Genomic DNA, 70,542 nt, shown 5'->3' with positions numbered 1-70,542 from the left:
ATGTTTTAATTGTAAATTAGAAAACCCTAAGAATTTAGAAGAGAACATTTAGAGTCAGAAAACATCTGAATGAATATTAAAAGTTCATATTCTTTGAATCACTGAATGACTAAAATGTGATCCCTCTGCTTGGATCCACACAGTTTAAAAAATTTAAAAGTCTGAGCTTTGAAAGACACGGTGTTGGAAAGAGAACAATAATGGCGACAATTTGAGGGTAAAATGATGGCTGTAACACTGTGGACACAGCAGCAGTTGAAAGAGAAGTGCTTAAGATGAATCTTGGCACAGTGGCAGGCAGAGCTCGTTAAGCAGGCAGGTGTGAGCCTGGTTGCTATAGTGACTGCACCCAATGGCTCCATACACACGTACACAGACATGCGCCTCACTTTTGCTGCTTAAAATGAACAGAAAAGTCAGGCCGAAACAAATCGCTCCCAAATGAAAAGTAAAAGTCGTATTGACAAAATTCTTTCACCGTGAGCGACAGCAATGTCTAGTCTACCTAATTCTCAGTTTTCATGCCTGTGGAGCTTATTATATGGACGTGGTGACAGTGGAAAGACACCATGCTCTTCTGATTTTCAAACGAACCTTCTGAGCCATTTTAACATTAGAGTCTATGGAAGAGTTGGAGGGAGGAGGCTGTGCATTGGTGACATTTATGAAAGAACCGTAACACCTAGGACAATAGTAAACACATTGGATGAAAGAGGACAGCCATGGCTACGTTTTGAGGGTAAAATCATACCTGTAGAGCAAACGCTGCGGACACAGCAGCAGTTTTAAAAAAGATTTTAAGATAAATTTTTTTGCTCCTCTCACTCTAGCAGTTGAGCTGTCTCACTCTAGCCCCAACATTCCGTCCCATACACACCCATTATAAACTTTGAAACGGGTGAAAAAACATCATGAAACTTAAACTGGAACTGAAGAAAAAGTATAATAGATATTGAAAAGATAAATACAAGTTCAATAGTTGAATGTCTTGTCTTCGTTTTAAAGTTTGAATGGTGGCTCTATGTCAATGTATGTGGAAGTAGATACAGTTTAAAGAGGAGGAAGTTGAATGAGAATTTGAAGGGTCTCCCCATTGAAATACATTATAAATTTTTGTTGAAAAAAGTTGAATAAAATTAAAAATATAAATGTTAAAAATGAGAAAAATAGAAGCAATGTTGTCCAAAAGAATAGGAATCTAACGGTGTTTGAATGGTTTTTCTAAGTTGAACGGTTTTGAAGGAGTAGGCTTTCAAAAAACGTACGGAAAAATAAAATATAATAACTAGAAAGTGCATTTTCTGAAGAAACTGCAGTGTGAATGCTTGAATCTGAATGTATGCATTGAAATGAAATAATTACTGAATTTAAGTTAAAAATTTTGAATGAGATTAAAAAAAACAAAAAAAAAAACCCGAATTTAACCTGAAAACAAAAGTGCTGAACTGCTAAAAGCTGAAGGTTACACAGAAGAAGGAGTTGGAAAAAAACTGAAAATGTTTTAAATGTAAATTAGAAAACCCTAAGAAATGAGAAAAGAACATTTAGAGTCAGAAAACATCTGAATGAATATTAAAAGGTCATATTCTTTGAATCACTGAATGACTCAAATGTGATCCCTCCACTTTGATCCACACAGTTTAAAAAGTTTAAATGCCTGAGCTTTGAAAGATACGGTGTTGGAAAGAGAACAATAATGGCGACAATTTGAGGGTAAAATGATGGCTGTAACACTGTGGACACAGCAGCAGTTGAAAGAGAAGTGCTTAAGATGAATCTTGGTACAGTGGCAGGCAGAGCTCGTTAAGCAGGCAGGTGTGAGCCTGGTTGCTATAGTGACCGCACCCAATGGCTCCATACACACGTACACAGACATGCGCCTCACTTTTGCTGCTTAAAATGAACAGAAAAGTCAGGCCGAAACAAATCGCTCCCAAATGAAAAGTAAAAGTCGTATTGACAAAATTCTTTCACCGTGAGCGACAGCAATGTCTAGTCTACCTAATTCTCAGTTTTCATGCCTGTGGAGCTTATTATATGGACGTGGTGACAGTGGAAAGACACCATGCTCTTCTGATTTTCAAACGAACCTTCTGAGCCATTTTAACATTAGAGTCTATGGAAGAGTTGGAGGGAGGAGGCTGTGCATTGGTGACATTTATGAAAGAACCATAACACCTAGTACAATAGTAAACACATTGGATGAAAGAGGACAGCCATGGCTACGTTTTGAGGGTAAAATCATACCTGTAGAGCAAACGCTGCGGACACAGCAGCAGTTTTAAAAAAGATTTTAAGATTAATTTTTTTGCTCCTCTCACTCTAGCAGTTAAGCTGCCTCACTCTAGCCCCAACATTCCGTCCCATACACACCCATTATAAACTCTGAAACGGGTGAAAAAACATCATGAAACTTAAACTGGAACTGAAGAAAAAGTATAAAAGATATTGAAAAGATAAATACAAGTTGAATAGTTGAATGTCTTGTCTTCGTTTTAAAGTTTGAATGGTGGCTCTATGTCAATGTATGTGGAAGTAGTAAGAGTTTAAAAATGAGTAAGTTGAATGAGGATTTGAAGGGTCTCCCCATTGAAATACATTATAAATTTTTGTTGAATAAAGTTGAATAAAATTAAAAATATAAATGTTAAAAATATGAAAAATAGAAGCAGTGTTGTCCAAAAGAATAGGAATCTAACGGTGTTTGAATGGTTTTTCTAAGTTGAACGGTTTTGAAGGAGTAGGCTTACAAAAAACGTACGGAAAAATAAAATATAATAATAATAATAATAAAGATTAGAATAACAATACTGTGAATGCTTTTCAAGCATTCACACTAATAATAAAGATTAGAATAACAATACTGTGAATGCTTTTCAAGCATTCACACTAATAATAATAAAGATTAGAAGAACAATACTGTGAATGCTTTTCAAGCATTCACACTAATAATAAAGATTAGAAGAACAATACTGTGAATGCTTTTCAAGCATTCACACTAATAACTAGAAAGTGCATTTTCTGAAGAAACTGCAGTGTGAATGCTTGAATCTGAATGTATGGACTGAAATGAATTAATTGCTGAATTTTGAGTTAAAAATTTTGAATGAGATAAAAAAAAAAAAAAAGAAACAACCTGAATTTAACCTGAAAACAACAGTGCTGAACTGTGTAACCTTCAGCTTTTAGCAGAAGAAGAAGTTGGAAAAAAGCTGAAAATGTTTTAATTGTAAATTAGAAAAACCTAAGAAATGAGAAAAGAACATTTAGAGTCAGAAAACATCTGAAAAAATATTAAAAGGTCATATTCTTTGAATCACTGAATGACTAAAATGTGATCCCTCCACTTGGACCCACACAGTTTAAAAAGTTTACATCTCTGAGCTTTGAAAGACAAGATGTTGGAAAAAGAACAACGATGGCGACGTTTTGAGGGTAAAATGATGGCTTTAACACTGTGGACACAGCAGCAGTTGAAAGAGAAGTGTTTAAGATGAATCTTGGCAGAGTGAGAGAGAGAGCTCGTTAAGCAGGCAGGTGTGAGCCTGGTTGCTATAGTGACCGCACCCAATGGCTCCATACACACGTACACAGACATGCGCCTCACTTTTGCTGCTTAAAATGAACAGAAAAGTCAGGCCGAAACAAATCGCTCCCAAATGAAAAGTAAAAGTCGTATTGACAAAATTCTTTCACCGTGAGCGACAGCAATGTCTAGTCTACCTAATTCTCAGTTTTCATGCCTGTGGAGCTTATTATATGGACGTGGTGACAGTGGAAAGACACCATGCTCTTCTGATTTTCAAACGAACCTTCTGAGCCATTTTAACATTAGAGTCTATGGAAGAGTTGGAGGGAGGAGGCTGTGCATTGGTGACATTTATGAAAGAACCACAACACCTAGTACAATAGTAAACACATTGGATGAAAGAGGACAGCGATGGCTACGTTTTGAGGGTAAAATGATACCTGTAGAGCAAACGCTGCGGACACAGCAGCAGTTTTAAAAAAGATTTTAAGATTAATTTTTTTGCTCCTCTCACTCTAGCAGTTGAGCTGCCTCACTCTAGCCCCAACATTCCGTCCCATACACACCCATTATAAACTCTGAAACGGGTGAAAAAACATCATGAAACTTAAACTGGAACTGAAGAAAAAGTATAATAGATATTGAAAAGATAAATACAAGTTGAATAGTTGAATGTCTTGTCTTCGTTTTAAAGTTTGAATGGTGGCTCTATGTCAATGTATGTGGAAGTAGTAAGAGTTTAAAAATGAGTAAGTTGAATGAGGATTTGAAGGGTCTCCCCATTGAAATACATTATAAATTTTTGTTGAATAAAGTTGAATAAAATTAAAAATATAAATGTTAAAAATATGAAAAATAGAAGCAGTGTTGTCCAAAAGAATAGGAATCTAACGGTGTTTGAATGGTTTTTCTAAGTTGAACGGTTTTGAAGTTATAGGATTACAAAAAACGTACGGAATAGATAAAATATAATAATAATAACTAGAAAGTGCATTTTCTGAAGAAACTGCAGTGTGAATGCTTGAATCTGAATGTATGCACTGAAATGAATTAATTACTGAATTTAAGTTAAAAATCTTGAATGAGATAAAAAAAAAAAAAGAAAAACCGAATTTAACCTGAAAACAAAAGTGCTGAACTGCTAAAAGCTGAAGGTTACACAGAAGAAGAAGTTGGAAAAAAGCTGAAAATGTTTTAATTGTAAATTAGAAAAACCTAAGAAATGAGAAAAGAACATTTAGAGTCAGAAAACATCTGAAAGAATATTAAAAGGTCATATTCTTTGAATCAGTGAAGAACTAAAATGTGATCCCTCCACTTGGACCCACACAGTTTAAAAAGTTTAAATGCCTGAGCTTTGAAAGATACGGTGTTGGAAAGAGAACAATAATGGCGACAATTTGAGGGTAAAATGATGGCTGTAACACTGTGGACACAGCAGCAGTTGAAAGAGAAGTGCTTAAGATGAATCTTGGTACAGTGGCAGGCAGAGCTCGTTAAGCAGGCAGGTGTGAGCCTGGTTGCTATAGTGACTGCACCCAAGGGCTCCATACACACGTACACAGACATGCGCCTCACTTTTGCTGCTTAAAATGAACAGAAAAGTCAGGCCGAAACAAATCGTTCCCAAATGAAAAGTAAAAGTCGTATTGACAAAATTCTTTCACCGTGAGCGACAGCAATGTCTAGTCTACCTAATTCTCAGTTTTCATGCCTGTGGAGCTTATTATATGGACGTGGTGACAGTGGAAAGACACCATGCTCTTCTGATTTTCAAACGAACCTTCTGAGCCATTTTAACATTAGAGTCTATGGAAGAGTTGGAGGGAGGAGGCTGTGCATTGGTGACATTTACGAAAGAACCGTAACACCTAGTACAATAGTAAACACATTGGATGAAAGAGGACAGCGATGGCTACGTTTTGAGGGTAAAATCATACCTGTAGAGCAAACGCTGCGGACACAGCAGCAGTTTTAAAAAAGATTTTAAGATTAATTTTTTTGCTTCTCTCACTCTAGCAGTTGAGCTGCCTCACTCTAGCCCCAACATTCCGTCCCATACACACCCATTATAAACTCTGAAACGGGTGAAAAAACATCATGAAACTTAAACTGGAACTGAAGAAAAAGTATAATAGATATTGAAAAGATAAATACAAGTTGAATAGTTGAATGTCTTGTCTTCGTTTTAAAGTTTGAATGGTGGCTCTATGTCAATGTATGTGGAAGTAGTAAGAGTTTAAAAATGAGTAAGTTGAATGAGGATTTGAAGGGTCTCCCCATTGAAATACATTATAAATTTTTGTTGAATAAAGTTGAATAAAATTAAAAATATAAATGTTAAAAATATGAAAAATAGAAGCAGTGTTGTCCAAAAGAATAGGAATCTAACGGTGTTTGAATGGTTTTTCTAAGTTGAACGGTTTTGAAGGAGTAGGATTACAAAAAACGTACGGAATAGATAAAATATAATAATAATAACTAGAAAGTGCATTTTCTGAAGAAACTGCAGTGTGAATGCTTGAATCTGAATGTATGCACTGAAATGAATTAATTGCTGAATTTTGAGTTAAAAATATTGAATGAGATTTAAAAAAAAACAAAAAAACCCCGAATTTAACCTGAAAACAAAGGTGCTGAACTGCTAAAAGCTGAAGGTTACACAGAAGAAGAAGTTGGAAAAAAGCTGAAAATGTTTTAATTTTAAATTAGAAAAACCTAAGAAATGAGAAAAGAACATTTAGAGTCAGAAAACATCTGAAAGAATATTAAAAGGTCATATTCTTTGAATCACTGAATGACTAAAATGTGATCCCTCCACTTGGACCCACACAGTTTAAAAAGTTTACATCTCTGAGCTTTGAAAGACAAGATGTTGGAAAAAGAACAACGATGGCGACGTTTTGAGGGTAAAATGATGGCTATAACACTGTGGACACAGCAGCAGTTGAAAGAGAAGTGCTTAAGATGAATCTTGGTACAGTGGCAGGCAGAGCTCGTTAAGCAGGCAGGTGTGAGCCTGGTTGCTATAGTGACCGCACCCAATGGCTCCATACACACGTACACAGACATGCGCCTCACTTTTGCTGCTTAAAATGAACAGAAAAGTCAGGCCGAAACAAATCGTTCCCAAATGAAAAGTAAAAGTCGTATTGACAAAATTCTTTCACCGTGAGTGACAGCAATGTCTAGTCTACTGAATTCTCAGTTTTCATGCCTGTGGAGTTTATTATATGGACGTGGTGACAGTGGAAAGACACCATGCTCTTCTGATTTTCAAACGAACCTTCTGAGCCATTTTAACATTAGAGTCTATGGAAGAGTTGGAAGGAGGAGGCTGTGCATTGGTGACATTTATGAAAGAACCGTAACACCTAGGAAAATAGTAAACACATTGGATGAAAGAGGACAGCCATGGCTACGTTTTGAGGGTAAAATCATACCTGTAGAGCAAACGCTGAGGACACAGCAGCAGTTTTAAAAAAGATTTTAAGATTAATTTTTTTGCTCCTCTCACTCTAGCAGTTGAGCTGCCTCACTCTAGCCCCAACATTCCGTCCCATACACACCCATTATAAACTCTGAAACGGGTGAAAAAACATCATGAAACTTAAACTGGAACTGAAGAAAAAGTATAATAGATATTGAAAAGATAAATACAAGTTGAATAGTTGAATGTCTTGTCTTCGTTTTAAAGTTTGAATGGTGGCTCTATGTGAACGTATGTTGAAGTAGTAAGAGTTTAAAAATGAGTAAGTTGAATGAGAATTTGAAGGGTCTCCCCATTGAAATACATGGGAAATTTTTGTTGAATAAAGTTGAATAAAATTAAAAATATAAATGTTAAAAATGAGAAAAATAGAAGCAATGTTGTCCAAAATAATAGGAATCTAACGATGTTTGAATGGTTTTTCTAAGTTGAACGGTTTTGAAGGAGTAGGCTTTCAAAAAACGTACGGAATAGATAATAATAATAAAATGGAACTAGAAAGTGCATTTTCTGAAGAAACTGCAGTGTGAATGCTTGAATCTGAATGTATGCACTGAAATGAATTAATTACTGAATTTAAGTTAAAAATCTTGAATGAGATAAAAAAAAAAACCCGAATTTAACCTGAAAACAAAAGTGCTGAACTGCTAAAAGCTGAAGGTTACACAGAAGAAGAAGTTGGAAAAAAGCTGAAAATGTTTTAATTGTAAATTAGAAAAACCTAAGAAATGAGAAAAGAACATTTAGAGTCAGAAAACATCTGAAAGAATATTAAAAGGTCATATTCTTTGAATCACTGAATGACTAAAATGTGATCCCTCCACTTGGATCCACACAGTTTAAAAAGTTTACATCTCTGAGCTTTGAAAGACAAGATGTTGGAAAGAGAACAACGATAGCGACGTTTTGAGGGTAAAATGATGGCTGTAACATTGTGGACACAGCAGCAGTTGAAAGAGAAGTGCTTAAGATGAATCTTGGTACAGTGGCAGGCAGAGCTCGTTAAGCAGGCAGGTGTGAGCCTGGTTGCTATAGTGACCGCACCCAATGGCTCCATACACACGTACACAGACATGCGCCTCACTTTTGCTGCTTAAAATGAACAGAAAAGTCAGGCCGAAACAAATCGTTCCCAAATGAAAAGTAAAAGTCGTATTGACAAAATTCTTTCACCGTGAGCGACAGCAGCTTCTAGTCTACTGAATTCTCAGTTTTCATGCCTGTGGAGTTTATTATATGGACGTGGTGACAGTGGAAAGACACCATGCTCTTCTGATTTTCAAACCAACCTTCTGAGCCATTTTAACATTAGAGTCTATGGAAGAGTTGGAGGGAGGAGGCTGTGCATTGGTGACATTTATGAAAGAACCATAACACCTAGGACAATAGTAAACACATTGGATGAAAGAGGACAGCCATGGCTACGTTTTGAGGGTAAAATCATACCTGTAGAGCAAACGCTGCGGACACAGCAGCAGTTTTAAAAAAGATTTTAAGATTAATTTTTTTGCTCCTCTCACTCTAGCAGTTGAGCTGCCTCACTCTAGCCCCAACATTCCGTCCCATACACACCCATTATAAACTCTGAAACGGGTGAAAAAACATCATGAAACTTAAACTGGAACTGAAGAAAAAGTATAATAGATATTGAAAAGATAAATACAAGTTGAATAGTTGAATGTCTTGTCTTCGTTTTAAAGTTTGAATGGTGGCTCTATGTCAACGTATGTGGAAGTAGTAAGAGTTTAAAAATGAGTAAGTTGAATGAGAATTTGAAGGGTCTCCCCATTGAAATACATGGGAAATTTTTGTTGAATAAAGTTGAATAAAATTAAAAATATAAATGTTAAAAATGAGAAAAATAGAAGCAATGTTGTCCAAAATAATAGGAATCTAACGATGTTTGAATGGTTTTTCTAAGTTGAACGGTTTTGAAGGAGTAGGCTTTCAAAAAACGTACGGAAAAATAAAATATAACTAGAAAGTGCATTTTCTGAAGAAACTGCAGTGTGAATGCTTGAATCTGAATGTATGCACTGAAATGAATTAATTACTGAATTTTGAGTTAAAAATATTGAATGAGATAAAAAAAAAAAAAAAAACCCGAATTTAACCTGAAAACAAAAGTGCTGAACTGCTAAAAGCTGAAGGTTACACAGAAGAAGAAGTTGGAAAAAAGCTGAAAATGTTTTAATTGTAAATTAGAAAACCCTAAGAAATGAGAAAAGAACATTTAGAGTCAGAAAACATCTGAATGAATATTAAAAGGTCATATTCTTTGAATCACTGAATGACTCAAATGTGATCCCTCCACTTTGATCCACACAGTTTAAAAAGTTTAAATGCCTGAGCTTTGAAAGACACGGTGTTGGAAAGAGAACAATAATGGCGACAATTTGAGGGTAAAATGATGGCTGTAACACTGTGGACACAGCAGCAGTTGAAAGAGAAGTGCTAAAGATGAATCTTGGTACAGTGGCAGGCAGAGCTCGTTAAGCAGGCAGGTGTGAGCCTGGTTGCTATAGTGACTGCACCCAATGGCTCCATACACACGTACACAGACATGCGCCTCACTTTTGCTGCTTAAAATGAACAGAAAAGTCAGGCCGAAACAAATTGCTCCCAAATGAAAAGTATAGGTCGTATTGACGAAATTCTTTCACCGTGAGCGGCAGCAATGTCTAGTCTACCTAATTCTCAGTTTTCATGCCTGTGGAGTTTATTATATGGACGTGGTGACAGTGTAAAAACACCATGCTCTTCTGATTTTCAAACGAACCTTCTGAGCCGTTTTAACATTAGAGTCTATGGAAGAGTTGGAGGGAGGAGGCTGTGCATTGGTGACATTTACGAAAGAACCATAACACCTAGGACAATAGTAAACACATTGGATGAAAGAGGACAGCGATGGCTACGTTTTGAGGGTAAAATCATACCTGTAGAGCAAACGCTGCGGACACAGCAGCAGTTTTAAAAAAGATTTTAAGATTAATTTTTTTGCTCCTCTCACTCTAGCAGTTGAGCTGCCTCACTCTAGCCCCAACATTCCGTCCCATACACACCCATTATAAACTCTGAAACGGGTGAAAAAACATCATGAAACTTAAACTGGAACTGAAGAAAAAGTATAATAGATATTGAAAAGATAAATACAAGTTGAATAGTTGAATGTCTTGTCTTCGTTTTAAAGTTTGAATGGTGGCTCTATGTCAACGTATGTGGAAGTAGTAAGAGTTTAAAAATGAGTAAGTTGAATGAGAATTTGAAGGGTCTCCCCATTGAAATACATGGGAAATTTTTGTTGAATAAAGTTGAATAAAATTAAAAATATAAATGTTAAAAATGAGAAAAATACAAGCAATCATGTCCAAAAGAATAGGAATCTAATGGTGTTTGAATGGTTTTTCTAAGTTGAACGGTTTTGAAGGAGTAGGCTTTCAAAAAACGTACGGAATAGATAAAATATAATAATAAAGATTAGAAGAACAATACTGTGAATGCTTTTCAAGCATTCACACTAATAATAAAGATTAGAAGAACAATACTGTGAATGCTTTTCAAGCATTCACACTAATAATAAAGATTTGAATAACAATACTGTGAATGCTTTTCAAGCATTCACACTAATAACTAGAAAGTGCATTTTCTGAAGAAACTGCAGTGTGAATGCTTGAATCTGAATGTATGCATTGAAATGAATTAATTGCTGAATTTTAAGTTAACAATGTTGAACGAGATGAAAGATACAGAAATTTGCACATGAAAACAAAAAAGCTGAACTGCTAAAAGCTGACAATCACACAGAGAAGAAGTTGGAAAAAAGCTGAAAATGTTTAAAATGTAAATTAGAAAAAGATGAGTAATGAGAAAAGAAAATTTAGAGTCAGAAAACATCTGAATGAATATTAAAAGGTCATATTCTTTGAATCACTGAATGACTCAAATGTGATCCCTCCACTTTGATCCACACAGTTTAAAAAGTTTAAATGCCTGAGCTTTGAAAGACACGGTGTTGGAAAGAGAACAACGATGGCGACAATTTGAGGGTAAAATGATGGCTGTAACACTGTGGACACAGCAGCAGTTGAAAGAGAAGTGTTTAAGATGAATCTTGGCAGAGTGGCAGGCAGAGCTCGTTAAGCAGGCAGGTGTGAGCCTGGTTGCTATAGTGACCGCACCCAATGGCTCCATACACACGTACACAGACATGCACCTCACTTTTGCTGCTTAAAATGAACAGAAAAGTCAGGCCGAAACAAATCGCTCCCAAATGAAAAGTATAGGTCGTATTGACGAAATTCTTTCACCGTGAGCGGCAGCAATGTCCAGTCTACCGAATTCTCAGTTTTCATGCCTGTGGAGTTTATTATATGGACGTGGTGACAGTGTAAAGACACCATGCTCTTCTGATTTTCAAACGAACCTTCTGAGCCGTTTTAACATTAGAGTCTATGGAAGAGTTGGAGGGAGGAGGCTGTGCATTGGTGACATTTACGAAAGAACCATAACACATATTACAATAGTAAACACATTGGATGAAAGAGGACAACGATGGCTACGTTTTGAGGGTAAAATGATGGCTGTAGAGCAAACGCTGTGGACACAGCAGCAGTTTTAAAAAAGATTTTAAGATTAATTTTTTTGCTCCTCTCACTCTAGCAGTTGAGCTGTCTCACTCTAGCCCCAACATTCCGTCCCATACACACCCATTATAAACTCTGAAACGGGTGAAAAAACATCATGAAACTTAAACTGGAACTGAAGAAAAAGTATAATAGATATTGAAAAGATAAATACAAGTTGAATAGTTGAATGTCTTGTCTTCGTTTTAAAGTTTGAATGGTGGCTCTATGTCAACGTATGTGGAAGTAGTAGGAGTTTAAAAATGAGTAAGTTGAATGAGAATTTGAAGGGTCTCCCAATTGAAATACATGGGAAATTTTTGTTGAATAAAGTTGAATAAAATTAAAAATATAAATGTTAAAAATGAGAAAAGTAGAAGCAGTCATGTCCAAAAGAAGAGGAATCTAATGGTGTTTGAATGGTTTTTCTAAGTTGAACGGTTTTGAAGGAGTAGGAGTACAAAAAACGTACGGAATAGATAAAACGGAATAATAAAGATTAGAAGAACAATACTGTGAATGCTTTTCAAGCATTCACACTAATAATAAAGATTAGAATAACAATACTGTGAATGCTTTTCAAGCATTCACACTAATAAAGATTAGAAGAACAATACTGTGAATGCTTTTCAAGCATTCACACTAATAATAATAAAGATTAGAATAACAATACTGTGAATGCTTTTCAAGCATTCACACTAAATATAAGAAGGGTAAGAAAATAAATATACACTTTAAGATTAGGAGATAAAAGTATCAATAACAATTTAAAATTTATAGTTTGAATTATTTAAAGTGACCTTTAAGTGATTTAAAGTGACCAGTGTAGCAGCTTGTAAACATTGAGCAGAATTCTTGAGAATAAGGAGTGTCCTAGACTAAGGATTGTGCATGCTGTTATATTTTTTTTTCTGTAGTAATGTGAAAATGCATCAATGTTCATGCATTAAGTTAAGATAAATAATTAACTGTTTGTTACAGGTAGTGTTATGAAGGTCTAGTGTAGGTACTGTTAGCAGCTTCAAGCTAACCACAGTGCACGGCTTTTCCCAAGTCTTGGCCCTAAATAGCACAGACATAAACACACACTCCGTTTTTGACTCATGCATTTTTAAGTACCAGTGAGACTCATGAGGTACCCTCAGGTGTTTCCACAGGCTAACGTAGAATTAATTAGTTTTTTTCCCCTCTTTGAATAAACCGGTATTTATGACAGTGAGTGCACTAGTTCCAAGTCTTTATTTTGACATTTATATGCAGTAAATACAATAACGATAATTAGAAGTAATGAAAAAACATTACACAAAGATACAGCATTATCACTGTATCATTGACCCATAACTAGGAAGTGAGTATATTACATGTTTAATAAGTGACATAAGGTACAAATGTGCAACACTGGGTGATGGTTTAGTTCATCAGGCAAAGCAGGTGACCCATATGACTTAAAACTAATTGGAATGAAATGGAATAAAACTATTGTGGTCTGGCGGGAGGCTAAATGCTGGGTTAGAATCTGGCCTGAGGCTATTTACTGATTGTCTTTCTCCCTGCTCTTCATTCTTTTCTCCCCTGTTCTATTATAATAAAGCCCCCACCCATCAATCAAAAGTAAGAAAGGAAACTTAAGAAACCTGCCCTGATTAAATTATTTAGAATAGTATAGTCCTTTTGTGTCATTGTACATGCTGTACCGGAATAAAATATAAATGGTAGATGGCAGGAATAAACAGCAAACAGGAGAAATATATACAACCAAGAGGAATATACACAACAATAAGACAAAGGCACACATTAGAGAACAATAGTTGCTTGGAAGCAGTGCAGAGATAAGACTTGGTCTGAGTAGAGTCCATGTGTGAGTGGCCTGAGTGATGAGGGTTTCTCAGACCATGGCTCAGGTTGGTGAGGAAGGTGAGCAGAGGTGGGGTGTGGGGGGCATAGTGTTTATTGACAGTCTGAGTGGCCCAGGGGAAGAAGCTGTTTATGAGTGTGAAGGTGTGGGACCTGGTTTTTCTGAGATAGGAAGATCTGGCGATCGCCTCCAGGGGTGGCAGAGAGCGGCCAAGGATTTCTTTGGTTGGTGTTAGTTTCCCTCTGCACAGCCTTCCTGTTCTCAGTTGTGGCCCCTGCGTACCCAACACCCAGGCTGTAGGAGACCATGTTCACCACTGAGGAGCCGTGGAAGGCCATTTATTGCCTTTTGTTGTTAATGGACAGTGTAAAAAGACATCTAAGAGGAGGAAGAACAGTGCAGCAATTTATGGAACTCCAGCTAGTGTCTCTAAGCAGTGAGATGAGATCTGAGGACTGTCAAAAATTGGTTTAAATAATATGCCCCGCAACAGAGTTTAGGGGTCACCACCATCTCACCCTATCCCTAGCATCCTCCTTTGTCACACCTGTGTCCTTTGTGGCATGTCCTCCTTCACTACATCCATGAGCTCTCTCCGAGGTCTTTCTTTTCCTCCTGCCTGACAGCTTCATATTCAGCATAATTGTGCCCAGTATATCCACTATACCTCCTCTGCACATGTCCACGTCATCTCAGCCTCGCCTCTTGAACTGTGTCTCCAAACCTCAGCCTGAGCTGTCCCTCTGATGTACTCATTTCTAATCCTGTCGGCCCTGCCTTTTTCTTAGTGTCACCAAAGCACAGGCGCTACCACTGTTGACCGGCAATGGCGCTGTTGCGCTTGGGGGCTGTGCCAAATCCTAAATCCACAAACAGAAAGAAGCACATCTGGGGGTTTGTTCAGCTGTTACTATAAAGAGCATTAAAATGACTCAGTCACTGCTATTTGATTGAAAGTTAAAGGCATACAAGCCTCGCTAATTTTCTCCCACGCTCTTCAACACAGTAACCACCAGACAGCAGGAGTGCGCCATCATAGAGTGAGAATACATAGATCTGACGTTCCTAATGTACGTTTTCCATCTTTCTTTTCTTGTCTTTTCTTTCTTTCTTTTAAAAGAAAAAAAACTTGCACCCTGACATTGTGCATCATTTAGTGTGTTCTCGTGGCAAACAGTGTACATCCGCGCGGAAGCCATGTTTGTAGTTGCAGCCTAATTGCCCAGTGTCCTTTCTGGTAGTCGCAGTTCTGGCAGACTCTGACTCACTCTGCACAGTAATCGTCCGCCAACATTGGCAGACAGCGGCTGCTCGTTTACGGAAGCGCTCTTGGTCGCTCGCGCTCTCTCATACCGTCCGGGACGTCTTCTGTAATTTGAAGCCTGTGTCTTTAAACACAAGAAGGGGGAATGTGTTTCTGAGGCATGTAGCCTGCCTGGCTAAACCCACCAGCTCCTCCTCTCTCCTACCTCCCGCTGAGGAAGGAAGGAAGGAAGGCGAGAAAAGCGCTTGAGATGCCGATGGTTTCATCAGAGAGGCGACTGGAAATAAAAGTTGAGCGCGTTTCTTTTTCCCCAATTTTTTCTTTCTATAATTTCCTGTAAATCCCCATCTTCCATCGGCGCTCCGGACAGACAGACAGACAGACTCTGCAGAACCCCAGCTCTTAAAAATTTTCGGCGCAGACGATCGCAAACAGGTAAAGGTGATAATTAATGAGACACGCATGCGTTATGTTCTCGATTGAAACCTATTAGGAGCTTCTGTTACACAACTTTCAGCTTTTCTTAAAACAGAATACATATAGAGACGCTTGCGTTACCGAGACAGGAAGTGTTAATTGCTGTTACGCCTTAAGAGCAGCTGCAGAAAAATTCCAGAAACCTGACTTCGTTGCCGTGGATGTGTGCGTACACGTGCGCGCTACATCATTTGTTTATAATATGAAAGTATGACAAGACATTAACAAAAAAAAAATTAAAATTAAAAACTGTCTTTCCACCTTTTGCATCGCTTTACACACGCATGCCCACAGGCTGCTTGTCATCTTTTCCACCCTCATCTCATACATAAGGGCTCACAAACACATGCAGACTTAGTATCTCAACTCAGATGTGATGCACAACACAGCACTGTTAAAACTGACCTTCATTCTCTTTTCCTGTCCTTGAAGGAAGAGTGTAATTAGGCCAAGTACTCGGCTGCTGTTCTTGTTCCAGCCGAGGTGTCACAGCCATCTGTGGCACAGGAAATGTGAATATTTACAGCAGGCTTACATGCAAGATTCTAATGTTTACATACAAGATATCAGATGAATGAAAAGCACTGTTGGCTTGTTAGGGATGTTTGCATATTACACAATGTGTGTGTGTCATTTAACTGACTCTTGTTATAAATGTAGCATTATGAGGTAAACCATTCAGTTACTTAATCCCTTACATGTAATAGGAGTTATTGGGGGTGGGGGGTGGGGGTCATGATAGAATGTCTCCACTCCGTATTTCAAAACAGTGTGTGTAATGTCAGCTCAAAGGACTGATTATTACTCAACGCTTGTGTCAGTGTATACAAGAATGATTACAGCGATGATGCAAAGATGCAGTTGCAGAATTTTGTGATTTAAATCAGTTTCTTTGGCTTGTATTTAAATACTGCTCAGGAAGGAAAACTGTGAGTAATGAACCAACGTCTCTGTGAGAGATCCTTTTGCTATCTTGCAAATGCAGACATTAGTCCACACGGTCAGAAGCTGTTTCACATTCCTTTAGCTACATTCATCTCAATTACTTGACAGTGTGCAACAAACATATGCATGAAGATAACTCGCTATATAAGATGCTGCTTTTGCAACATGGTGACCAATGTTCCCTATGGAGAGTCTTCGAAGCAGAAAGCTTTAGGAAGTGAATCTTTCCATTCGACTGATTTCTATAATTGGTAATGGACAGAACTGGAAATTGCAACTCACAACATAGTTTTACAGTGCAGACAGCGCACTGTGTGTTGTCAGCACGTGTCTTAAGTGTTAGACTGTAGGAGAAATCATAGTGACATCCTGCAGCCCTGGCTATGACCTGATCAGAAAGATGCAGCTCCTTGGATACAGAGGAGCGATACTCAGTGGCATTAGGACCTGGAGGAGCCATTTACAGCTGTGGCAGCAGCTGCCGGTGTCGTTTCAGTACGGGTCATCATTAGTATCCCTGTCACAGGGGCATATGGCTCTGGAGGCTCTCAACACCAATGTACTGCTTGGCTGTAACTCCAGCATTCAACACTAAAGAGGGCAAAATGTGACTGGCATGTCAGCTGGAATCTGTGTGTGAACAAGGAATAGGATAAAACATTGGCATTTCAATGTATTTAATTCCTTCTCCATTTGATCCAAAATATAGATATAATTTTTAATTAAGCCATGCTCTAAATGATTCCCTTGGTAGTTGGACTTACCTGTGTCAGTATTCCATGACTCGTCGCAGTGGCTTTTGTCAAATGAATGAGGGTCAGCTGAACAGACGTTAATGAACTTGTGGTGTAGTCGGGGGGCTTTGATGGTCAGCAAGGCAAAACAATTCAGAAAGCCAATTAAAGTCTTTAAGCCCGGAGGTGCTTGTATGGGGGAATGTGTCTGTAATGTAAACACACCAGAACCATTTTTATTAGACTGCATGCAAGCTGGGCACAGTAAATGAAGAGGCTACACTAAAGACAATCTAATATCCTCAAAATGCTTCTTAAGGGCAAAGAATTCAAAATGCTGGATCTAGTAGAGATCTTGCAAGTGAAGTAGTTTTTTTTAAGGCATTTATTTGTAGTTGCACAACTATGACATCACACCAAAGTGACTGGTCACTTACAATGTTGAACCTGGATCAACAATAATTATGATGATGTGGGAACAACGCCAACAAGTGGATATCAGATCGAGCACACAGTAATGTCAGTGGGGCTGTGTGGTTACCTCAGATTAAATTTAGAAGAGAAGCAATTAGGAAACTTTCAAAATTCTCCCAAATCAGTCTTGTCCATAGAGCCCGAGGTTTTCCACATTCACTGGTCATTATATTAGATACACCTATTCATATAAAAGCAAACATCTAATCAGCAAATCACATGACAGGAACTCAGGGCATTTGGTTATGTCAAGACGACCTGCTGAAGTCCAAACCAAGAATCAGAATGGGGAAGGAAGATGATTTAAGTAACTTTGAATGTGTCGCGGTTGCTGCTGGGCTGGTCTCGGTATTTCAAAAACTGCTGGTCTGCTGGGGTTTTCACACTCAACTATCACTCAGGTTTACAGAGACTGGTCTAAAAAAAGGGAAAATATTCAGTGATTAGAGGTTCTCTGGGTAAAAGTACCTTGTAGATATTAGATGTCAGAGGAGAGAACGACTTGATTACTTTGAGGTGATGGCAAGGTACCAATAACTCAAGTGTCCACTCCTCATAACCAAGGTATGCAGAAAAACATCTCTGAATATACATCAAACCTTGAAGCTGATGGGCTACAGCAGCAGAAAACCACTCCTGGTGCCACTCCTGCTGAGAACAGGAAACTGAGGCTACAAGTCACAAAATTGGACAACAGAAGATTGGAAAGACATTGCCTGGTCTGTTGAGTCTTGATTTGTGCTTCAACATTCAGATGGTAGGGCCAGAATTTGGTGTAAACTACATGAAAGCATGGATCCATCCTGCCTGTTGTCAATGGTCCAGGCTACCGGTAGTGGCGTAGTGTGGGGGGACATTTTTTTGGCACACTTTGTGCCCTTTAGTATCAACAGAGTATTCTTTAAACGCCACAGCCTGCCTGAGTATTGTTGCTGACCCTGCTCATCCCTTTATCACCAAAGTGTACCCATCTTCTAATGGCTGCTTCCAGCAGGATAGCGCACCATGTCACGAAGCGCAAACTATTTTTTGAACATGATTAGTTCACCTATGCCCACTTGTGGGGATAGGTTAATTGGATAATCCAAATTGTCACTAGGTGTGAATGTGCGAATGAATGTGAGTGCGAATGGTTGTCTGTCCCTCTGTGTTAGCCCTGCGACAGACTGGCGACCTGTCCAGGGTGTACCCTGCCTCTCGCCCTATGACAGCTGGGATAGGCTCCAGCGCCCCCCGCGACCCTGAAAAGGATAAGCGGAAGCGAATGGATGGATGGATGGATGGATGATTAGTTCATTGCACTCAAATAGTCTCCATAGTCACCAGATCCAACAGAGCACCTTTAGGGTGTGGTGGAACATCATGGACGTGCAGCTGACGAATGTGCAGGAACAATGTGATGCTGTCTTGTCAAAATGGATCAAAATCCATCCATTCATTTCTACTTACCCTTTACAGGGTCGCAATGGAGCCTATCCTAGCTGTCTTAGGGCGAGAGGCAGGGTACACCCTGGACAGGTCGCAGGACAGAGACAACCATTCATGCTCACCTCCACGGTTGTGTGTTTCCAGTTAACCTATCTCCACTAACTGCATGTCTTTGGACTCTGGGAACACGCAAACTCCACACAGAAACTCCACCTGATGGTGGAATTGAACTCAGATCCTGGAATTTTTGCAGGACCTTGTTAAATCTGTGCAACAAATAATTAATGCAGTTCTAAAGGCAAAAGGAGTCCAATCAAGTACCAGCAAGGTGACCTTAGTACATTTGCTGTTAAGTCTATTTCTTTCAGCTGTAATTTTAAAAAATAGCTCAACTTCAATATTTTAAAACCTGAAAAATGATAATGATAGTGAAGTGTATGAATGATAGTGTATTGTTAGTTAATTGGTGGATCCCAAAACTGGTGTCAGTACTGTAATTCAGAGCCAGTGGTTTAAATCCCTCCACCCATCCATCCAGTTTTGGGTCATGGTTGACCTTGAGTCTATACCAGCTGTCATAAGGCAGTTACACCTTGGACAGGTTGCCAGTCTATCACAGAGCCACTACAAAAGATCAAAGTCCGTGTGTGGAAATAGAAGAAAAAATAGTGTGTGACTGTCATCCAAAACTGTATAGTCAGTGAATCCCACCAAAGAAGCCAAGGAGGCTGGTTGGAGCCTGCTGTTTGGGTTACACCACATCCTTCCTGGCTCTCTCAGCTCTCACCCCCTCAAGAGGCTGCATGTAAACACTATGACACATTTGTTATTATCAAATCATTCCACTCTCTCCTCTCTGAACGTGAGTGGAATAAAAATTGGCAGCCTGTCGTAATTGTTCCCAGAAAGGCAAATATTTGGCTCTTCCTCCGTCATGCAAGAAGGAAATGAGAATGTTAGAAAGATGAACTGAACTCGATCTAGATTTTCAGTCTTCTCTCTCATTTTTCATTTTTCCACATCTCTGAGCACTTGAACATACTTTACCATTGATTACAATCTCTGTATGGTTGTTGTGACGGTAGCATATGATGTCTTGCGTTGATAGTGGCTGTGAGGTGGCTGGCTGAGAGAAGACGACACAGAGCCTCAAGGGTCACCTTTTAGTTCAGATGGGTTAAGAGAGGAAAGAAATGGAACGTTTTTAGCTCGGGAGTAGTCTACATCCAAAAACGAAGCAGTTCGGTGTCCATACACTAAAGGTTGGAAGCCGGAACAACAGAATTTGGAAGATGGGGAGGGAAAGGATTAGAGAAGTGGAACGATAAGAGAGCAGGGGGGATTAAAGCCTGGAAAAATACACAGTGCCAGAGGGAAGTGTGAGAGGATCAATTTGGAGACATTCTGCAAAAAGACTCGGTGCTGTCGCTGAATGAAGGGCTGACTCGCTTGGCTCTTCCTCCCGCTGCCCTCAGCTCGTTTTGCACCCACCCACTCCCACGTGTGCCCACTCACCCTCCTCCTTCATGCTCCCCCACCCGACTAAATGTCATACATGGATCATAAGAATACTTTATACCCAGTCAGGCACCAGGTTATTGGTGAACTGAAAGACCAGCATGTTAATGAGCACATGTGGAATACAGAGGTGACCCTCCTCCCTGCGTTAAAGCCACAACCTCCTGCTGCTCAAGGTCATGTGAATAAATACGAGGGAGCTGTGTTGTCCCCAATGATTCCTGTGATTTTCACCCAGAAGGTTAGGTTTGTCCTCACCCTCACTACCACCACCACCCCCACACGTTACACTTGAAACGCCACTGACTCGCAGATCCGTCACCGTTTTGTGCCCAAATCAGCTTTTTTTCCAGCTTGTCCCCGACCTGTCCCTAAGATTTTTACATGGTGCACATTTTTTGCACTTAGATTAAAAATTGTCATTTAAATGGGACTTCAGTAGCTTGTGCTGCTTTTGTATTTTATCAATCCACAGTCGAGAAACGCAAATGAGATAAGGACAATGATTGAATACGTCGTTGCGTGAATAAATGGCCTATTTGAATTTGTTATTTATCTCTCTGCAGCTTCCTCTCTCTGCGCTGTTGCTGTTGTGGTTTATTCTGGGCTGTTGCTTTTTGCTCTTCTGGACCGTGCAGTGGTTCCTCGTGTTAGTGTGTGACAGGTGCTTTGAGCTGATATGAACTGACTGAGTATCTCCCTGGTTACTGGAGGACGGGCAGGGGGCTTAGGTAGAAGCAGAGAGGATGATGAACTGCGTCCAGGCTTTTATTCACAAAATGTCCAATCCTGTAGCCACAGTAAGACAACATGCCTCTTTGTGTCTCGTTATGCATTATGCTCTTTATTCTGTTATGTGAGTTTTGTTTCGTCATTGTATTCGGTACATTCAGCTGTTTCCAAGGCCATAAGAAACCAGGTAATTGTACATTCATGATGCGGGGAGCCAGAATGACTCACTCAGTTGTTCTGCTGGGTCAGTCTTATGACGGCCTTTTAGTCATCAGCTGAATTGGTGTGTCATTTGTTAAAAAGGCTACAGGTTGTGTTGTGCAGTGTTACAAGTTCACTGTGTGCTTTGTTAGCTCCATTTATTACACAGCGTTATATTTTCTAATATATGCTCTAAAATACAAACGTAATGTGTGCCATCTGAGTTGATACAGTCTGTTTTTGTCGTCACAGAAATCTTAAGAAATGGACCAAGATAATCCAACCCAGCTCCAGACCTCAGAAGGCAACCCAAACAGCGAAGCAGCAGCTGTAACAGCAACTTCAGCTACGCCTTCAGATACGTCAGTTCTTGCCACCGACTCTAGCACTGGCCAACACGCAGTGCCTGCCAGGCCTCGGCGGCCGCAGAGGACTGCCAGAGTTGAGGGCTCTGTAGATATCTCTGAACTCAAAGCCGAGCCCAAAGCAGAATCCACTGCACTGCCTAACCAGGAGGAGTGTGACCCTGATGGCAATGTGGCCAGTCATTCCAAACCCTCTCACCCTTCAGCAGTCAAGCTCTCAGAAGAGTATACTGGGCCCGGCATTAAGGCTGGTCCTAAAGGTCCAGGCCACCACCCAGTAAGAGCTGCCTCCGTGCCCCACCCATCTGCCAGCAGGCATGTGCCTCATCACCTGAACCCTCATGCACAGAGAGCTCTCTCTGTGGCAGGTACAGCTGACACTCAGGCGCAGACTGTGGAAGACTTCAGGCAAGTTTCCTGTGTGTGTGTGTGTGTGTCTGAGCATGCCTCGGCAGGCCCTGTCCTGCCCAGACAGCTGAGACAGATTAACTGTGGCACACATCACATTTATTTATATTCATTGATAGTGACACTGGAAGGTTGCGATTATAGTAAACATGAGGCCAAAGTGTGGCAAGTTTTTGCAGAATGATGTCACTGTATTTTTATTATCATTGTTTCTGTGTGTAAAAATTTGGGAATAATGGCCTGAATATTGAAAAGTTTCATTATAGACATTTAATGTTTTTATAAATTACATAATAACCCATTTACGAAGTGAAACCATGTTATTGAAGTTGCTTTGGCCTAGTCACAGTTGCTGCGCATCTACAAGCCCCTTGGCAACCCACCTCCACCCCACTGCACCTTCCTTGCTGTGTCAGGCTCAATAATTGTTGTTGTTGATGCCTGGGCTGTTCTTACTTGCTGGTTGTACTGCTGCTGTGGCTTCAGAGGGATAGCAGCAGAGCCGTAACACCAAATATCAAGGTTGTAGTAACACTGATTAGTGGATCCTCAGGGGATCGTTTTTTATAGAAGCACAAAAATTAAGCTAATGATAAGAAGTTCAATGAAGATTAATTTAATGATAACACTATTAGATGCTGAGCACTGTAAAAAGCAGTTAGCCCCCCTGCATTAGGAAGAGGTTTCATACTTATTGGTATGCTTAAAAGTTTTGATGTTTAAAGTATAGTATCAGATTATGAGACGTGTCCTTTATTTAGGATGAAGAGAGGTGACGGTATCCTCACCACATCTTACACCCTTGGATTTGTTTGGCATATAAAGTAGAAACTTTAGGATCTAGGCATGTTATACTCCATTAAAATCCATTTTCTCAGTATTGCATGTAACTGGATCCTGGCCCAGTGTACACTCTGGCTGAGAGACAGGGTTTACCCTGGAGGTCTCTAGTCTTTTAAAGAGCCAATTAGAGCTACAAAGACAAACATGTCCTCACATTTACATTTATATGAGTGATTTAGGTTTTATTTACTTTGTATGCATGTCTTTGAGTGGCCCAGGTGCTGGGAAACAATATTATCAGTTTGTCTGTTGCGGCTGGCTTTCAGTGCCATTTATTTTAATTTGATATTTTTTAAGTAATTTAGTAAAGTTTTCCTGAGTATGAATCAAAATGAGTGACTTTGTGAAGCTAAAATAAGCCTGTTCTGTTTAAGTGATTTGTAGACGATGTCACGTAATGTTGAAAGACGGTCAAGGCTTTGCATTGTAGTGAAACATCGACTGAAAGCATTATTGTCGATGTGATCTGCTGTTGCATTCACTGTAGGTTTGTCTGCAGGTTGCGATACAGGTGAGCAGGAGATGAGTGTTTGCAAGAGTTTTTTATATAGCGCCCTTTTCCAACAGGCTGCACATCGTCACTTGGAATGTGGGTTCAGCCACACCACCCGATGACATCACTTCTCTGCTCGGGCTGAATGTGGGTGACGGAAACACAGACATGTACATCATCGGGTGAGTGTTTTGCCTCGACTATCTCATTTGTTCAGCATTAAAGCCGATTGGCCTGTTTATATGCACGTCAGCGCTGCAATACAATGCATCTAATGAGCAGTCAGGCCCAGATTTGAATGTCTCTCTCTCCTTATGGAAAAAACAAAAGTGCTTTGATTACATTATCAAAGCACGCTCTCATTAGCTCCTTTTCCTTGTCTGTCTGCTCTTGACCCTTTTACCCTGCTCTGTGTCTTTTTTTGTTTTTCTTCAAGGCTGCAGGAAGTAAACTCAATGATTAACAAAAGACTGAAAGACGCCCTCTTCACAGACCAGTGGAGCGAAGTCTGCATGGAGAGACTCAGCCCCTTTGGTTATGTGCTGGTCAGTAATGGCTTCTGTTGTAAACACATATGCACACTCTTATGGTGAAGTGCTCAACAGCTTAGATGTATCGTGGGATTCCTGACGAGCTTGCCGCTTCTTACTCTCTCAGCTCATTTTGTTCCCTGAGCAACGGATGGGGTGATAATTTGCTAGAAGCGTGTAATGTCAGCGAATCTGTTATCTTATCCTGTCTGCCAGGCTGCTAATGTCGAGCTCTTACTGACTGTCGGTCTCCCTTTTTGAACCTTCAGACCTGTGCCCCTCTTTCTCTGTCTATAGCTACATATACCGATTGTAGGTGTACTAATATAGAAGATGGGGATAAATACTATCTTAAGATCTCCAGTAGGTTTCATGAGTTACTAGGAGTTACGAAAATACCGATTCGTTTTATTAAATTAATTTTCCATCATATTTCATTCCAGTACGCTCATACACACAGTCCCACACACCAGCGCACACTCTTCAGTCTCTCCTTATAGACAGCGTAGCTCACATAGATAAGTCAGTCTGAGTACAAGTAGAAAAAATTCCATGTAGTCCATAAGTCCATAAAATCCAGAGATAAGAGTAATGCAAATCCACAGTTTATGATGAAAAAGATAGTGTCTTTGATGATGAGAAAAAATTACCCAGCAGCAGGAAAAAAAGAGAGAGAGGCTCGTCATCCCCTCTGATCTTCAGTAAGTTCAGCCCACTTTTATTTCCACTGGTCGCTTTATTTAGCGGCTTGTCCTCAGTCTCCTGAAGCCCCTTTTGCAGTATTTCCACCTTTATTTTTTTTAACTCCTGTTCCTGGCATTCACCACAAAATAAAAGGTACTACTATTATAGCTCATAGATGAGATATAATGATGCTGTAAAGATTAAGCATAGTTAACTACTGTTTTGATAGGAAAACAAAAGTCAAGAAAGGGGATTCTTATGTGGAATAAGTGTTATGCACATATTTCTAGTATATATTGAATATTGTTTCAAAATCAAATACGACATTAAAGGAATAAAAACATTATTGTCAGATAAAAAAATCAGACCTTTTGATTTCATTTGTATTGTTTGTGTTTAAACGCTGTGGTCGGTGTTTGTCTGGCTGCGTCTGCAACAATGCTTGGCTCAGTTGGCATGGTGAGCCAGGCCGCGTGAATCAGCTGTCGAGTTGAAAGAGCTAGACAAACGTCTCCCAGGGTGCTGTTTTATTTTTGGATCTCGTTGTTGTCAGTGTTGATGGGCCTCTGACAGTGTGACTGATGCTGTCCTCTGGCTGTCTCGCAGTCCTGCTACGTTAGTTTAAACCTTGTTAATGATCATCGCGATGTGACCTTTTTAAAGTTTCTAGTAGAAATCAATGCCGTGAACAGGTCGTGGGGGTTGTCAGGCTAACAAGTAAAGTGAGATGCACGGTTGTGGCAGTAGGAAGATGTTTAGTCATGACAAAAGAAACATAGTAACGAGACACACCATCTATACTTTCTGCCTTGAGATACTCTGCTCGCTGTGACTCATTGTTGGGTTCAAACTGACTGTTCAAGGAAGCCTTTTCTTGTGCAGTGCAGCTTCCAACACATTTTTTCGGGCCATTCACTGCACGGTTTCTGCTGATGTTCATCATAGTTCCTGTACAAGTAAGCTACAATTTAAGTGCTCTGAATAGCAAAGGCAGTCTGGCCTTTCTGATTGCAACGTGGTTTAATCCACTAAATGCAAGACTTCTCTTTTTCTGTGTTTCTGTGTCCATCTCTGTTAGAGATGATAAAGAATGCACTAAACTTTTTCCAAATAGCATCACACTCACAGCTCATTTCTTTAGTCATGTTTGTGCTGTACAAGGTCAAACATACGCTGCTGGACTCATGGCCCCGCTCTGTCTCTGTCTCTCACACATTTGTCTTTGGGCTTTAATGTCTTTTCTGTGCTTGGTCAAAATGTGGCTTGGCAGCCTTCAGCAGATTTCTGTTTTGTTTTGTTTTTCTTTGTTTAATTATGATGATGGGAATTTATGTTCATCCACAGTGTATGCAGGCCAAGGTACCCTCTCCTCAGACTTTACCCAAGTGCACGCAGACCCAATCGTTATGTGTCCTCACACAAATGACAAAAAAAAGAAGTTGGTCCACTTTACGGTTCACTAGAATCCATTATGCAACAGCCAGTTAGTGTGCAAGCAAGAGGATCTCCTGTCACGCGGAGATGTATGCCTCCATTTCCACCCGCGGGCATTTAGACTGGGTGTGATTGTGCTTCTTCAGACTGTGGATGGGGGTTGGGATGTGTGGACAACTGGAGAAGGCAGCGGGGAGGAGGCATGGACATGGGAAGGGTTGACATCTCGTGTAAATGGCATGTAACATTCCTCACTGTCTTGTACTGAACAAAAATAGCACCAGAGGTGCACTAATGTCAAATCCTGCATATTATCATGAAACGCTTGGTGGGATGTTGAAGGGCTTTGAGAAAGGTAAGGGGCAAATATCAAAGGTTTTAGTGGTTTTTTTAACCTCAGTAAGTGTAGATGCTGTGGCAAAAGCTGCCCGGGGCTTCATGTGAAGTAGCTGTTGAACTAGACCACATGCTCCTGCAGGCCAAAATGGAAATGCAAGTTGGTAAAAAGAGGACGAGTGCGAGGGATGCCAGGAGATTTTATATTCATGTTGTAAGCCTGATGTGCAAGTGAACTTTACAGCTGCTCTCCTTAGCGAATTATGCAAAGCATGTCCTCATAACTCTGCTGTCTATTTACATTATCCCGTCTAATTCTTCATGGCTTTCTCTTCTCTAGGTTACATCCCAGCGGATGCAGGGAGTGTTACTGCTGGTTTTTGCCAAATATTTCCATTTGCCGTTCCTGCGTGGAGTCCAGACTGAGACCACTCGCACAGGCCTGGGGGGTTACTGGGTGAGCTGGCTACTGACATTTTGTTGTGACCAGCACTGCATTATGGAAACTTCCCACGTAAAAACAAAGCACTACAGAGAAGTGGACTATATCTCGGTTTTATTTTTAGGCTGGTATCTCTTTCCCACGTACCCTCATATAGAAATGGGACACACCAAATATCTGCACATCAGCTCTTGCACTTTGTTAGTCAAACATGGCTTCATCCAGTTTTATGTAAATATAGAGATAGATGCTGGTATCTTGCAGCAAGCTGTTATTAACATTTGGAAAAGTCAAGCATAAAAAAAATGAACCAAAGGCAAACTGCTGGCTGGAGTGATATTCCAATCTAATAATTTTTTAATGTGTTTTAAGCTTGAAAAGTAAAATATATTTTTACCAAAAAGCAACTGCTTTACAGCAGTTTTGTCAACAAGCACAGTTTTATTTAGAAAGGAGGTTAGTTGCAGCATTTCTACGCACACTTTTTTCAAAAGTAAAATTCTCATTTTATAAACTCAAATGACATCGACGTGTACTGTGGGTTTTATAACGCACCATCTTTGGTGTTGTTGTGGGTCAGAACAGTGGGAAGTTGTGTGCCGACTCATCTTGACCCCACCTTTGTGCTCTCTGCTGTTATCATTAAATATTGATATTGTCCCTCGGTATTCCTTAATGAGTGAACTTCCTGTTTGTGGCTGAGACACATATAATACAGTGGAAAATCGTAGCATGCTAATTACTGTTTTTATTGGCTTTTTAATCACTAATAACATACATTGAAGTCATTTGTTTCCACTTAACTTCTCTTCTGCTTGCTCCTTGCTACAGGGGAATAAAGGTGGAGTGAGTGCCCGCATGTCAGTGTACGGTCACACCATCTGCTTTCTCAACTGCCACCTCCCGGCTCACATGGAAAACTCAGATCAGCGGATGGAGGACTTTGAGAGCATCCTGCAGCAGCAGCAGTTTGAGGGCCAGGCTGCCACTGGGGTTCTTGACCATGAGTATGTCAGTTCACAGAAACACAGAAACTTTAGGTTAATGTATAAGCTATGACCAAAAGTCAGACGCTACTTATTCGCTCTCTCACGTCGGTCCATTAAGGCTGAAACAGTTGCAGAACCCCAGAGTTTGACTTTCAAAAGGCAGGATTCAACATTATGGATGAGCTAATGAGAAATATCTCTGCGTCTGTCAGTTGCATTGTAGCTCCTTTTGCACCTTACCTCCTCCAAACCAGCATGTTTTCTTCTCAGCAGACACATTCTCAGCATTTTCTCCTGGAAGTCTAAATGCTTATGATTATGTGGTGATTGTAGGTTACAATCGTATGTAAAGTTTTCACAGGACTCTCTGCAGTCCTGTGACTAAGCACACCACATCATTCACTAGCTTGTAGAATCACCTTCAGCAAGAATAAGATGAAACCATATTTGTTTGTATGACTTTATCCGTCTCTCTCGTCATTGTGGAAGAACTTTGGTTTGGTTTTCTTAACATCGTTGCATCAGTTCATTGAGGTTTGCAGGCATTCATTTATGCACAGATCTCTTAAGGTCCTCTCACAGCATTTCAATCTGGTTGAAGTCTGGACTTTGACTGGGCCATTAAAGTAGATTTTATTGCTGCACTTCAATTCATTGTCCTGTTTCATGACCCAATTGGGGCCAATCTTTAGCTGTCAGACAGATGGCCTCACATTTGACTTTAGAATACCTTACCTAAGTGACTAGAAGATGCCTGGGTTGCAAAACTGTGCTGTGCTTTAATGCCAAACATCTGCACTTTGGTCTTGTCTGTCCAGAGGAAATTATTACAGAAATTGTCAAGAAATTTATCATTTAACATGTTGACTGAGGCCTGGGAGAGTCTCAGGTGTAGCTTTTGGGTTTTCTGCATTTTCTCTGAGCGTTGCACAGTCTGATGTTGGGGTCAGTTTGCTGGGACATCCACTCCTGGGAAGATTGTGGCATTGTGTTAGCATACACTCGAATGATCCAGACCTGCAAACTGCCAGAACTCCATCTTTTCAACGTAACAGTATGTTATGCTGTAAAATTTGATTGCAAAGTGGGCTATAATTTGATGAGGTTTCCCACTGTCGGTGCGAAGCTGTGGCATCTGTGATATGATGAGTGGTAATATTGAGTTTCTCGCAAAGTAAAGCAATCTAGTACCTTAGGAACTATCTTTCTGAATCTTTTCTTGTAAATTTATGATTTTATAACCTAAAAAAAAATCTACTCTTTTTTTTTTCTCTCATAAATTTTTAGGTCTTGCCCAGGAAACTGTTTTCTCTGAATATAACCTTCATCTCCATCCTCATTTTTTTCCCCTCTATATGCTGTATGTATCTGTAAGATCAACCTAGTGTTGTTTTTCCATGCTCGTGGTTTCTGAGGGAAATAATTACACAGTCATTGAGGTAACTTAAAGCGTCACATTTGTTTGAATTCACAAAATGACTCCTTTTTTTTTTTCAGTGTGGTGTTTTGGTTCGGGGATCTTAATTTCCGCATCGATGACCTGGAGATGCAGGTGGTCAAATCAGCCATTGATAACAACAAGTTTTCAATATTATGGGAAAAGGATCAGGTAAAACCAAACGTTTATATGTATGCAATTATTGTACCTCAGCTCATCTGCATGTGGCCTTCCTCAGAAGCACTAAAAGTTCTCATCTCATAGCAACTGAGGAGTGTGTATATTGAAATTCTATCCATATTTATTTTTCTTATTATTATTTCAGTGCATTCAGCCTGAAATGAATGTAAAACTGTATAGAGAAGTTCTTTATTTTATGAGACGAAAGCTGAAATGATGTTAGTCAGGAAGTGGTGCAGTGTGTAGGGAATGCCACTAGAGGGTGATACAGAAACACACTATTCCCATGAGCAGCGTCAGTAATTGTTGAAGTTATGTGACGTCTTCTGATTGGTACTATGATTTACAGCTAAACATGGCCAAAGACAGCGAGACAGTGTTAGAGGGATTCCAGGAGGGACCGCTGAAATTCCCTCCTACCTACAAGTTTGATGTTGGAACAAATACATACGACACAAGGTTGGTGATGCCGGGGGTGCTTTTATGAATTCTAGGCCACTAACCAGATACCTTTAACACACATCCTCTGAAAGGCTCTTGCTGGCTTAAATGAATCCTTACAGTTCGTATTTTATCCTCGATCTAGTGGTTTCAAACATGGCGTCATTTATTTCTTTATTTTTACCATGCCCCATCTTTTTGTTTCTGGAAACTTCCCAGTGGGAAGAAACGTAAACCAGCTTGGACTGACCGGATCCTGTGGCGTCTGAGAGCCACGGCACCTGCTGGTGCAGGGAAGCGTGGCTCCATTTCAGGGCTAACGAGTGGCGCCAAAGTGACGCAGCACAACTATCGAAGTCACATGGAATTCACCGTCAGTGACCACAAACCAGTTTCTTCCATCTTTACTCTTCAGGTGAGAAACACTAGGGTATGTCTGTGCAGGCTCTCAGTCATCCAGGTCATGGTTGTTTTAGGATCCGAGGGTACGTTATGAGGATGATTGTGAGCAGTATTAGGCCTTTGCATCTTTGAAATTAGTTTGTAGTTGATAATACAATAAATACATATTCTATTGCTAATCAGAGTAGTTTGGCTAGAAATGTAGCATATTTATGATAAAGTCAGACAATGAAATAAAGAAAATATTTAAAGAATATATACACATGCTAAATGAATTTGGAGCGGGCTTTTGATACCATACTATTTTTGATAAATAAAATTCATATATCTGTCTCACCTGGAGGGCTAAACAGGGCTTTCCTCTGCTCTGACAGTTATTTTCAACAGGTTTGTGTAGACAAATGCCAGATAGCTGTTAAACTAACAGCAGCTAACCGCTCTGTGTTCATAGCTACTAGCAAAGTATAGACTGTCACATTGAACATAGTTCTTTAAACCTTACTATAAAATCGCATTGACCAAATCAAACCAATTCATCCTACTTCACAACAAATCAGATTCCCGTTGGTGGTTATTTTAAACTGATGTTACACACAGGTTTTGATTAGACTCAAAAGATGACTGTCTCGTCAGCTGTGCCCTACTTGCCTGACTACAGTAACCCTTAAACAAGTGATTGTAAATAACTAACATTAGGTCTTACCTTTGCTTTCATATTGATTTTGCTGTCCTTCACCTACTCGATTACACCATTATTGACCTTTTCCGAGTGATATAAATAGAACTGTCTGTACTTCTGTAGACTTTCATCCCGGTGGTACAGATTTCTCCTCACAATACATAAATGTGCTAAAGTGGAGCTTTTACAGGGAGAATTTCATCTCACAAGTGCCCAAATCTGCTGTTTGTTTAATCTGTCTTAAGAAACAGAAATATAACAGGCTTATGTTGCAATGCTGTGGAGGTCCAGGATATCAGAGCAGTGTTTTTAGCCTCCGCCGACAGGCACATGACTGACATTTTAGATGAGGTCTATCCTCTGCTCTCGTTATCCTTTAGGACATCGTGGAAACCTCACAGCACTTTGGTATTAAATAACTATGATAAGTGTCTTTGTAGTTCCCATACAAGGTGGATCTTCCCCTGGTCACAATCATAGTGGAGGATGAGTGGAACAGTGTTGCTGATGCCACAGTGATATTCAAACTGGCACCCAACTACTCTCGCAGTTCTTGGGACTGGATTGGACTTTTCAAGGTAACAAACCAATACGTGAAATTAATACTACAACAAGTAGGTTGAGCATGACAAGTAATCCTGTGTATTACTGATTTTACTGACTTCTCCCATAGGTGGGTTTCAAACACTACAAAGACTATGTGGGATATGTGTGGGCCAAGCAGGAGGAATCAGATTTTCTTCGACAGGAACATCAGGTAATCTGGATGCACGTAGGCTTCAATACAAGGATAATTTTCTTTCACATTTAATGAACGTCTTATCGACTGATTTCCAGGTAACCTTTACTGAGGAGGAATTGCCTAAAGGCTCAGGAGACTTTATCTTGGGTTACTATAGCAACAACATGAGCAGCATTGTGGGTGTAACAGAGCCATTTCAGGTAATTGCAACCCACTGCTTGTTTGACGTGAAAACAGCCAAATGCTCTTTCCTTATCCATATCATAACTATCATATCTGATATCATATCTCACAGTACGATAATATTGAATGGGTTGCATTGTTGTATTTTGTCATGTTTCTCAGGTCTTTGTCTGAATTTCTACGAACATTATTGCTAAGGATTGTCTTATTGCATTGGAGTCACACTGGGTTAAATATGTACACTTGGGTTTTAAGGGGTATTTATTATTTTCTTCTTCTTTTTTTTGGGTTGTATGGAAGCCCCAAACGCAATTTCATTGTTCTTGACAATGACAATAAATAAATAAATACTAAATACTAATACTTTGGTGTTCTCATCTGCATCTGTACTCTTTTTATTTCACGTTTTCCACTTTTACTTACACTCTTTTCCATCTGTCTTCAGATCCTGCTTCCCACCTCAGGCGATGACACAAGCTCTTCAGACAGCTCTGATGTCACTTCAGAAGATGACAGCACTGTTGTCATGAAGATGAGGTCCCGCAGTCCTAGCCCACGTAAGAGCAAGCACCGCGGCCATCGCAGCGGCAGCCGAAGCCGCAGCCGCTCTGGCAGTCCTCACCAGGTCAAAATGAAAGAGGTTGATGTCACCAAGGCTCCTCCATCAAGCACCACTGCAGAGACAGAGTGCAAGTCCATTAGAGGCCCAACAGAGGGCAGTAGCAGCCAGCTGTTTGGTCCTGAGGAGCAAGAGAAAAACTCACAGGATCCAGGAGTGTGAGCCCGGTTGTGTTTACAGCTCACATTAAAAACCTGTTGTGTCTTTAAAGTCATGCATCCACCTCACTGTAAAGTTTCTGTAGAGAAAATTTACAGTTTCCGATGCCATCCTTTTCAGGAATAGCCATCTGGTTTGTCCAGGAGGTTTACTTTGCCTTGGGTTGTTTCAGTAAGCTGTGCACATGCATGTCTTTTATTTGTAAACCCTTCACTCTCTGCTGTGTTTCTTCTCTCTTCGTCCGTTCTCAGGTGTGGTCAGCACAGGGAGCTGACACCTTTCATGAGAAACTACTCAAGGATTTTTGCTCACTTAATACTTCATAGGAACCATCTTTACTGTTTTTCGACAGTGCTTTGATGTTCCTAGCAGTCATGTCAGCTCACTACATATACGATATTTGGATTATAACTTATACTCGACACAGATATTCCACATAATTCATTCAATGTTTGCTGTAGTAATGGATCCATTATAGAACAAATCCTATCATACAGATAAGATTTAATTCAAAAACAATCCATAAAGTCATCACCAGCTCTGGAAACAGTCACATTATTAGTTTCTGCAATCGGAGACAGATGTGCAGCATACAGTTTGACTTGGTGATGTGGTTCTAACCTAGCACACATTATACTACAAAATATCCAGGGAGCATTTCAAATGATCCACCAGTGGGAATAAATTCCCTCGAGGGTGCATAAAAGCTGAGCAGAGCCAAAGTACGCGGAGGCTGTAATTCAGGGGACTCGGACACTAGCCACGGCGTCAGAACAACACACACCAGTGTAGAGTGAACGCGAGTGTAAGGACGTTTAAATAGGCCGCCATGTCCACGCAGTGCGTATGTGATGGGTGTGGGAGGCTAGCTGTCAGCTGACACAGCATAGCTGTCTTACAAAAACTAGCTGATTGATTGCTGGCCACTTACTGCTGGACCAACTGTGGCAACGCCTACAGCAATACCTGACTCACCATGAATTGCTTTTTACACACAATGCTTGGTGTGAGTTAATGAGCCGCACTGCTTTTGCTCACAGCAAACAGCTGTTAATTTTTAAGCAAATTAACAACATGAATAACAACATGGATCTTTTATTTAATTTATTTTTCGCATGGTGTTTAAACCCAAAATCAATACATTTCTCATCTGGATATCTCATAAAAATGTGAGCAGGAACTCTACTGTGTAGAGCCACCATAGGGACTTGTATTGTACTGTAGGTCAGCGGTCCCCAACCTTATTTGCGCCACGGACCGGTTTACGCCCGACAATATTTTCGTGGACCGGCCTTTAAGGTGTTGCGGATAAATACAACAAAATAAAACTAGTACCGGTACCGAAAAAAAGAAAATTTATTCATAACACACGTGAAAAGACCCAGGAAAACCGAGTAAACGATAAAAACGATAACGAAATAACGCTGAAAACCGATAAAAACCCTGAAAACTATACATTTCACACCTGAGCCTCAACTCTCGCGGCCCGGTACCAAACGACTCACGGACTGGTACCGGTCCGAGGCCCGGGGGTTGGGGACCGCTGCTGTAGGTAGTATAATACAAAAAATGACTTGCTTCACTTTTGTGAAATATCATGTTCATTTATTTTCTTTATTAAAGAAGTGGAGTGGTCCTATCAGATACTTTACTTTCACTTTAATTTGATGCTTGTTTTCTCTCTTGCTCAGATCCACCCTTAATGATCCAGGTGATTAGCTGACAGTGACAGTAGTCAAAATAGTTGTGTTAGATTGCTACTGTGTGACCTATTAGACACTTTATACTGTTAAGCACTTAGCATAGGACAGTGTATACTACTGTAGCTGTAACTCTGTGTGTGTGTGTGTGTGTGTGTGTGTGTGTGTGTGTGTGTGTGTGTGTGTGTGTGTGTGTGTGTGTGTGTGTGTGTGTGTGTGTGTGTGTGTGTGTGTGTGTGTGGCTGAGGCAGTGAATGGGGTCTGTCTGCATGGTTTGCTGCTGTGGACATACTGTACATTCCAGTACTGTGGTTTTTGTGCCGTAAAGTGCTGTTTTTGACTTCCCTTGTCATAATAGTGGCCGTGAAAATTGTTAGAAAAACTTGGTAAGGGCAGTAAAAAAAATTACTTAAGTGTATGTGTTAGGTGATAAACTGCTGAGTAGTTATACTTGCTGAAATCTGGAGCTGTTTGAAACACTTCATTGTATTTAAATGTAATTCTTTGGTTTTAAAATGGGAAAGAAATCTATTGGACCTTTATTGGAAATAACGTGTAAAGACAAGTCTCACATTTTAGATAGTAGATGATCATGTTCTGTATTGCAGTCAATGCCAGTGACTATGTATTGTGAAATATTAATGAAAACTGTCTACAGAATGTTATTATTTTGTAATTTATGTGTCAACAATAGAAGAAAATATATGTGAAGGATAAATATGAAGTATGGTAGAAATGATCAAATAGGAGACAATCTATGCCGCAAAGATTATTTTACTGAAATTCTGTATTTATTTTCTTATTTAACTGTAAAATGAGCCTAAATTCTGCTGGCCAGCAAGGGAGCGTTATTTCTACTGAAACAATATTACAGAATATTGATAATAATTATTTTTCTTTTTTTGACAAATGATGATTTCTCCACTTCACATATTAGTAATTTCATATCAAATTCTGCTTTCACTGTCAGACGTGTAGATTGTTAAGTGTACAGGTGTTCGTATAATTGTGAACGAAACTACAACAATACAGCAAGCCTGTGTGATCCTGTGTTGGCCTAGGATGATGGTTTATCTCTGATCGTCTAATCACAGAAGCAGGAAGTTTGTTAAAGGGTTGCTTGCTTTATCCTCCAACCAGGAAACTAGTGCAATACTGTCCAAAGAAATTATATTCTCCCTTTCAAGTTGTCTGTCTGTTTCTTTAATTGTTTCATATTTAATATCATTGTATTAAAAAATGTGTAACTATCTTATCATGTTTTATCGTTCAGGTTAATTAGTTTGAATGAAAGGTGTTTGTTTTTGTTTTTTCCGAAAACTGTGTCTATGGGAGAGAACACAGAGAATGATACAGACAAAAAACAGTGAGTTAACTTGCAAAATACATTATAAAATGCAGTAACACAGTAATGTACCAAAGTACAGAACCATGCATAAAGTACCTGCTTTTTTTTTCTCCTACGACAATGGTTGCTTTTTCACTCCTTTTCAGTCCAGACTTTATCTTGACCATTTTCAGAAGAATGTATTTTCGTTTGAGCCACTTAATACTGCCTTATGAGTCTTTTTTTTATTTTTATTTTTTTTAAAGGGACCTTACTCAAGGAATTAACCAGTGTTGTGTCCACACGTAACAGATGAGAAACAATTTAAAATTGCATCTTTAGAGACTCTGTTAGGAACCTTTTCCAAAAACATATATTTTTCTTCCCAAAAAATCCCAAAGACCACAGTTTAACAGGCATAAAATAGTATTTTTCTGTAGCATGGTGTGCAGTGTGTCCTGAAAAAAATATGAGGAAACTGGATAGATGGAGGAGAAAGGCAGAAGACGCAGGTCCAAAAAACTATTTGCGTGAAATGAAAGTCATGCTGTTAAGAAACAGGAAGACACAAGATCCGAGAGATGCAAATGACCCTTCAATGGAACCATGTTTGCTGCAGCCTCCTTAGAAATGGTCTCTGGTGACTGTTTCTCAATGTCGTTCTTAAGGAAGGGAAACAAGACATAAAGGCTAACGTAATGGAGGTCAGGAGTGAGTGTCTACACCCACATGTAAAACATAGTGGAGGCTGCATGGTTTGGAGCTACATTTCAGACAGTGGCATTTGGATCGTATTCAAATTGATTGAATTATAAAGATAAGTATCGTATCCACCATGCAGTACCATCTGGAAAGCAACTGATTTGCAATGGCTTAATTATTCAGTGTGACAATTATCCCAAACACACTGCCAGTGTAGCAAAAGCATACTTGGATAGAACACGACACAATGGCACACAATCAGTCATGGATTGGACCTCCCCAGAGAATAGAACAAAAGGCACCCAACAAAGAAGTGCATTGAATGTCCTTCAAGAAACCTGGAGAACTATTCTTGAAGGCTACTTAAAGAAATTACAAGAGAATTTCCTAAGAGATTTCATGCTGTGCTGGAAAATAAATGTGCTCATACCAAATATTGACTTTTAAGCCCACTGGAATTGTACAAACTCTGTTTTTGCCTTATGTTGTTATGTATGCTTGCACATGTTTAACAAGCTTAACCATACACTGAAAACTATATTTCTTTCCCATTTTACTAGCAAAACATAAAGAAAATGTTACGGATTCAAATATTGGGGATGGATACAAGAGGAAAAACCAAAAGAACAACACTGGTCCGGCCGGGTTGAGTCAAGCGATGATTTTAATGATCACACGCGTGGGAGATGGACACCGTACGCAGACAGCATCAGATCTCAAAATGGTGGAGCATTGATCAACCTCTTATAGCCTCTAGTGGCCCCCACCTAATCATAAAAGCCTGAACATTCACATGCTTTCTCTCACACAGCGCCTAAGCTACGACCTTGGCTCCCTGTTTATCTGCTCCTGCTGAGATGGGGCAGAAAACTCCAGTATGTTCTGTTCTCTTCTAATCAGACAAATAAGGCGATGACTTTCTGCGAACAGTATTTCTTATAACTCAGCAGTATAATGCATCATAAAACAATATCATTCATTCACAATAAATCAGCAGTCTAATGTAATGCAAATCAGTTTAACAAATGCACTAGTTATCACCTTCTTCTAATTCAGGAGAATAATGCAAACTAAAACTACATAATAATTCACAATCTTTAATTAGGGGTATAACATGGCATAAAATAATATTATAATCTCACAAAAACCATGCATGGCTCTGGGCTTTTGCAAAGAAATGACAAGAAACAGTCTACATTGTGAAATCCTTTGCACAAATTACTGCATATTCATATCTCCTTTGGGGTGTCATTATAAAGGTAAATAGAGTAGCGGCACTACCGAGCTACATTTATTTCAAAGATAACAAGCAGTGAAGGGGACCTTTAGTCCATTATTAATCTAATGAAAAGAAATCAAAACTTATTGATTTGCTATTGTTTGCTATTTTAGATTTTCTGAAGTCTAAAATGGTCGGCAACAAACACATTGTGCAGAAAGCAACAGCAGGTACATCTTGCATCATACTTTTGCCCTGTGAAAGGAAACTGTCCACCCTGCACATTCATGATGAGTGCACTGATGCAACACTGTCAGGGACTGATTTGCTTGGTTTAGTGTCACTATACAAGGCAATACTGACCAAGCTAATAAATTCACAATGAAAATCCTCTGATTCAAAAGGCACTGTGGGGGGGGGTGGGTGTGGTCTAAACCTCTGTAAACGCTATGTCACTGTGACTGTTATGTCACTGTAATATCTGATGAAAAAAATAGAAATGGATGCAGAATGTCAATATTCACAATGACATGCGGAATAGATTTATGCAAGATGTCTCAGCAAACAAGTGGTTCACTAAGATATTATGTAAGTGTTTTGTCAGCTTCTACATGCATATCAGATTTGTGATAAACTTATCTTTTGTGGGTAAAAAACAAAGATCTATGTGTTCCTGTGAAGAAATACAATGTTCCCAAACTAAAGATAGATAGACTCTGGTCTCCTAAAGTGGAATGAAATCTTGTAAATCTTATTCTCTGTTTTGTTTTATGTTGTGACTTCTTTGCTTTTGTTTAAGTACTAAGTTTTAGAGATAATAACTAAATCCATCTGGGACTAACAAAGGTACATTCTCACAAAACATAGATGTTGATTATATTAAATAACAGGCCCTGGAGCATGAGAGAGAGAGAGGAGCATTTTTATTCTAATATAATCAAGTTGTGTTTAGATATAATATCCACAGCATCTGTTCCCCCCCCAACAGTCCAATTTTCATTGGTGGAATTGCATTTCCAGGTTATTCTGGCTGTGTCACCAGGGAAGCGAATGTTCTGATGTACCCACGATAGCAAAACTAATGCAACTTATCAGATTAATTACGCCACTGCTGGTTTATACCAAACTTTAATAATTGTTTCCAGGAAACCCACTTCTCATCCAGTACACTTAAGCCTATGATCAAATACTTAAAAACTAAAATATGGCACTCAATGGGAGCTGCATGGAATTATACAAAACAAACAATACCTTAAATCCGACTATTTACAATGCTTTCTATTTGTTGTCTAACCGGAATTTTTATTAGTCCAGCATACATGCGAGCTCAGCCCCAGCCGGTTAATCCTTGGTGCTCAATTTGTGGCCTGTAACTTGAGAATTCAATTTGAGTTTTGATATTTGTATTGGAAGACAACAATGCTGTATTCTTTTTTAGTCCAAGGCATTAATAAATTCAAGAAGGATGTGTTTGGGTGGAAGGCACCGATTTTCAAACTCTGTGCCACTTTAGAACCCAAATAAATGCTCCCCCTCTCCTCACCTTACAATTTTCACTCAGTCACTGGCAGCTCAAAGCATCAAAATCTACTTTGTTTACACAGTTTGTGCGTATTCAGCTTAGCTTCACTCCATATTTCCCCTTTGGTAGTCTATAATAGATCCATGCCTAAAAAGGAATTCCACGCACAGTTTCAGGAGTAAACAAAATAAGTTTATGATCTCAAAAGGAGTTGTTTTATAGTCAGATCAGAGCAAAAATTATTCTTTAATAGTTTTAGCTGTTAAAGGTGGGCTTCTGACCTGACCAAACTACCACATACGATGGGACAACCTGGACGGATTTACAAGATCATCATTCTTGCCACACCTTCACACGTCCATATACTTTAGGTATTATACTATTATTTCTAGGGAAAAACCTGCATATCGGCCATGTCACTGTAGCATCTACTCGGCACGTGTTCGCTATCAAATTCAGCACCGCATTCTCGGTTGGTGCGCCCCCTTCATAGGCTCAGTGGTACGGTCCGCCTACTCGTTACGTCATGGCGTCTGACTTCGCAGGATAAATACAGCTGCTCTGCGCAATGAGGCTCAGAACACCGAGACGTTAGGGGTTGTCCTTTGAAGAGCTGGGAAAACCGCCGAGGCAGTGCCAGTAATACGTAATACCGACTAAAGACGTTACCAACCCCGTAATTTAACGTTTTCGTACCAGTGGCAGCCGTTAACGATGATGAACGGACAGATGAATGGTTTTCATAACTCCCTCATTGACGAGGACTGCTTCTTGTTCACCTCGGAGTCCGTCGGGGAAGGACATCCCGGTAAGACGCGAGATGTCGGCCTTCTATCGTTCTGGCTGATGAAATAAGCTACATCTCTTGCTTTTTTTTTTTTTTTTTTTTTTTTTTTTTTTTAATAGTTTGTCCCACAAACTAGCCTATTACTGTATTAAAATGAACAAATAGGGAGTGAAATGACAACATCGCGGCCCTTTTTTCCCTCTTCTTGTACCTTGGCCGGCTTCGAGACCACGCGCTACTAGCTGATGTAAGCTAGCTAATCTTAAGTGAATAGGTCATTCTGTCGCGTGTCTCCGGCAGCAAATGTAGCACAATAGTCATAGTGGACATGATGACATTGTCATGTGAATTGTTTCTTATTTACAGTATCGTTATTCGTTTTAACTGGTTTATTTATTTTTCTCATCCTGCCATCCGTCCCTATTCATGAAGCACGCGGCTGTTTGTGTAGGTGACTCCTAACACAGTCGTCTTCATCCCTGAAGATGAAAATAGACTGTGCATTTTATCAGTCTGTCGATATGTAGTTGGTTCAAACATTTATAAGTGTACCGTGCTTGCCTTCCGGTCTCCGTGGAGTTGCGCGGGCTCTCTTTGACGCCACACGTGCGCATGCTGACATGGCGACCGCCGAGACTCCGGTCTATTCCTCTTGAGTATGAAGGGGGACAGTTTGCGCCGACGTGCGGCATTTTACGTTTAGACCCTGTGATGTGATCGATGTTGCCGTTTACTCACGTTATTGTTTTTGTTTTTCAGACAAAATCTGTGACCAGATAAGCGATGCAGTTTTGGACGCCCATCTGAAGCAGGATCCAGATGCCAAAGTTGCATGTGGTAAGTAAATATTTCCTATCTTGTTTGCTTTGGCTTCACTCCTGTGTTGACACCAGGGTATTGAACTACATGTGAATTGCCTCATGCAGAGACCATTGCCAAGACTGGGATGATCCTACTGGCAGGTGAGATTACCTCACGGGCCACGGTGGATTACCAGAAAATTGTTCGTGACACCATCCGCCAAATTGGATATGACGACTCCTCCAAAGGTGTGCATTGCTTTACTGATTTTATTTCCCTTTTTTTTCCTTCTTTTTTCTGTAAGGACTGTTCTTAAACTCCTGTGTGTTCTGCCTAGGTTTTGACTACAAGACGTGCAATGTTCTTGTGGCGCTGGAGCAGCAGTCTCCTGACATTGCTCAGGGTGTTCACATTGATCGCAATGAGGAGGACATCGGAGCTGGGGATCAGGTTAGTATTGGCCTGAGTGTTCTGAAACCACAAATACAACATGTTGTCCTTTAACAGCTTTTTAAAACTATAATTGTCTCACTCTGCAGGGTTTGATGTTTGGATACGCCACTGATGAGACTGAGGAGTGCATGCCTCTCACAATCGTTCTTGCCCACAAGCTGAATGCCAAGATGGCTGAACTGCGCCGCAATGGCACCCTTCCATGGCTCCGACCAGACTCAAAGACACAGGTATTCATCATTTTATTTTCTAATTTTCACTAGCAAAATGGGTTGTTCTAAAAAGTTGCTCATTTTGTTTCTTTTCACAGGTTACTGTACAATACCGCCAGGACCGCGGTGCCATGCTGCCAGTGCGTGTGCACACTATTGTCATCTCTGTCCAGCACGATGAAGATATTTGCTTGGAGGAGATGAGAGATGCTCTGAAGGAGAAGGTCATCAAGGCGGTTGTTCCCTGCATTTACTTGGATGATGACACCATCTACCACCTGCAGCCCAGTGGTCGTTTTGTCATTGGAGGTCCACAGGTAAATACCTTTTCATGGCGTGTTTTGTTTATCGGGAGCTATTGAGCTTTGAGTTTACCTTGATTCCTTCATTGCAGGGAGATGCTGGCCTCACCGGACGTAAGATCATTGTAGACACTTACGGAGGCTGGGGAGCCCATGGTGGCGGAGCCTTCTCTGGGAAGGATTACACAAAGGTGGATCGCTCTGCTGCTTATGCGGCACGCTGGGTGGCCAAGTCCCTGGTGAAAGCTGAGCTTTGCAGGAGGGTGCTGGTCCAGGTGAGTGGTAGTGGTAGAAGCTGCGTTTCCACACGGCATGTTCAGAAACATTTTCTTTTTTTTAATATATTTTGTCCTATTGGGGTTCATCAGATTTGTGGGTAGCTGTGGTTTCACTGTGCTCTAAAAGCTGGGTGTAGATTAGTTCTTTTTTTTTTTCTTTTTTTTTTTTTTAAATCAGCTGAAGACTAATTTAAACCCCTAGCCCCATCTTTGAAAGGTTCATTTCCTGTGGTGGAAACACAGCCACCCCCCCCCCCCCCCCCCCCCCCAAAGTCTTTATTTCAGGGAGCAAGGCTGCAGCAGACTCCTGCCTGAAGTTTTCTGTTTTCCTGCTTGATATAACACATCTGTGTGCTGTATTAGGTGTCGTATGCCATTGGAGTTGCCCACCCCCTCTCGATTTCTATCTTCCACTATGGGACATCCCACAAGAGTGAGAGGGAGCTACTTGACATCGTGAAGAAGAACTTTGATCTCCGGCCTGGAGTCATCGTCAGGTAATGTATAACCTTTGAAGCCACCTCCTCACTGATAGCACAGTTCCTGGAGGATTGCTGTATGTTAGTTTCTCCAATCTGTAGTTTATTATATCCAAATAAACTATATATAGATTATTAATTAGGGGGTGAGGTAATAAACAAATTGCATTAGGTTAAACACCTAAGCTTCAGTGGGGGCAAACAGCTTATTTAGTGGGGGGTCTTGTATTTGGATTATTTAGCTCAGTTAGTGGTTTTATAAATGGGAGGAGTTTGGTTTCTGCAAGCTGCAATGTCCTGTGGTTAGCAGGGTAAGTGTTGCGTCTTCACGTTCCTCTCTTTACCAGCCAGCCATCTAATTGATTTTTTTCGCTGTCGCCACTCCCCACTGGCTAATTCGAGTATTATGCCTGTGTGTGTGCATTTGAGGTCACTGGATGTGACTGCTGCTAAAGAGTCTGATTATGTATTCCAGGGATCTGGATCTGAAGAAACCCTTGTATCAGAGGACCGCAGCCTACGGCCACTTTGGCCGAGACTCCTTCCCTTGGGAGGTCCCCAAAAAACTCAAATACTAAACCTGTTAAGCTTTTACCCCCAGGCTTGTTGGTGTATACTACAGAGAAGCCTCCAAGGTTCCGGGGGTGAAATGCCCTTTTCTCTCATATTGGTACCATTTAACACATTAACCGCTTTCCTCACTCCACCTCCCTTCTTTTGTCTTGTTACTGTTTTTCTGCTGATTGCAGTATCGTGCTGGGTCCCAGGAGGCATGCCTCAGAAACTTGATGTTTTAAAGAACTAGATGAGTTCCATGAACTCATGCACCGTAGTACTTACTGTTCTCCCACGTCTTGAGGTTCCCCCCGCTTCGTATTGTGATGCGCTGAGTAGCGGCGTTCAGCCCTCATTTTTGGCATTCCACACTCATCACTATCGTCACTATCACTGTCATGGCGGTAGTATAATAGGCTTTATGTGATGTTCCTCTTAATTTACTGGTGCTACTAATGAGTCTGCATGACATCTAAAAGAGAAAAATAATTTCAAAGTCCTCTCAAGTGCATATTTGGAGTCGTGTGATCTGGCTGTGTCCCTCTAAAATTGTTAGCTTCTCCATTCCTCCTGTTGTCAGCCTGGTACGGTTGTTCCTTGACCCCCAGTGTTCATTTATCCTTTTTGTTAGCTTGTTTTTTTTCCCCTCATCCTTGTGGAGGATGCTAGAATGGCACAATTTAAAATTCAAGGGTTGTTGCTGTTTTCACTATTTTTAAAAAAAAGAAAAAAAGCTATGCATTGCAGGCTAAGGGGCAAGCCAAATCCTAATTATTCAAGCTCTTAAATGAGCATTAGGCCTCAGACACCCCTGCAGACCTTTGCTGTTTTCTGACGTAATACAGAAAAGTCAGAAGCTGCTGTCACTGCTCTGGTCTGCAGAGGTTTTGGTTATACTTGAAGGTTATGGGAAAAATTGAATTGCTTATGCATTGAAATTCAATTTTAAACTAGTCATTAAAAAAAAACTAGTTACACTTGATTATTTTATTTAATTTTTTTTTGTATGCTTTGAAGTGACCTAAAGACTCCATTTCCCTCAAGTGTATATAGATGGCAGGTGTAGCTACAGAGAAACCTGTTTCATCTTTGTCCTTAGAGGGGTGTGTTCTTTGCCACAGTCTTATTGGCTAGGAATTAAACCTCAACACTATTTATTTGTTCTCTGAAGCTCGGCGTGGATACAGAGAAGCCGAAATTTCAGAAGGCAGCTTTAAACAAACTTGGGTATTAGGTCTTGACTTTCTTGTGACGTGGTCATTTTGGTGTTTGGCTTGAGGCTCCAGAGTGTTGTACAGAAAAGCTTTGGACTGCCTCAGCAAGAAAGTGTCACTGGCTAATTGTAAATGACTATTTTACAACAGTTTTTTTTTTTTATTTTTGGACTGCAGAACTTATTTTTTTAGGCAGGTTAGTTATCGAAAATCCCATTTTTTAAAATATCTGGTGCAATTATTTTATTTAATTTTTTTTGGCTCAAGCCTATCCCCGTTACTGTGATGGCAACATTTGGTTGGTGTAGTACAGAGAAACCAGCCTTGTTTACATGTCCATCTCATGTGTGGGATAGAAGTTTTGGTTTTGGTCCCTTTTTTTTTTAACTACTTGGAGGTCATCCCGTTGGCTATAGTAAGTGTAAGAGTGCCTTTTCTATTTCCTCTGCTCCCCATTTGCTTTTCTCCCCACCACCAACATGCGTTCAACTTCCAAAGGAACACGTAGCTCATTCTGTATTAAACTTCATGTCTGGACTGGGTAGTTTCCTTCTCTGTAATAAACAACTACACCTCTCAAGTGTCTTTGTGCTATTTTTATTTTTATTACTTTATTTGGGGATGTAAAAAAACGCAACTGTGACATTTTAAGAATTGTGATGCAGGTTGACTCAGGCTTGGGGTCCAAAGGTGGTGCTGGAGTCTTGAAAATTCAGATTGCAGTACAATGTGGTTGTGGGTGGGGAGAAACCCTCCAAGATTAATGCTGATCATTAACATTGGTTTGAAAATCATACAAAATTAGAATGGGTTTATAAATAAACTGCAATCCTAATGGATACATGTAGGTCTCCAGTACACATTACCTCTTAATCACTTTGTTTAACTGTTTGGCATTAATCGTCAGGGTCACTGGTAAGGCTAGCATCACTTAACCGGGGGAACTAAAGGGGTTTCAGAGCCACTGGACCAGTTTCAGCCCTGAGCAATGTTCACTGCGGTCTTTTGATTTGTTACTAGCAGCTGTCAGAACAAGATAAAAGTCATGTGACTTGGAGCACAACCAACACCCTGGCTGAGCTTTTTAAGCTCAAATTGTAGCTGATAATTTGGTTATATGGTAGGTAGTGGGAATGGAGGAAGCTCCAAAGAGTAATTTGATCTGTGTACCCTCCCACCCTTCATGCACGCTACCAAGCAACAATGTGGTACCAGTTGTGGCAGGGCAGATAATACTAGGCACACCCAAAATGGTTTTGAGGGGGGAAAAATACAAACATTTAAAGATAGTTTTAACAGTCAGGGCTGTACCAAGCAAAACTGACCTCATGTACACTCATCACGTTATGCTAATAGCTCCTTAAATTCTACATATTTCTGACAGAAAATCGAAGACTTTATACACACTGAGTCACATAAAAGCGAAGCCACTTGTACTGTTTCAAAACAGACTGAAAAACTTTGGGTATGCATACCTGTATAATAATAAAGATGGACAATAATGTGTCATGATCTGGTTACGGCAATAATGATGAATGAGGTTAAATAGCTGAGGTCAACCATCCAAAGCAATAAACAGTGAAGAAGACTGTGCAGGCAGGGTCTGCGGTAATGTGTGGCTGAAAGATGGCAGTGAAGGTTTACAAGATGGCTGGAAATCTGTGTGGACACGATTGGAAATAAATACACCAGATGGACAGCTCAGGTTGAGTGGTTTGGAGACAAAGGGAGGAAAAAAAAACTGCATACCTCCTGCTGCCTTAGCCTTTAACAAAGAAAATTGCGCAAGATAATTTGTGGTGTAAGTCTTCAGTTAAGTTCAGCTCATGTTCGGCAGTTACATAAGACACACGTAATGTATTCTAACCTGCCAGCCAGGTGTGTGCAACACCTGGCTGGCAAAAAGGGAGGAGCGGTCTTCACTTGTTTGTGTAACAAGTTCCAAAACTAACTGATTACAAAACCATGTTTTGGTTTCATTGCTTGGTGCTGGACTATTCATTCCAGCATGTTATTTAATGTAAGTGATCCTGTACACATAAAGAAATAACTCTTAAGTTAATAAAAGAGGTTTGCAATGTTGCGTTTTTTTTGGTTTTCATATCGCTTCCTCTTCCAAAGGGAAAGTTTAATACCTAAACTGTACACACTGAAAAAAATGAACGTGTAATGTAATTGACCTCTTACCTACTGAGTCAACATCCAAGAAGATCAGGAGATCCCACAGTTAAAGGTTGGGTTTATTGACGAGTAGTCAGTGATTGTGAAATCTGCGACACAGCTGGTTGGGTTTGTGTAGTGATTATACTTTTAAAAATCTTTATTCATTTACTTTTCTGCTCTTTCAAAATGCCTGTTCAGTTAATGATTTAACTAGAGAAATTCTAACATTGAGACCATTTTTGCTCTTTTAAAAACAGGGTCAGGTCATAACTACATTCTTCAGCACACTTTATTTAGGTTAAGAGTGATGTTCACATGTCACAGTGAACCTTGAATTGATAGCAGAACAGCTTGCTCTGTGACATGTCGACCATTTCCCAGCCCTTCAGTCAGTATACTTAGTACTCTGACACGTAATCACTGTAACTCAAGCCTAAACTTGGGAAACTATTGTAAATCAACACCCAAATAGTATAAAGGTAGCTGTAAGTGTAGGAAACGCACAAGGTGAAGATTAGTAGGGAAAGACCTGCAGATATAGGAACTAAGAATTTAAGATTGAAAGCATTTACAGAACCATCGACATTCTGTGTCTATACAAAGGCGATATTATCAGGAGCATAGCAATATTGTCAAATATCTAACTAGCCAGAAGCTTTTATATATAGGCATATTAACTCATGAAGAGCTTCACTTTTAAGTTATTAAGTTATGTTGGTTGTTTTGTTTTATGAGCTGCAGCTTTTTCACACAGACAACTTGTTTTGCTCATCTTCACCACTTAAGATTAGTGGTGAACTGTAAAATCCATTCATGAAATACAGTACAGTAAAAGAAATGTCATTAAGCACTCAACTCAACAAATTTGCAACCTCTAAATACATTATACATAATAATAATATTACACTTATACTTCCTCATCCTGGAAACATGATTAAACCTTGCAAGTCATATTTATGCTACTTTTAAATGATCAAAGTCCCCAAAACAAAGCATATCCCTCCAGAGCTATGACCTACCCTACGACCCAATGATTTCTGCAAATGCACATAATCTGCTAAAGAATTGCTTGAAGAGCATTAGAAAGGACCAAAGGCATTGATGGAGCCTCCAAACCTCCATATTCTGTTTTTGAGGATCTGCAGGATCAACACAAGATCCATAGAGACCAACAAACCAGCACCACACACCACAGGACACCTCAGATGGTCTCATTTCCATGCTGTTTTGGAGGCAAAAAGCTGAGTTCATAAATAAAAATCTGTTTATAAAGTTTAGGGTGCTTATATAGAGACTGTAAAGGGTACCGATTAAACAGATAATCAGTATTAACATGATAATTAGTACTAACGCGTCCATACAAAAGGCTTCTTTAAAAAGGCTAAAAAATGCTGCCACCATCAAACATGTCTTTAAGTAAATAAGTATATCAAAGGGAATATACAGTGTAAACCTTTGTCATTTGCCTAATTTGTGTCCAGTTGTACACCAAGTATAAGTCTGAGCACAGCTCATATCTGTGTTTGGCACTGAATGTTCTAAATAATCCACCTTACACTATAACCTGCCATTCAGACAAAATGCAACTTGATGGTAGCATGCATTTACCCAATTGTGTGATTTTTATTTATTATTTATTTTTTCACCGTTTCTTTGCATATGCTTTGGGTGAATTTGTTTGAACTTCAAAACTGTTAAAACATTGCGGTGTCTTAATGGACTGACTAATGGTTTGCTCGATACCTTCCAAATAAGTGATCGTAATGTGTCTGAAATGTAAAAACAAATCCATGGTTGTGTAAGTACCGTAATGAGCAATGACCCTGAAGCAAATTCCAAACACTGCGATTTGAGCTTCAAAGGGGAACATGTCCCACCCTTTCTTAACCGAAGATAATATTTCCAGTTACATCTCAGAACTCATCGGTCACTTTGAAAAGGTTGAGCACCCGTTTCAGCTACATTTGAAGTTGTTAACCAGAGCAAAGCTTACAACAAATTGATGAGATCATAGTAATGATTAATAAATCGATAAAATGACATAAGATCCCAATTTAGCAGTTTGAAAGGTTTGCACAGATATTTCTTTTATTATCAAACACCCATGAAACTTTATGATGTGATATTTTAGTCATTTGTACTGTTGGCATTCTGTTGTGAAACATGTCATTGTTAGCATGCAACACAAGGTAATATGTTAATTACAGTTTTGTAATGAAAGCAATAAAAAGGCCAAATATGGTCTGAGAAGATTCTGTTGTCATTCCTAATCACACCAGAATGTCGGACAAGTTCGGGCAGTTCACACAGCTCGCTGCCAAAAGGAAATGGCAAACAACTGTTAAGAAAAATATTTGCCTCCGGAGACAGGTGTATGCAAAGAATTTAGACTGAGCCGCTTAAAATGTTTAAAGTTTAAAGTGAGAAAGGGTAAATGCAACCAAATAAACAATAAAAATGTCCCTTTGTTTGTTTAACCTCCTAGGACCTGGCGTCCACATATGTGGAAATCACATTTTTGGTTGTCTAGACCGAAATACAAAATTTTGCTCGACAAGGGCCTGATATCCACTTATGAGGACATTATACTGCCTATTTTATCAAAATTTAAAACAAATGTCCTCATATGTGGCTCTCATCAGGTTAAAGAAAAAAAAATCTGCTGATTCTTTGTTTTTACATACATTGGGTCTCAATATGCACAAATATAAAAAAATAAATAAAAATGCATGCCATGGAAGAGTTCGAGTCTTAGGAGGTTAAAGGTTAAGTTTCATTTTTATTTTGAAAAGTTAACATAAAAAAATCACCTGCAGTTTAACCTGTCGATGACCTGCTGAGGGAACGTCACATTGAATGGAATATTATGCTGAGAACAGTTTTTCCTGTACTGAATGCTTCACTCCAAATCATGTAGATGTTTTATTGGCATAAAAGTCTGTGCAGACTGAGATCTAGTGAGTGTGATGCCATTTCAGTATAGGGAAGTGTCGTGTTACAAAAAAAACCAAAACAAAAAAACAGTTTAAAATGATAAGGGTTTAATGGACTGGTTCTTGTATGGAGCTTTTCTACTCTACTACGCACTATATACTACGACATCCCTCATTCAAACAATCAGTTTTTATTTGCTTTCTAGTTCATTCGCACACATTCACACTCCCATGATGGACCGCAACTTGGAGTTGAGCATCTTTTTCAAGGATACTTTGGCATGACTGTCAGCCAGGGATTGAAGCACCAACTTTTCAAGGTTCAAGGTTCTTTATTTGTCACATGCATAGTTATACAAGTATAACACACAGTGAAATGTAGCCTGACACGCTCCTCGACATGTGCACTTTTTGGTTAGTAGATGACCTGGTTAATCTCCTGAGATGATCTGAGTTTTGTGAGATGGCACGTTATCCTGGTGAAAGCAGCGATCAGAAGATGGGGACGCTATGGTCATAAAAGGATAGATATGGTCTCAACAATACTCAGGTAGGCCTCAGTTGGTACTAAGGAAATACACCCACACCATTACACCACCACCACCACCAGCCTGAACCACTTATACAGGCAGGATGGATCCATGCTGTCACGTTGTTACATTGAATTCTGACCATGCTTTTTGAATGTTGCAGCAGAAATCGAGACTCATCGAGGAGTTGAACAGGTATACCTAATGAAGTTGGGTGTGAGCATATTAATTTTTCTACTGCAAAGGTCAAACTTCAACTGAGAATTACTATACGCTGAGCAAGAGAAGCCTTACTGGAAATAACTTCTAGGAACCTCTCCCTTTCCCTTTTACGGAGGACTGGATGTACTTCTTGACTCTGAAATTTAGCCTTGCACATACAGTTACAGTCAAGTTCTGCTACTCGAGTAACATCACTAGACTTCTTGGACCCAAATTGTGGTTACTGGTCGTACTGCAGCAGCTGTGCATTTCCACTACAGCGCTCGACAGCTAAGCATCTATATTTAGCCGAATGTTAGTAGAGGGGAGCTCATACTTGAACAGCTTTGAATGGGCAAGAAGACTCACCACGGTAACAGCACCATGGTACCAACAGAGGCTGTTGCAACTGAAAAGCACTGAGAACTAATTAAAGGAAAAAGGCTTGGAAGCTTGTTTTTCAAGAACAATGCACCACACACACACACTAAGCAGATCTTTTTTCTTATGTAGCAACGTGCTGATAAAGCTTTAGCCTTTTATTGGTGGTTGACTTAAGCATGCTGCAAGTGGAATACAGTCATAGTGAGAAGGGCAGAGGCAGGTCAGCTGTTTAGTTGAGGTCACTGGCATTCACTGTCAGGATTAGATAACAGCTGATACAATATCTGTATGTGTTTGCTGTTGCTCTACTGTACTTTTGCAGAAAACTGGACTTCCTCCTCCAACTTTTCTGCACAAGATGTTCGCCTTAATTTAGCTTTAAACTGTTAACAAAGGGCGAAATAAAATGTGAACTTGCAAACCACAAGGGAACTCAAGAGTGCTTTGTTTTTTAGTTACACATTTATAGATGAGGCTTTTGTAACACATTTGTTTTTAAAACGAAAATGCATCGTCAGCTAGCAGTTCGTTTTTTTTGTCACAGTATGTATTTCATGATTTGGCTGTTTAGAAAGACAGGTTATCTTCACAGTATCTTATACCGACAAAGTGCAGTTACAAAGGTACAGCAGATAACAAGGTAACTGTGAATCAAACTGAGTCATTGTCAGTTCCAAAGTTGTGCAATTGTGTTTTTGGGGGTGGTTGGAAGTTCTTTCGAAGTGTTATGACGTTGAGATTAAGTAACCCAGCCTCAATTCTCTGATCTGTTGTATAACATCCGTCTCCGAGACTGCTCCATTTGGTTGAGAAAAGTTCCCAAGCCAAATGCTAAACCTCAAATGCTGATCTCATTACAAATTTCAAGATGCGTTTTATTATAATATATGATGGTATAAAGTTGGATTTCTATTTAGTTACAAGAACATCAAAAGCAAGAAAAAAAGAAGAGAAATTCAGACGCATGGTCAGGTGATGTGGCTCGAGGGTCTCGCTGTAATGATTTAGCCGGCAAAGTAAACAGAACTCTAAACTCCCCAAACATTGAGGGGTCAGATATTGGATGCTAGGTTTGACAATAGTGCTCTTGTTGACAATATTTCAGTTCAAGTGTTTAGTACTTCAGTAAATAAATCAAGACAAACAATGTGATGTAGGGCCTGATAGTAGAGAAGCTGAATGGCTGACTGATTTTGACATTGGGTCAGTATGTTTGTTAGTGGAGTGTATGAACATCTACTGTATGTAAAAAATAAAGACAATACAAACTTGCACATTCTTGCAAATAGAAACTGTATGTTTATGGTTTCTGGATTTTTCTTAATTTGTCTTTTTTTTTTTTTTTAATAATACAGCAGTGGATGGGAAAAGAGTCTAACCAGTGCTTTTTACCACAATGGCTAACCAATTGGTGCTTTGCTAAACTGCATAATTTCACCCCTTAAAAGCTTTTCACAGGCAGAATTAACGTACGGAAGAAAAGGTTTTGAGTTACATAATTTCTAATGATAAGCTACACTAAGGGTCGGGTATTGAATTGTGAGCTGTGATTGGGCCATTTCAGCCAACTGGAAATCTGTGTAACTTTAGATAATCTGCTGAGCAGCAGAGTAGCTACCCTGGGAATGTGTCTCCCTCCTTCAGTCACATGCTGCTTAAGAAATGAAAGCAAGCTGGAGGAGGGCGTTGACGGCATGAAGGGGAGTGTTTCGGTTCAGCCAATCAATTTGCACAGCCCACTCCTCCTTGACAAGGCTTTGTGTAATATTTGGCCCGCCCTGTGATCAGAGGATGAAGTTTGCATATCTTCATACGTCAATAAAAACAATGTAGTAATCTCCCACTATGGCGTGGCTCAACAGTTTATCTGTCTAAATGTCAAGTCAGTTTTGTATTTTTCCATAGCCAGGGAAGTGGAGCTTCCCATTTTCATTTTCGAGTTTGATAGGAGACAGACATTTTAACATGTGCATGCTATCGGCCTTTTAGGGGGACGGACCTTTTTTTCCTCGTTTTTTCTTGAATAACTGATAGACATCTGTTTTAAAATGAATCCTGTCGTAGCTGTCAGGTAGGGTCTTACGAATCATAGGAATTTGACTTGAGGCATTTTCACAATACATCACTAGCGAGTTCCAGCTTGCTTGGTTAAGTCAAAGTAGAAAAACAAATCATAAACTACTGCTCCAGGTAAAAAGGTGGGGAAAGAAATAACATAATAGTGGGAAAAAAGTTATACAAAAATCACAATTGCTTAAATAATATGAGAACAGGTACAACTTCACACAAACTAATCACTCCTTTTGGTCACAAGATGAACATCTGCTTTGTCACAGAAAACTCAAGTTCATATTTTAGAGCTCTGCATAGCAAAATATAAAACTGCCACTTGAAATCTGAACTCTACAAATTAAGAGTTTTTCCTGTGTATAGGAGGCTATATATTGTTGGACAAGCAGCCCCAATGAGATGAGATTTCTGACAAAGCAGAGGACAGAAGCTCTGACTGAGGTGCACAAAGATCCTGAAATGGATACAAACCTAAGGTGCTACTCCATGTACAGCAACTTGCCACCTAATTCTTCATAGCCCCTCAGAGGGGGAAATATTAGAACAATTCAAAGTGCCCTTTTTATGGAAACTAAACTGTTTAGTAGGTCTCTGTAGAAAAATGCATTCTTTATACAGAAGTACAGAGTAAAACCTGATTTAAACAGAAGGAAAACTACAGCAGAGGTCTGTGTGGTTATATGACTGATGCTGCCACCTGCTGAAAATGTGATGTGAAACATTTGTCAAATCAAAGTGATGCCGTATTTTTCTATGTTCCAGTATTATATTCATGTTTAAAATCAGAATCTCTGTCATATAAGATGATAAGGAAAAAAAAAAAGTGGTGCTCAGCACCATAAAACTGGACAGCAATGCATGGCTTTTATACATTTTATATGTAAAGTGTCATTCTCAAAAAGATATTACAGTATCAAAAATAAGCCTCTCAACAATCCAAAATAAATCAGAGCACTGAAACCTACAGAACAGTTACCAACCCAACATCTACTAAACTCGGACTTCAAAACTAATTTCCCTCATTTCTTAAACACAGGATTGCTGACAGACCGATGATCAGCTTAAAACACTTCGCACAAAGAGTTCAAATCTTAATTTAACAAAACAGAATCTTTGTAAACACAAGAATCACAGGACATGGAGGACAACACTTTTAGGACTCTGTGCTGAAGAGTACCTGCTCTTTCTAAATGTAACTATTAAAAAAAAGTAACAATTTTAAAAATGTCCAGTCAACTTAAATGTGTCCTCAATATGTGAATCAGAGAATAACACAACTGTCCAAGGTCAAGAATTGCAATTAAACCTGAAAACAACTCCCAGCCATAAACTGTGCTCTTCCTTCTTGCGAAAAAAAAAGGCCTGAATACAAGTCTCCATGTTAGATCTCTGCTGACAGTCACTCTAAATGATCCTTCTTATACCCTTAATGCACAAGAGTGCTCTGGAGGAGTGCAGAACTGCAAACGAAGCATTACTCCTCTGTGTGTGGAGCTCCTTTATGGTCGTAATCTGTTGATTGCTCAGCGTTTGTCTCGCCTTTTATCAATTTCCTTTCGAATTCGAACCTTCAGAGCTGCCCGCATGGCTGCATCCAGGATGTTCTTCTCTGCAACACGTTCTACCACCTTCTCAGGCTTGTCTTCCTTCAGAAACAGAGGGCATTTAAAGGAATTACACACAGGAAATGACCAAAGAGCTGAAAACACCATAAAAAGAAATCGGCATTAACCTTGTGCACAAGGATGGATGTAATGGTACCAGAATCTGCTTCATATTCAAGCCAAAAGAGTTCAGTCCCACTGGCGTCAGTCTCTGTGCTTGATCCACTCTCGTTTTCTTCAGCATCAGCACCGGCCCCTGGCTCTGAACCATCTGAACAATGAGCGCACACACACACACACACACACACACACATTATCTTCCCGCTAATGGGTGCACAATCAGCATAAAAGTCAAGAGAAAGCACATCAGTCTTACGTCTTCTTCGAGGATGGTACACTTGCATGTCAGGTCGACGGGGTCTTCGAGGGGTTGTGGTGTGTCTCCGCCGCTGAAGCTCTTTGGCTTGCTTCACTTCTTTATCATAGTCATCTCTGGAGAAAGGGAATCAAAATTTTGTTAATGCAGAAAATATGACAACTTGGTTGTTCCATGGCATATGAATAAATAAATAATAAAAATAAAACCTAAATCAAGAACATGTAATAAACAATTTGTTCATTCAAAAAGAAAGAAAAGAAAAGATTAAGCCTCAGAAATATTTTTAACTCTTCCCTGTGATGCTCTCATTTTCATCTTACTGTTAATTTTACCTGCCTTTTTTTTTTAATTACATGAAATTAATGCTAAAACAGCAGAATGAAACAACCGCATTTAGTAATAACCTGTCATGTGGACTACTATCAAAGTCACAGATTGCAGAATTCTCCATTTATTCAAACCCAAGCATTAATGGAGTAACACTGTTTTTTTAATTGTGATTTTTGACTTGACTAACCACTGTATACAGAGGTCACCTTTTAAATAAAATTGAAAGACACTGACAGCAAAATGCCCCTTTTTACCAGTCAGCCAGTCTTCAGCCAGTATTGAGAAGCTTAAATACAGGCTTGCAATGTAATTTGGGGATTTTCTTTGAACAGTCTTTTTGTGTGTGAAATGATTCATGGACATGATATCCATGCCTACATATGCATGTATGTAAATTTCTAACAGTTTGTTGTATAGTTCAGAAAATGCATTATGAAAGTAGGTCGTTCCTATGTAAATTTGGCACAAAAAGTAAGGTCCATTATTTCTTTCTTGTAACAATCCACCTTGCAAATAAATCTCATACCGTTGGAAGCCTTTTTATTTGCCCTTCAGTAGTCCCACATTTCTAAGGAAAATGCATTTTTCCTAACATATGCATTGAATGATCAGCAGAGGTGAGTATGGGGGTTTTGCCATGAAAAACCTGCTAAATCTTCTCAATACCAAACAGCCTATTCTGCTATTGACTCTTGTTTGGTGTTGTCTACTGAACTAGATGATTTAGGTCTTAAATTTTTTTTTAGCAATTTTTTAATCCAAGAAATATGGGGCTATGCATGCAGCAGTAACCATACGCAGCCTCAACAGCTTGGCATCTTCTACGCTGGTCACCGGTTTGGTCCACATCCAAGCTGATCACATAACTGTTCAACAGGGTCAGGACTTCAGGTAGGACATTCCATCCTCTTCACTCCCAAAGACCGGAGCTGAGGTGGTCCGCTCTGTTGTGGTGACCACCATTTGCAGAATCTCATCTCAATATCTCTTGCCTTGAGATTGGCTCAAATTTTGGCAAGCCTCGTTTTTCCACCAAAGGAGATGCTGCCCCACGTTATAACACTACCTCCACCAAAAGCTGCTACCCTATCAGTGCAGCAATCATCACAGTGTCCCAGTGCACATGTTGCCAACAGCAGCGCAAATTTGCCTGATGGTGAACAGCAGTCATGGCAAGCCTCCTGGCAGCCCTATGACCCTGGAGATTGGCCTTGGGAGTCTGGTCTGGATTTTCTGGGTAGAGCGCAGTCAGTCATACTGTTCTGCAAACCTTGACTGAAAATCTACAGAAGTCTGACTTCTGTTCCAAAGTGCTGACAGGGTGAAGAAACAGTCTTCTTATTGTGTCGTCTTCTTGGGATTCCCATTTCGTCGCCTGTCTGACATCCTGCGTCAAATAGAACTTGGCCCTTAATTTGGATAAGGTACTTGAAGTTGCCCTATTGGCACGTACCCTGTAAGGTCCACGATAACAGGTGGTGCTAATCCGGCAACAACCAGACACCTGACTGTCTGTATCCGGGGTACTAGAATCTCAAAACAAGAGTCAGTAGCAGAAAGAAACTGTTTAGGATTCACAGAGAAGATTTGCCAGGTTTTTTCATGGGCACATCCCACAAGTGGCACAATTTAAGAGGACATAAACAGACTTTACAGTGAAATATCACTTATTTTCAAAAGCCAAATACAGATTTTCCTTACCTTTTGTGCCAAGTTTACTTGCTATACTGAAATGCATTTCAAAGAAACCTACAAACAAAAACATTATAGAAGTGAAGTGATGTGTTTAATTGCTTTCCTAGTATTTTTTGGGGTCTGTCGTGTTTTCTGTCAAAAACAAGTTAAAAATGACCCCCCTTTTCACAGATGCACGCACTGATTGAACTCAGTTTTTTTCAGTATGCAGTTGTTCATCATTTTGCTTCTCAGCATCTTAAATCAAAACGAACTGGTCACCAGGCCTCTGCGACCTCCCCATATATTTTAGCTCCGAATGTAAAAGCGTGTATGTTAATAACAAGATAACATTCACTTAATCATAAAATTACTTTTCACTACTAATAACAACGATTATGTTTTTAGCTGAATGACCTATTGCACTAGCATACGCTAATAGCAGCTGAGGAACTCGCCTAGCAATCTGGTTCCTCCGGATATGGTGCAGGAAGCCGTGGCTCATATCCAAGCGGCCACCTGGTTTGTATTTCAGCTCGTGGACCCCCTCTTCTCTTAAAACATCCATTTCAGCAAACCGCTTCCAAACAAAGTCAGTATTTAAGCACTACTGATTGCAACAAGTCCCAATCAGAGCACTGTGAACGGTCAAAAAGCTATATAGCTACGGCTAACTAACGATAACATGTTGTCCAATTATAATGCTCCCTGAGTTAATAAAAATGTTATAACTAAATTGCACACCATAAACAAATACCCATACATGACAAACCTTTATATATATATTATATATATATAAAAGACAAACAAAGGTCCAGTTAGAGTTTAGAAGTTAGGCAAGTTATTATATTAGTTTTTGGTAAGTGATTAACAGCGTGTATAGCGTTAGTAGGTTTTTAAACTCCGGGTTAGGTTTTAGTTTGCTGCTCCACGGCTACAACGCACAATCGCCGCGAGTTTCGAGGCGCACCGTGTTTGACCCATTCATCACTCCCTCCAAATAACGTAAAGTTTTAGCTTCTCCATTGTTTTGACGCCGTCTCTCTGCTGCTATGATTTCTTTGAAGCGTGAAAGAGAGGTGGATTTAGATGATGATGACAATGAAGACGGAGGTAAGTATATTCCTCAAACGTATGCCCTGCGTTTGGTTAGCAGTTAGCGTTGTTGTTAGCCAGTGGTGTGTTCGTTTTTTTTTACTGGCCTGTCCAGTAACGTATAGACGGATCAATAAGTGTCTCCACTGTGTGCTAAAAACAACGATACCCATCATCTTAAAGCACCCAGTGTTTGAAAACAAGCATACCTCACAACATTAAAGCTAAGCTAGTTAGCATGTTTAGCTCATTGCTTTGAAATGTTGGTACATGGTTTGGCTTGACATTTGTTCTTGGGCCACTTCACGTTGCAGTGGCAGCCAAAGTGGGACGAGGACATGCAGTAGAAGACCGAAGAAGCCGCCACTGTCCTTACCTTGACACCATAAACAGGTAGGCCGGAGTAGACTGTGTATTGCTATTAAAGCTGTATTCCACCTCTGCAGGTGAATTCACGTCTGTCAATCCTGCAGGAGTGTGCTGGACTTCGACTTTGAGAAACTCTGCTCCATCTCTCTCTCCCACATCAATGTCTACGCCTGCCTTATATGTGGGAAATACTTTCAAGGTAGGCAAATTGACATTTTAACTGGGGATCAGAGACCCTGTTGTATTTGTACTGATTTGTGTGGGTTTTGTTTTGTTTTTTGTAGGAAGAGGTCTGAAGTCTCACGCGTACACTCACAGCGTACAGTTTACCCATCATGTGTTCCTCAATCTGCATACACTCAAGTTTTACTGTCTGCCAGATAACTATGAGATCATTGATTCATCACTAGAAGATATCACAGTAAGTAAAGTAATGTTTTTCATACTAAAACTAAAATTCATGTAATCTCACTGGCCACTTTATAGGGTACACCTTATTACTACAGGTTTGGACCCCTTTTACCTTCAGAGCTTGCTTATTAATTCTTCATGGCAGAAATTCAACAAGGTGATTGAAAATTCCTCAGAGAAATTGGTCCATTTTGACATGATAGTGTCAGACAGTTGCTGCAGATTTGTCAGCTGCACATCCATGATGTGTGGCTCCTGTTTCATCACATCCCATTGCTTTGAAATCTGGTGACTGGAGGCAATTTGAGCATTTAAACTCACTGGACCGTATTCACTTATCTCTGTGATCAGGATAGACAGCATTAGCTACACCAGAGGGACAGCTCAGGTTGAGCAGTTTAGAGGTGAAGTTAGAGACAAGTCTGAGGGAGGTTTGGACATGTGCAGAGGAGGGATAAGGCATATACTGGGCTGTAATGAGAAGAGGTGAAATTGAGGCAGATGATCCGCTGTGATGCCACCTAATAGGAGCAGCCGAAAGAAGAAAAAGAATCTACAGTGTAAATATATATCTATGCTAAAGGTTAAATTACATTCAAAATATTTTGACTTTAGTGACTTTTTTTTAAGCTGAATTGAGTGAATAAATATCTTCCAGTCTGAATTGTGACTGGATTGACTGAAGAAGCACCAGTGTTTTCAGTCTGATATGATACTAACCATGTTCTGTTTGATTTTGTCATTATTTCTGAGCTCTGGCTTTGGAAGAGTTACCACAAACAGCTGATTTGCTTACATGCAGCAGACTGTGACAGCACTGAGCAGCTCCTTCAGTGGGAGACTGCGGCACCCACGGTGTGGGACGGAGAGATTTCGCAGGTCTTTCCTCCCCACTGCTGTCAGACTCCATAATAAAGACTTTAACTGATCAAGCAAACACATCCATACATATGCAATAATACTAAGTGCAATAATCCTTTCTGTCATCGTTGTATTTTTACTCAGTTGTATATAGTATTTGTATTTGTATTCTATTTTTATCTTATTGTATATTTATTTTATTTTATTCTACTGTATATAGTATTTTATTTTATTCTATTCTGTACAGTTGTGTACTGTATTTATTCTTATTGTATTCTAATTTTTGCCTCATAACTTTTGCACTGTCCACTTCCTGCTGTGACAAAACAAATTTCCCACGTGTGGGACTAATAAAGGTTATCTTATCTTATCTTATCTTATCTTATCTTATCTTATCTTATCTTATCTTATTTCTTCTCTCTACAGTACGTGCTGAAGCCAACTTTCACCAAGCAGCACATTGCGGGGCTGGACAAGCAGGGTAAACTGTACAGAGCCTATGACGGTACCACCTACTTACCGGGCATTGTAGGGCTCAACAACATCAAAGCCAATGACTATGCCAATGTGGTGTTACAGGTATGGATATCTACCACTCTAGATTTTTATTAATTGTTGTACATTTTTTGAATAATATCCTCCCTTCTCATTTGTGTCTCTCTTTTCAAGGCTTTTTCTAATGTTCCACCTTTGCGAAATTACTTCCTGGAGGAGGAAAACTACAGAGGAATCCGCAGGCCCCCGGGAGACATCATGTTTCTCTTGGTGCAGAGGTTTGGTGAGCTGATGCGCAAACTTTGGAATCCAAGAAACTTTAAGGCCCATGTGTCGCCCCACGAGATGTTGCAGGCTGTAGTGTTGTGCAGCAAGAAGAACTTCCAGATTACAAAGCAAGGTATTGCTTTACATTCACTAAGTTGTACTTTCTGGGCTTAGGTAGGCTTTCAATACAGGTTTTGGTGCTAATTGATTGTTTTCTGTTCTGCAGGTGATGCTGTGGACTTCATGACGTGGTTCTTAAATGCCCTGCATGGTGCTCTCGGAGGCACAAAGAAGAAGCCATGTAAGTGGGAAAAAAATTGGATTTGACTCTTAAGTTTGGTTCTAATGCAGTAGTGCATCTTTAGCCTTCTGTTGTGATATTAAAAGCATCTTAAGGACTTTAAGGGTTAATTTAATTTGTATTTTTTTGATTCTCAAACCTTGGGTTTCATACAGAATCTGCAGTCTCTGCACAAAATCATATTGTGACTGTGCAGTGTGATGGACAAGCTCCGTGGACTATGACGTTTGCAGATGACATTGTGACTTGTAGTGAGAATGTAGAGCAGGTGGAAGAGATCACTTCGACGGTTCACCTCATTATGAAGCCACTAAACCTCCCTTTTCTTGCCCTTCTCCCCTCATAGCAATCATTACAAAAGCATTTCAAGGCTACATGCGGATCTTCTCCAAAAAACTCCCACACCCAGATTTGGTGAGTTTCTTGCTTGTGTTATAAGATAATTGTTTAACATATGGACCTGAATAAGTTTAGTAATAGAAAAACTTGACTTTATTTGTTACTTATTCAAATTCTTTTTAAGTTCTGCACTATTTAAGATTCAGTTCTTCTAAGAGTCCAATAGCATTTTACTATGTATTCTGTGAAAGTATATAACTCATTTCCTGTGAATTGAGTTGTTTATGTTTTGATGACTTTGATTTTTAAAATCTTACAGCCGCCAGAGGAAAAAGAGGCTCTGCTTACAACAGATGAGTATCAGGAGCAGATGTCTGAGTCTTCCTTTCTGTTTCTGACCCTTGACCTCCCAACTGCTCCACTGTACAAGGATGAAAAAGAGCAGCTTATAATCCCTCAGGTCCCTCTCTTTAACATCCTGGCCAAGTTCAATGGCAGCACAGAGAAGGTACCGATTCATTTTAATCCTACTGGCTTTGATAATCACTCTCACAAAGTAAAAGAGCTTGCAAATACTGCCATGTCAATATCGCAGTGGAGTGATCTGTACTACTGATGGCTGTGCAGTAATATAAAGTAGAAAGTGCAAAATTGAACTAAAGGTGTCAACACTAGGTGACAGTGTTTTATCAGAAACGGTTAATGTAGCTGACACAACTACAGCCTATATCTTCCTCTCTCCTCCACTGTGCTTGCACCGATGTGGAGAACAGCTGCGCACCTCTTGAGTTTGTGCCACACACTTAGTGTCAGAATGAAGGAAGTGCGCTGCGTATATCAAGCGCAGCATTATGCCCTCTAACATCCATGACGTAGCCACTGGGTTTAACAACTTTTATTGCAGAAAACCTGCAGTGATACAAAAGTTTGCATTGAAACTTAGGTTTTTACAGTCTATAAGCATTATTAGCTTTTCCGTTAATATCCACGAACTGGATATGTGGTGCAAAGCTTAGACATGTTTGTCTTGTTTTGCTCCTGGTTATTATTGCTTTGGTTCTTTGCAACCAAGCGTGATTTCTGTCTAGCATCATGAGAAGTTTCACCTTTCAGGCTGTTCTCTAGAATCCCTTTCCTTCCACGTCTGCCTCTACATCGACATTTCTCCTCAGGGCAGTCCTCGATGCTACAGCTAATGGCCATTCAGTCATGTGGTACAAATTGGTGTTGCATAAAAGTCCACTTAATTTGATTCAAAACAATCTCTTCCTCCAAAAAAAGAAAGAAAAATCTGTTGATAACATTAATTTTGAAAGGGTGTCTATTTTAATTGAAATTAGAGCATTTAAAGCTTAGTGTTACTTAGATGTGAGTTCTATTAATAATTGAACACTGAGAACAAATCTGTGTATTTTCCCTTAATTATAGGAATACAAAACCTACAAAGAGAATTTTCTCAAAAGGTTCCAGTTGACCAAACTGCCTCCGTACCTCATCTTTTGCATCAAAAGATTCACCAAGAACAACTTCTTTGTGGAAAAGAACCCCACAATTGTCAACTTCCCTATAACGTAAGTGCCATTCGTGTATTCAAAATGTAGCCTTGATCAAAGACATTATACTTACTGCGTGTTGTATCTCTTGTGTGTTCATTGTGTCTTCGGTTTAAATGACGGTATGTCGTCCCTTTGTGTAATTCAACAGAAATGTAGACCTTCGTGAATACTTGACAGAAGAAGCTCAAGCCACCGAGAAGAACACGACGTATGACCTCATTGCAAATGTAGTGCATGATGGGAAACCCACTGAGGGAGCGTACAGAATACATGTTCTGCATCATGTAAGCATCTAGAACTTTTTGGTACTGCTAATAGAATTAACCGAGCACGTTAATGCTTTTAGCCAAATTGATTTTGTAAACTGTGGCTTGTCTTAAATGGCATCCGTTTGTCTTTGTGTTTAATCAGGGAACTGGAAAGTGGTACGAGATGCAGGACCTGCAGGTGACTGACATCCTCCCTCAGATGATCACACTTTCAGAGGCTTACATCCAGGCAAGTCGACCACTCAGTTTTATGTGCAACATCCACAGTTTGAAGCAGACCATTGCATCTTCGGACTGTGATATTGACGACATGCGTTAATTGTTTAACAAGGAGTCCTTGTAGTTGACAGTGTGCTTTCTCCTCCCCTCTCAGATCTGGAAGAGGCAAGAAAGCAATGATGGAAGAAACAACCACATGGGGATTTAAAGTATTCCTCAGTGTGTGAATAACCAGAGGCTTTGTGATTGTCCTGGACATGAACTGGGTATTTATGTGTTTTAAAACAACAGAATGTTGAATGAGAGTGGCAAGAGAGCATCAGGGCATCCTTTACAACCACATGAAGCAAATGTCTGCTTGTTTTTTTTTTTTTCTTTTTTCCCCACAGTTTTATCTTTTTACTACTTGGAAGTTTCTAAATAAACCAGGTCCAGTACACATGTCTGTCTGCAGGTTACATTTTTTTTACACCACACCTTTGATATAATTTAATACCATTTTTATTCATATGTGGTCATTTGCAACAGCAGTCAAGGCAAGATCAAATAATGTTACAGAAGCAGCAGCTGTGTCGATCAGTCAGTAGTTTCCATTATATTCTTAGAGCTCAGCGTGTGGCTTGCAGATTTTCACATTGATAATAACAGCTATTGTAATACACAGAATAAGACTTACTGTTCAGCCTTAAACTAATGTTTCAGAATGAACCCCAGCCTCAGTGGGACACTTCATGCAAACTGGAAACTTCATGTGTAACATTCATAAGGCTTATTGACTGGAATATGGAAAATTTACCCATAAAACAGCAACAATAACAAAAATGTAAAAAACAAACAATCAGTGCATCACAGGTAGAAAACATTTAACAGTTGATCAGTTTAATAAAAAGTAGGTCACTGTGTGCACAAGGCTGCAGTCAGTCTGGCAGGCTTCACTCATTCTTCTTCCACATGTATTTCTCACAGTAGGCTTGATTCTGCAGATTGAAAACACAAAGATCTGAAACAAACGTAGCGTCTCACAGAGTAGCAGTCTTCTTTGTGTATGTCAGAGGACAGGAGAAGACATAATTAAAAGACACATTCAATTAACTGGTGATTTTAACATTTAACCTGGGGTAGACCCCAACCTGACCAGTCTCAGTGGATGGAAATTGCTTGTATTCTGATCAGAGAGGACATTATGTTACATGTTTGCCACAACTAAAACTCAGGGCAGACTGAGCTGTCTTTCCATACAGATCCTGATATTTATATAAGGAGTATTACTGATGCAATCAATAAACATAAAAAACTCATCAATAGGCTAAATTATTAGAAAAGAGAGATTGGAAGACTCTTTAACAGATAACAAGGGTTTATCAAATACACAGAAGAGTAAGAGCTGGGTCCAGCTGGCGATCTGAAGTGTTTTTCTTTAAGATGGGATGCATAACTTTAGGCAGCCAGTGGCAAAATCGATTTAATTGCTGTATATTTAGTTTTCACATGGATGTTCATGTCTTTTATCATTTCACACTACTAATAATAAAGAATTTCACGTACACCACACTCCTGAGCAGTTTCAGCATCTTTGCACCAGTAGCTTGGTCCCCAGGTACAACGATTCTTTCCCAGCGGTTCCAGCTGCTTCGAGGCCACACACAGATCAGCTCTCTGCAGGACAGATGGAAAGAAACATCATGAGAACATGAACAACACCTAAAGAATGACAGCTGCTCATGAGTGGTGCCATCAAGTGGTTACTTGTGTGTCTGTGATTGATATTGCCCTGACTGGAATGATTCACATCGTAAATTTGCAGATCAGTGCACGTTTGTGAAGGTTTTAGTTGCTGAATTTCTGTGTTGCTGCAGGCTGTGGTAAAAATTTGAATTAGTGTTGATACAGGCTCTATGTTGCTATTCAGATGTAAACCCATTGACAATAACCTTTAGTTTATTCTTACTTCACATGCATGAGGATATCCCATCTGGTTTCCCAAGACCTTCTGCAGCCGTGAGCCGTAGATACTGGTGAAGGCTTCACACTGAAAAGAGAATCAACAGTATTATCGTGCTGTGACACTTTAAAGACTCGAGCGAAAGTCCAGACAAGAAGCTGAATGATCGCATAAAAAGGTTGGAGAAATTTACCAAAAGGCTCACTGGCTTCAAGTGTTTTAAAGTTCCATATAATTTGTAAAGAGTGTTGTTCTAAGAGTACCACTGTTAGCTGAGAGTCAGACCTTAGGGATGGCGGTAGGGTGGATGTCACACACAGACTCCAGGAAAGCATAAGTTTGAGCTTCAGTGGCGTTGAGGCCCTGGTGTAGTCGGCTCAGCGCAGCCAGTATGCGGCATGACTCACAGTCTGATGGGAGGAACACCTCTGGAGAATCAGCAACAGTAGAGCATTAATTAGGTGAATGAGGAAGTGAGCCAGGTCCAGTCTATACATCAATAACGACAAACCTGGAACCGGCTGCTCATTGAACAGACAGAGGTGCAGAAGACTGCATATCGTGTGAGGTGCAGCAGAAGACAAAAGGAATTCGACAATCTCGACGCCATATTTATTGATGAAATCATCACACTGGTCCTTATAGTGCTTGGGTATAAGATCGCAGACCTCCCCCATGACCTTCTTTATAGCATCCTGCAGGGCAAGAAGGACAAGGCAGGGTTTACACGATGTGATGGATGGTACGGTTCTTTAAATGAACCAAAGTAAAGAAAAGATGACCTCAGTCATGTTTTTGGGCAGCAGACTCTCCAGCTTCTTGATGATAAACAAACACAGGGTGCAAACTGGGTTGAGCTCGTCCTGGAGAGAGAATTAGCCGATAAGAGGCCCATTTCATAAAATTCACAAAGGTTTCACTTCACTTTTCAATTTATATTCGACTTCTGCTTTCTCATACTGACATCTGTCTTTGTTCCTGTGGCCAGTGTATCTGTGCCAGCTGCATGGTGGGAGAGTTTCTGCACTTTCTCTTTCTCGTGAGGAGCACAAAGTCCAAAAGCTGCACAAAGCTCTCCTGGTTTCTACAAAAAAGCAAAAACAAAAAAAACAACAACCCCAAAACACAATATATCAAATATTTTACATCAAGTAAAAGGACTCTCAGAAGGCTTCAGTGTTTATGGTCTTCTTTCATAAAAAGAAGCCTCACTTGAGGTTAAACTCACCACGTGATCAGGGGTTTGATGCAGGATTTTGGGCAGGTAAGTCTTCACCTGTAAATCACACTCTGGCACCTGCTCTTCAGGGAGGCGGCGGCACAAAGCGTGCAAGCTTTCATATACGACTCCCTGCAAACGCATGGAGAGAAATATTACAAGGGTGTGGCGGCCACTTTATTTAATAAGCATTTCTTCAAGCCCAGTTCGTGTCGCGAGTAAAACAGTGAAGTGAAAGTAAAGTGAAACCGTTCTTTACCTTGGTATCGCTGCTGAAAATCATGTTGGCCGACAGCTGGATGATCTGGCTGCATTCTGGACAGATATCCAACGTCTGCTGAAGCCACAGTGACAAAATTGCTCAGTTTTCGCGCTTTCATGTTATGCAAACAGATACAGTTTTGTTTATTTGTTTTTTTTCAATACATGTGCTCTTTTCGAGGCTTACCAGAGATTTCTGCTTTATGAATGACAAAGGGTCAGTAATAAACCTGGAGTCTCCTTCAGTCAAAAGAGAAAAGAAACAGAAAACAAGACAGAAGATTGCAGGTAATGGCTTCAGCATCGGTTAGCATATAGTTACAACACTACAAGGGGGTTATACGTTTTCAATAAACAGCAACAACAGCCTGGTGTAAGTTTACATTATATATTGTATACAGTATAACTGAATAATGAATAAATGTCGTCTGGTGGGGGGGCGCAGTGATGCAGACATTAATATGATTGTGAGTAAACGTCCATCTTACCGGGCCACAGGGACACCGCGAGGATCACGAGAACAAATCCAGATGCAGACATGGTTTAAGCAGCAGAGGACAACACAGATCGGATAATTTTGACTAGAAAAACATCGGTGCAGCTGTTTGGGTTGCAGCGGAAGTACAGATCGATCGTCTTTACCCTATCAGAACGTCATGCGCAATGCGCAGGCGCCTATGGACTATTAAAGGCCATACGCTTCAAATTAAATCTCTAAACTTCCTTAGTTATCTATTGCAGTGATAAATACAGGCTAAGAGTGGATAAACGAACATTTTCCGAGCCTTGGAGGCGCATGTCTTTTAGGGGTGTCTGGTATAAAAACTTGACGCTCTTGACATAACATGAAAAGCAGAAGGGAATTGAGAGTCAAGGCTCCTTCGCCAAGAACGTGGCCACTTTTTTTGAAGTTTTATTTCAGGTTGTCTGGAACCTCCACTATAATTCACTCGGTTCTTCCTGTGCCCATGCGCCATGCCTCATCAGATTCAGTTAGTGTCAAACAACACGTATCACGTGCCTCTACCTTGGCTCATGAAGAAATCTAAAATGACCACCAGATGGCAGCAGAGCTGAGTAAATGTATCTGAGCTGAGGCCGGAGGGCGACAGAGCACTTTAAGAACTTATTCTGTTGAATAAATTATTGTAATAATCGTAATAATTACGATATGTCATAGAACCGAAAATACTGCCACAAGACGTAAGATTTAAGATTTATAAAATATATAAAAGCTTTATTTTTTATTTCACAACTATCGTTTTATTTAGTTTAGGGATTTCAAGCAAAGGCTGAGTGGAGGTGACCTAGGACTACAAATCTGTCCACACCAATATACTACTACTACTACTACTAATAATAATAATGATAACTTTATTTATTAAGGCTTTATGTATAAAGCACTTTCAAACAAAGTGCTGAACAGTTATTGAAGATAAAAAAAAGATAAAAATAAATAAATACAAGCAATACAGAAAAAACAATACAATTTAAAAAATGATAACAATTTAAAAACTAATGGGCATAAAACTAAGACACACACATATAAAATACACGCCACACTTAAAAAGGGATCTATACAAAATAATTAGCCTCTTCTAGTTACCCTGCAAATAAGAGCAATTCCTTATCATAATTGTGAATATTACATTATGAAACCTGCAAATGAAAAATAAAACAGTCAATTAGTTGTTTGGTTCTGGACCCTTTTAGAAGTCTGCCCGTGCAATGCTGACCACTCCACTGTTTGCTTATTCACGCATTGTGTTTTCAGCAACTTTGCAATGAAGATGGAGCCCTTCATGATTGCAGGGTTCAAAATATAGTAAAGCATAACTTACTAAACTAAACTAAATTATGTTTTCTGGGAGACTTATTGAAACAGGAAGTCATTTAAATAGAATTAGTCTGACAAAGTGAAGCAGGTTGAAAGATTTTAATAAGCAAGACCTGATGCCAGGATCTAAAGAATCACCTGAGAAATAAATTCAGTGACATCTATCAGTCTGCAAAGGGTTACAAAGCCATTTCTAAAGCTGTGGGATTCCAATTTTCATAAAAATTGAGGAAGACATACAGTGGGGCAAAAAAGTATATAGTCAGCCACCGATTGTGCAAGTTCCCCCACCTAAAATGATGACAGAGGTCAGTAATTTGCACCAGAGGTACACTTCAACTGTGAGAGACAGAATGTGAAAAAAAAATCCTTGAATCCACATGGTAGGATTTGTAAAGAATTTATTCGTAAATTATGGTGGAAAATAAGTATTTGGTCACCTCAAACAAGGAAAATCTCTGGCTCTCACAGACCTGTAACGTCTTCTGTAAGAAGCTTTTCTGTCACCCACTCGTTACCTGTATGAATGGCACCTGTTTGAACTCATCATCTGTATAAAAGACACCTGTCCACAGCCTCAAACAGTCAGACTCCAAACGCCGCCATGGCCAAGACCAAAGAGCTTTCGAAGGACACCAGGAAAAGTATTGTAGACCTGCACCAGACTGGGAAGAGTGAATCTACAATAGGCAAGCAGCTTGGTGTGAAAAAATCAACTGTGGGAGCAATCATCAGAAAATGGAAGACATACAAGACCACTGATAATCTCCCTCGATCTGGGGCTCCACGCAAGATCTCATCCCGTGGGGTCAAAATGATCATGAGAACGGTGAGCAAAGATCCCAGAACCACACGGGGGGACCTGGTGAATGACCTGCAGAGAGCTGGGACCAAAGTAACAAAGGTCACCATCAGTAACACACTACAACGGCAGGGAATCAAATCCCGCAGTGCCAGACGTGTTCCGCTGCTGAAGCCAGTGCATGTCCAGGCCCGTCTGAAGTTTGCCAGAGAGCACATGGATGATACAGCAGAGGATTGGGAGAATGTCATGTGGTCAGATGAAACCAAAGTAGAACTTTTTGGTATAAACTCAACTCGTCGTGTTTGGAGGAAGAAGAATACTGAGTTGCATCCCAAGAACACCATACCTACTGTGAAGCATGGGGGTGGAAACATCATGCTATGGGGCTGTTTTTCTGCCAAGGGGACAGGACGACTGATCCGTGTTAAGGACAGAATGAATGGGGCCATGTATCGTGAGATTTTGAGCCAAAACCTCCTTCCATCAGTGAGAACTTTGAAGATGAAACGAGGCTGGGTCTTCCAACATGACAATGATCCAAAACACACCGCCCGGGCAACAAAGGAGTGGCTCCGTAAGAAGCATTTGAAAGTCCTGGAGTGGCCTAGCCAGTCTCCAGACCTCAACCCCATAGAAAATCTGTGGCGGGAGTTGAAAGTCCGTGTTGCTCGGCGACAGCCCCAAAACATCACTGCTCTCGAGAAGATCTGCATGGAGGAATGGGCCAAAATACCAGCTACTGTGTGTGCAAACCTGGTAAAGACCTATAGTAAACGTTTGACCTCTGTTATTGCCAACAAAGGTTATGTTACAAAGTATTGAGTTGTATTTTTGTTATTGACCAAATACTTATTTTCCACCCTGATTTACGAATAAATTCTTTACAAATCCTACCATGTGAATTCATGGATTTTTTTTTCACATTCTGTCTCTCACAGTTGAAGTGTACCTCTGGTGCAAATTACTGACCTCTGTCATCATTTTAGGTGGGGGAACTTGCACAATCGGTGGCTGACTAAATACTTTTTTGCCCCACTGTACATGAAAATGTTCTTTTTTAAATTTACCGGCCAATTGAACATGGTTTGTTTATTCAAGTCTTTAAATATTTCAAGAATGTCCCCACAACAAAAATGACTTGAAAAACATGTTTTTGTATGGTTTGGAGCTAAATGTGGAAAAATGTTGCTGTTAATTTCAGCATGTTTCAGTATACAAACAGCACCCTGCTGTCTCTGCCATTGTACTTTTGCACAGATGCCTTTTCATTTTTAACCCTCTAGATTAGTTGCTGTCCTCAGGCAACAAATTTCCATCTCTTAATTTTTATTTATTTAATAACACTAGACTGTTCATTAAAATGAGGAGCAGAAGAGGGTTGGAGGTGCGGGAATCCTTTTATGACACAAAGCTGTGAGGGCTGCAACCTCTGAGGCTAATCTTATCTTTATACATGTTTAAATAGAAATAACCATATTAATAAAAAATATGTGCATGAAGTTGTAAAGAAGTACATCTACTTGTTTAAACACTGAATGTTTTCATTCATGGCAAATTTATGAGTATAGACCACTTTTATCAGGGCAAACACTACGTTGGTGCTTGTCAATTCTAAGTTTGTGGAGCACAGGAGGGAGCACATTCTTGAAATATTTAAAGACTTGAATAAACAAACCATGTTCAATTGGCCGGTAAATTTAAAAAAGAACATTTTCATGTATGTCTTCCTCAATTTTTATGAAAACAAACCTTTTTAAGCTCATGTCACAACATCTCAATCAGTTTAGGACAATCGGGCCAGGACTTTACGTAGGCCACTCCAAAGTCTTCATTTCATTTTT

At 39.9% G+C, this 70,542-nt stretch overlaps 5 protein-coding genes across 6 annotated transcripts; 3 read left to right on the top strand and 2 right to left on the bottom strand.

Moving 5' to 3' along the window:
* The first annotated feature begins 14,752 nt into the window (after window positions 1-14,752).
* On the top strand, window positions 14,753-35,591 carry inpp5jb (inositol polyphosphate-5-phosphatase Jb). Its single transcript, XM_085294449.1, has 13 exons — window positions 14,753-15,195; window positions 21,522-22,042; window positions 23,453-23,560; window positions 23,815-23,923; window positions 26,703-26,819; window positions 27,636-27,811; window positions 29,291-29,402; window positions 29,761-29,870; window positions 30,072-30,267; window positions 31,374-31,511; window positions 31,607-31,690; window positions 31,771-31,875; window positions 32,304-35,591. Exons 2-13 carry the CDS (start codon window positions 21,534-21,536, stop codon window positions 32,637-32,639), a joined length of 2,100 nt encoding a protein of 699 aa, XP_085150575.1. The 5' UTR covers window positions 14,753-15,195; window positions 21,522-21,533; the 3' UTR covers window positions 32,640-35,591.
* Window positions 35,592-39,673: 4,082 nt separating this feature from the next.
* mat2ab (methionine adenosyltransferase 2Ab) lies at window positions 39,674-43,139 on the top strand. Its single transcript, XM_085294438.1, has 9 exons — window positions 39,674-39,914; window positions 40,653-40,730; window positions 40,820-40,942; window positions 41,032-41,144; window positions 41,234-41,377; window positions 41,458-41,676; window positions 41,754-41,936; window positions 42,303-42,436; window positions 42,894-43,139. Exons 1-9 carry the CDS (start codon window positions 39,821-39,823, stop codon window positions 42,994-42,996), a joined length of 1,191 nt encoding a protein of 396 aa, XP_085150564.1. The 5' UTR covers window positions 39,674-39,820; the 3' UTR covers window positions 42,997-43,139.
* Window positions 43,140-53,327: 10,188 nt separating this feature from the next.
* lg12h2orf68 (linkage group 12 C2orf68 homolog) lies at window positions 53,328-57,135 on the bottom strand. The gene is made up of 4 exons (XM_085294442.1): window positions 56,914-57,135; window positions 54,449-54,564; window positions 54,201-54,343; window positions 53,328-54,114 (listed from the first exon to the last, which is right to left on the bottom strand). Exons 1-4 carry the CDS (start codon window positions 57,021-57,023, stop codon window positions 53,992-53,994), a joined length of 492 nt encoding a protein of 163 aa, XP_085150568.1. The 5' UTR covers window positions 57,024-57,135; the 3' UTR covers window positions 53,328-53,991.
* A 245-nt stretch (window positions 57,136-57,380) lies between these two features.
* usp39 (ubiquitin specific peptidase 39) lies at window positions 57,381-63,076 on the top strand. The gene is made up of 13 exons (XM_085294437.1): window positions 57,381-57,568; window positions 57,865-57,943; window positions 58,024-58,118; window positions 58,204-58,340; window positions 59,618-59,770; window positions 59,861-60,086; window positions 60,180-60,254; window positions 60,601-60,668; window positions 60,913-61,101; window positions 62,022-62,164; window positions 62,298-62,433; window positions 62,561-62,647; window positions 62,792-63,076. The coding sequence occupies exons 1-13, from the start codon at window positions 57,508-57,510 to the stop codon at window positions 62,843-62,845; spliced, it is 1,503 nt and encodes a 500-aa protein (XP_085150563.1). The 5' UTR covers window positions 57,381-57,507; the 3' UTR covers window positions 62,846-63,076.
* Window positions 63,077-63,115: 39 nt separating this feature from the next.
* On the bottom strand, window positions 63,116-66,745 carry sftpbb (surfactant protein Bb). Of its 2 annotated transcripts, none has more exons than XM_085294439.1 (11): window positions 66,548-66,745; window positions 66,247-66,299; window positions 66,058-66,135; window positions 65,808-65,930; window positions 65,544-65,663; window positions 65,362-65,442; window positions 65,091-65,274; window positions 64,865-65,007; window positions 64,586-64,666; window positions 64,183-64,293; window positions 63,116-63,614 (listed from the first exon to the last, which is right to left on the bottom strand). In XM_085294439.1, the coding sequence occupies exons 1-11, from the start codon at window positions 66,597-66,599 to the stop codon at window positions 63,570-63,572; spliced, it is 1,071 nt and encodes a 356-aa protein (XP_085150565.1). In that variant the 5' UTR covers window positions 66,600-66,745; the 3' UTR covers window positions 63,116-63,569. The 2 variants fall into 2 exon arrangements, with proteins under 2 accessions (XP_085150565.1, XP_085150567.1); XM_085294441.1 differs by having other exon boundaries at window positions 66,058-66,132.
* Between the last annotated feature and the right edge of the window lie 3,797 nt (window positions 66,746-70,542).

This window comes from Mchenga conophoros, linkage group LG12, assembly GCF_057382185.1.
Source record: "Mchenga conophoros isolate Kocher_MC1m ecotype Shallow Benthic linkage group LG12, M_conophoros_male_GT1.1, whole genome shotgun sequence".
Taxonomy (NCBI): domain Eukaryota; kingdom Metazoa; phylum Chordata; class Actinopteri; order Cichliformes; family Cichlidae; genus Mchenga; species Mchenga conophoros.
Note: the sequence above shows the minus strand (reverse complement) of the source record. Positions and strands in the feature narration are given on the sequence as shown.

Coding starts and splice junctions, on each gene's coding strand:
- inpp5jb (XM_085294449.1), top strand. CDS start 21,534: ATGGACCAAGATAATCCAACCCAGCTCCAGACCTCAGAAGGCAACCCA. Junction 29,403..29,760: donor TATTATGGGAAAAGGATCAG/GTAAAACCAAAC, acceptor TATGATTTACAG/CTAAACATGGCCAAAGACAG. Junction 31,691..31,770: donor TTCTTCGACAGGAACATCAG/GTAATCTGGATG, acceptor ACTGATTTCCAG/GTAACCTTTACTGAGGAGGA.
- mat2ab (XM_085294438.1), top strand. CDS start 39,821: ATGATGAACGGACAGATGAATGGTTTTCATAACTCCCTCATTGACGAG. Junction 41,677..41,753: donor TTGTCATTGGAGGTCCACAG/GTAAATACCTTT, acceptor CCTTCATTGCAG/GGAGATGCTGGCCTCACCGG. Junction 42,437..42,893: donor CGGCCTGGAGTCATCGTCAG/GTAATGTATAAC, acceptor TATGTATTCCAG/GGATCTGGATCTGAAGAAAC.
- lg12h2orf68 (XM_085294442.1), bottom strand. CDS start 57,023: ATGGATGTTTTAAGAGAAGAGGGGGTCCACGAGCTGAAATACAAACCA. Junction 54,565..56,913: donor CGGAGGAACCAGATTGCTAG/GCGAGTTCCTCA, acceptor CCCTTTCTCCAG/AGATGACTATGATAAAGAAG. Junction 54,344..54,448: donor GTACCATCCTCGAAGAAGAC/GTAAGACTGATG, acceptor CTCATTGTTCAG/ATGGTTCAGAGCCAGGGGCC.
- usp39 (XM_085294437.1), top strand. CDS start 57,508: ATGATTTCTTTGAAGCGTGAAAGAGAGGTGGATTTAGATGATGATGAC. Junction 57,569..57,864: donor TGATGACAATGAAGACGGAG/GTAAGTATATTC, acceptor TTCACGTTGCAG/TGGCAGCCAAAGTGGGACGA. Junction 58,119..58,203: donor ATGTGGGAAATACTTTCAAG/GTAGGCAAATTG, acceptor TGTTTTTTGTAG/GAAGAGGTCTGAAGTCTCAC.
- sftpbb (XM_085294439.1), bottom strand. CDS start 66,599: ATGTCTGCATCTGGATTTGTTCTCGTGATCCTCGCGGTGTCCCTGTGG. Junction 65,008..65,090: donor CAATGAGCAGCCGGTTCCAG/GTTTGTCGTTAT, acceptor CTGATTCTCCAG/AGGTGTTCCTCCCATCAGAC. Junction 63,615..64,182: donor AAACTGCTCAGGAGTGTGGT/GTACGTGAAATT, acceptor TTCAATCTGCAG/AATCAAGCCTACTGTGAGAA.